Below are 72,089 nucleotides of genomic sequence, written 5' to 3' on the forward strand. Positions count from 1 at the left end.
ATGTTTTGCCCATAGTGAGTCAGGTCTCTGGAAAGCTACTTTGGGAGGAACAAATTTGTTTGAGAAACCCACGCCATAATTTGGCTTTTGTCAACTGAATTAGGAGGCAGTGGTCTCCTTTGCTCTCCCCTACACCCCCATTCTGCTTTACAACAGCAATGCTAAAAGGTCTCCTTTGCTCCCCCCTACACCCCCATTCTGCTTTACAACAGCAATGCTTGTGGAAAAAAAAAACTTCACAATTCACCAGTCCAGTTTGTTTTCGTACTTTTTTTCCAGGCTCGCTCTTTTTAAACCCTGGTGTTTGTGTTGTTTGTGAAACACCATGTTGGATGAATACTGGGGAGGGGACCCCCCCCCCAAGGCGATTTGCTCGTAGAGGCTAAGAGGAGGAGCGGCTTTGTCTGAGTTGCTCCTTGCCAACTGCTGACAGAGGCAGTCCTCATGAATCATTCCGGATTGTGATCATGTGCTGCGAGCCCTGAGTGAGCTGCCAAAGAGGAAGTGCGGCTTGTTTTCTTTTTCTTGATTCCTCTGCTGTAGGAAGATGAAAGGTGGAGGAGAAGGAGGCGGCGGCGGCAGCAGCAGCAGCAGGAGGCGGCAGACTTAACCAGGAGAGCCTGCCAATTCCAGAACAGCTCAGATGGAGGCCCCTGAGTGGGACCCTTCGAAAAATGACACCTCCCCACCCACCTTAAGCCCAGCCGTGCCTCCGTACGTCAAGCTAGGGCTGACCATCGCCTACACTGTCTTTTATTCCCTCCTGTTTGTGTTCATCTACATCCAGCTGTGGCTGGTCCTCCACTACCGGCACAAGCGGTTCAGTTATCAGACGGTCTTTCTGTTTCTGTGCCTGCTGTGGGCCTCTCTTAGGACGGTGCTGTTTTCGTTTTACTTCAAAGACTTTGTCAGCGCCAATTCTCTCAGCCCCTTCGCCTTCTGGCTCCTGTATTGCTTCCCAGTGTGCCTCCAGTTTTTCACACTGACACTGATGAATCTTTACTTCACTCAGGTAAGGAGCGGTTGTTTCTGGGTTTGATGGAGTTGAGTACGGAAGGGTGGCGTCTGCCCCAAATCAGCTGGTGGGGCTTTAGTTTGTTGAATGATGTTTCTCTTTCCACTGCCTCTTTGAGGATTAACTGTTGCGTCTGCAGTTTTTGTATCTTTCACAGCTACAGTGCAATGAGGATTCCCCCCGAGTCTTCAGCGCTGTCATTTACTAAAGACAAAGTATTTAACATTGTTTGCAGGACAATTCCATATAAAGCTAGTTTCTGAATAGAATAAACCAAAAAAAAAATTACGTTTGCACCTTTTCCAGCGATACAGAGATAGCGTGGAAAGACACAAACCTAAAATCTCTAATATATATGACTCTGTTTAACAGCTGTAGGAAAATATTCAGCAAATAAAAGTGTTAATGTGCATTCCCTTTGGTAAGTTACGCTGTATTCTCTTTAGTCAATTATTAAATTAGATGGTTCCTGGTTGCATCGGAAATGTGGAGGAGACGTTATAAACCACACATGAAACAATTACTTATGGCCCCCAAAGAGATACTGCTAAAAAAAACCTTGCTGCTCAGCAAACGAAGGATATCAGCTGGTTTTACTAACAATGGAAAACAAGGTTTCACAACTCCTTCATGTTTGTCCAGAAGAGTCTGAATCTCTGTGGCAACTGTGCGGCCTCACCTATCAGTTTTCACAAGAAGGAAGTTCATTTAGACGGGATGTATTGAACAGCCCTTTATTTTGAGGCAAGAGCTTTTTCTTTCATTATGAAACAAAACACTGCAACTTGGAAGTTTGTACCAATCAAGGGAAAGTGGTTTAAAATTATACAAGAAATCCGATTTGAAATCTGATGTTGCATCAAGGTTAGGATCCTGGTCCATTCACTCCTTGGCCACAGATTTGGTCGGTAGCCTTAGGGGAGCCTGTGAACCTCAGCTCTTTCACATGTCGATTGTAAGGATTGCTAAAGCAATATCTGAAGCAGTGAGCACTTAAAAGTATTATTTTCATACTAAACAATATTCTTAATGCCAATTAGCAATTTGTTCCTGAGACCTAGATATTTGGTACAAAACGAGAGAAAATAATTAGGAAGAAAGGAAATGTCATCGTGAGCATTTTTAGGAAGATAAGAAGAGTTGCCCCTGGTAAAATACCATCTTATTCTGAGTGGCTCGAGTATTTAATTCGATTTACAGTCTGGCTTATTTGGAAGCCCCATGGGTAACAGTGGAGTTTACCACCAGGTAAATGTAAAGTGTTGGCCAAAATTAGCCATAATTAAAATGGGGATAATAGTGGCATCTTCTGGTTATGAATGTGAGGATGGATCACAAAAAGACCATAATGAACATCTGCACATTAAAAACGTCTTTATTTAAAAACTGCTGTTCTTTTCTATTAAGTGCAGATGGGATATTGTGCTGTTGACACTGAAAAGGGACTTGTAGAAGCGATGCCTAAAAGTGGCAGGCTTGGCCTCCTCGCAGAGGAAGGTCTCAAGTAAAAAAATAGAGAAATTAGAAAAATAGGAACAGCCTTCAAATGAATATACTACTTTCTGTAGAATGAACCACACGTGTCTCTTCTTTGGTAGATGCTACCAAGCGATAATCAGGAAGTTGCAAGTTTGGCTTGTAATTCAGCATACTGTCAAGGCAGCTCTGTTCAAAAGATACACCTATAATGCTGTCTCAGCAGACAAGCAAGAACAAGTGTGAAAAGAGGAGGAGAATCACAACAACCCCACAGACTTGTGTGGAGACAACTTTAACCCAGATTAAAAAGGAAGGCAGACTAGTTCAACCTCTTCATACACCAAAGCCAGTTTGAAGGAAAGTTACTGATTGCTGGCATAAATGTGGGGCTGCAGAAGCGGTGGAGCAAAAGGCCATCATATTCATTCAGCTCCCCACCCCCATAAAATGTAGTTGGGCAGGAAGGACATGCCAGGGAAGCACCTGAAATTATGCCAGGGGACTAACTTGCAAAAATGTAGTTTAACTATGGAAAGAACAACTGACAGAAGAAATCACTCTCCTGAACCTGATAGCACAAGGACACTTTAGAAATACAAAGCAATGTTTGAATACCTCTCTTTTATGTAGGACCAGAAAAGAGACAGAGGGCTTTCCTAAATGTCAAGTATTTATTTATTTATTCTTTAAATTTCTAGCCCACCCTCCCCAACCAAGGTCAGGTTCAGGGCAGGTAACAACAATAAAATCATATATATAAAATCATATAAAATATGCAATCTTAGACATTATTAAAACCACAGATTGATTCACCTGTAAGTGAATCAATGGGGGGATTACCGCATTATGTATTCCCAGCGATGTATTAAGAGTTTGAAAATGTTACAAAAAATACTGTTCGCACTTTCTATGTATTCCCAGCGATGTATTAAGAGTATGAAACTGTTATAAAAAATACTGTTCGCACTTTGTTTGGCCCCTTTAGCTGTGAAGACGTCTTCCAACCATTTTTTAGCGGTGGCATCCAAAAGCCCTTTTAAAGTGATGTTTTTATAACATTTTCAAACTCTTAATACATCGCTGGGAATACATAATGCGGTAACCCCCGGGATGTTAGTGCAGAAGGTCTTTTCATATGTGCTTTTCATAGGTGGAAAGAGGAGTTTCCTGCTTAATAATAATTAGGTGGGGGTATTTGCAAGGCTGTCAAAGATAGGACATTTTGGAGGACTTTCATTCATAGGGTCGCCATGAGTCGGAAGCGACTTGACGGCACTTAGCACACGCACATTGGTAAGTGGGACAGGGGGGTTAAAACTTTCCTCTACATGCTGAGCCCTCTTCCAGTGCCTGCCTTCAGGGCTCTTCCCCTACCCAGTTTTATTCCTGGTACTGGAGCCATCTGCGGGGGAGAGGTGGTGGTCATGAGGAAGGGATAGCAGAGGAGAATAGACAAGGGGGAAAGAGTCAAGCACCCCCTTCTGACCTTCAGTTCTCACTGCCACCTTAGTTTTACATAGCAGTTGGGGGTCCCCGTGTTTGCCATGCAATGTGTCATTCTGCTTTGAGTCATAGAAATATTCCCACAAGTCACTCTCACATGAAACACAGTGAGTGTTTATAAAGCTGACTACTTTCAAGGCAGTACTACTCTTTCAGCCGCTGGTTGAATTTACTGTGTGCTTCTGTATTTCTCAAGGAATTCATACACACTTGCATGCACATCCCACCTCCACCTTATTAGTATTTTAGACATGGGAGCAAAATGCAGAAGACTATTAGCAAGAACCTGTTAGAAAAATGAGGATTTGCATGCATGAAGTATATATCCTAGCATGAATTCCTCTGAAGTTAAGCAACGATTGTCTGCTTACACACACACACACACACAACATTGTGCCTATGTATACATTTTCCACATCCAGTACTAATGGAAAACTTTGGCAATGACAGCTTAATTATTCTTGTGTTCAAAGTCACTGTTTCCAGTGAGATTGATGTAATCTAATTTTATAAGACTTTGTGAGAGCAGCATGTGTAGTGGTTAGAGTAATGGGCTAGGATCTGGGAGACTTGGGTTCCAATCTCCACTCTGCCAAGGTAGCTTGGAGGTAAAATGGAAGAGAAAAGAACCATGTAAGTGGCTTTGGGTCCCCCCCCCCGCCCCCAGTTGGGGAGAATGGTGGAGTATAAATGAAGTAAAGACATTTATGATAAACGCCCCAATGGGGCTGTATAACCATATGGCCAGGCCAGTGTTGGATAGATGAGTAAGTCCTGGAATCATAGGACTCAAGTTTCAAGAGAAGAGGGAATTTTGCTGTTTTGCCTTAGTCATCTAAACTGGAGGAGCAAAAATCCTCTTTTCAAGATACATTCTATAAATCACATTTTATCACTTTTCTCAGGCTGTTGCCATGTGCTGATGACAGAGGCATTTGCAGCAACAAAAGAGAATCTACCCAACAGTTTCCCCCATAGTTTCCTTGCCTCAGGCCTCATGACTGTCATTGCCCCCATCTGGGGATTAAAAGGAGCTGTCAAATCATGGCAGATTGTTATAGTGGTTAAAGTGTCAGACTAGGATCTGGGACACCCAGGTATGAATTCCCACTCTTCCATGGAAGCTCACTGGGTGACTTTGGGCCAGTCACACACTCTCTGCCTAACTCACCTCACAGGGTTGTTGTGAGGATAAAATGGAGGAACAATGTAAGTTGTTTTGGATCCTAGCACTATAGCAATCTAGGAAATGCTGATTTTATTTTATTTAACTAGCATATATTCTAAAGAAAAGGCCAATGCAAATGACACGAGAATGGCATCAGTTTAGAGAGTAGGGTTGCCATCCTCTAGATAGAACCTGGAGTTCTCCTGGAATTACAACTGATCTCCAGACTACAAAGATCAGTTTGGAGAAAATGGCAGCTGTAACTCTATGACATCACATCCTGCTGAGTTCCCTCCCCTTCTCAAACTGCCCTCCCCAGACTTTGCACCCATATCTTCAGGAATTTCCCAAACTGGACTTTGCAACCCTGCTACATAGAGAGATGTTATAGAATCTAAGAAATAAACCTAAACGGGAATAATGAACTAGCTTATACTGAGGTGTGTGTGTTTCCTTCTCTGAGTATAATATGAGGAGGAGTTGCCACAACTAGGCCACATTTCAATGCGATGCAAGCTGGGGTCTGGCTATTGTATAATGTAGCCTAAATCAACACTCTTTTCACCTGTGATACCCAGAAGCTTCATGGTGATACTTATGTGAATGTTAAATTATTGTGAATGCAGAAAACAGAGAGTGGAAGAGAGGTATTTGTAAAGCAAAGGAACACTTAACAGTTCAATCTTAAACACAGTTACACCCTTCTAAGCTCATTTACTACACTGGATTTAGAAGGGTGTAACTGTTACTAGGATGCTACTGTTAGCATGTTACATTTGCATTACAAATCAGCAAGAACCATTTTGAACTTCATGTGTGGAAACATCCCCGAAAGCAGTTAGAGCTACAGAATTAGTGAGTGCCTTGTGGACATCCCATGACATAACACTTTCTTTTTTTTCCAGTGTGTGTACATTGCAGGTACACACGGGGAATCCTCAGCCAACTACAGATCCTTTCACCATGCCCACTTGATGAAAAAAACATATGATAGGGGTCTTGCTACAAGCATATTGGGCCATTGGGAAGAAGCCCCATATTGGCCAAGCGCCTGAATGATTTTTGCCTGGCTCCTAAAAGAAAATAGTGTTGGTGCTATGTGGGCCTCAAGGAGAAGGGGATTCCACAGGCGAGGTGCCACTACTAAAAAAGTCCTGTCTCTGATGGCCACCTGTCAGCAAAGCTGATTCTATGACCTTAGGCAGATCATGAGAGGGAGGGCATCTTGGCCATCTTCTGGGCATAGAGTAGGGGTCACTGGGGGTTTGGGGTGGAGGTAGTTGTGAATTTCCTGCATTGTGCAGAGGGTTGGACTAGATGACCCTGGTGGTCCCTTCCAACTCTATGATTCTCTAGTCCCCACCTGCCTCACTTCCAAAGGCAGGGTCACACAGAGCAGGACTTGTGAGGAAGATCTTAGCTGGTGAGCTGGACGATATGGGTGAGAAATACCTTCTCTTATGCAGTTGTGCCTGGGTTAACCCTTGGATTAGAATTTAGTTTTGATCATTTGCCTTCTTAGAAGGATGGAAACAAAAATTCAGAAGACTGAGAGGACAGCAACAATTAGGATAAAAGGGTCTGGAAATAGTCTAGGAGGAAATAGTCTAGAAGGAAATGGAACAGAATATATTTAGTTTAGGGACTAAAGATGGATTCAGAAGTTTTAATGTCTCTAAAAGGCTTCCATTAAGAACAAGCATTTTTTCATGGGCAGTTCACACAATACAAAAAATGTGGTTAAATGTTAAATACTTAGTACATAGTAGGCACTGGCTTCTACCCTCAATCTACTACAAAGCTTCTTATTCATCGCATGTTCACCACAGAAACGGACTGCCACAGAGCACCATGGCCTTGGATTTCCAAAACGTGTTTGCTAATACGGTGAACAAAAGTGATGTCACAGGGATATCTGTCAAATACTTAATTTATACCTGCTTCTACTGAAACGTGCAAAGCAGCCCTGAAAAAGGACAACTAGAACTGTACTTCAGCAAAAAAGACTAAAGTCAGATATCAGGAAATACTCAGGACTCTTAAAAACAACTAGACAAAAGAAACAGCAGCTGCCACCTCCAAGAAAATTGATGTCTATAAGGGCCCCTTGGAGCAGAGTGGTAAGCTAGAGTACTACAGTCAAAAGCTCTGTTCAATCCCAACGGGAGTCAGTTTCAGGTAGCCGGCTCAAGGTTGACTCAGCCTTCCATCCTTCCGAGGTCGGTAAAATGAGTACCCAGCTTGCTGGGGGCAAAAGGGAAGATGACTGGGGAAAGCACTGGCAAACCACCCCATAAACGAAGTCTGCCTAGTAAACGTCGGGATGTGAAGTCACCCCATGGGTCAGGAATGACCCAGTGCTTGCACAGGGGACTACCTTTACTATAGAAATAGAAGTGTAAAGACTTTTTGCATTTGTGGATTAGATTTTTTTTCTATTCCTCGAGCCCTGGCAGAATACCACAAGCAACCAACACAAGGTCCCTGTCCCAAGTAATTTACATCTTAAAATGGACAGAGGGGAGAGCCAACCAAGGGGCGGGGAGGCAAAGGCAACAGACCAACAGAATGAAGGGGAAAATGGGAGAGAAGAGTATCAGTGAGTGGATGGGAGCAAACTCGGTTGTCCTTGAGAACAGTTCAAAATAAATGACTGCGCAATTTTCTGCGTCAAAATTTTTGAGAACAGAATTTGATGTCTATACTTTTCATAGTGTTTTTCTTTTCACTACATTTTATAACTTTACTGTTTTGACTACCCAGCAATAAGACGGCATATAAGCAATAAATAGACTAACATTTGGGTAGCCAACCTCCAGGTGGGGCCTGGATATCGCCTGGAATTACAAGTACTCTCCAGATGCCAGAGATCAGTTCCCTTTAGGGTTGCCAATGCCCGGTTGGGAAATTCCTGCAGATTTGGGACAGAGCCTGGGGAGGGCGGGGGTGAGGCAGGGGAGGGACATCAGTGGGACATGATGCCATGCAGTCTACCTTCCAAAGCAGCCATTTTCTCCAAGCGACCTGATCTCTGTAGTCTAAAGATCAATTGTAATTCCAGGAGATCTCCAGCCACCACCTGGAGGTTGGCAATTCTAGTTCCACTGGAAAAAATGGCTGGTTTGAAGGGTAGACTGTATAGCATTATACCTTTCTGAGGTCCCTCCCTTCTTCAAATTTCACCCCTTAATCTCCATGAATTTTTCAACCTGAAGCTGGCTACCCTATCTAATGTAGGTCACTGCTTCTTCAAGGACCTTTCATTTCCTTGTTCCCAGGTAGCATTGTGTCTTTCTTTGACAATCATGCTAGCCTGTGCCCCACCACGCTATTACAAAAACTTAAGAGTACTTGTGTTTTTTCAAGAGGGAGTGGCAATTTCTATCACCCACTAAGGCCTCCAAATGTTGTTTCTGGGGGTCAGTGGGCCAGGATCTACACAGCAAGCAAAGTGGGGGTCTGCAGTGGGAGGGCACTGGCAGAAATCATCGCTCCCTCTTTAAAAAATTTAAGTTCCATTAAGTTTTTGGAAAACCATAGATGGACACAAAGCACTGGGCCTACTTGTTTACCTTGGTTTGTATTGCATGATGGTTAGTTTTGCTAGCTATTACAGGTGTTGTTTTTTTTTTAAACAACCTATAATGGTGGTTAAAATGTACAGTGCGTGTCACAGTTTTTTTGGAGGGGGCTGTGATGTCAGTTATTTAAACATTGTATATGCTGTTGCACTTTGACTAAACATCCTAGGCAGAACATTTCTGCACCATCAGTACATCTTATTCTCAACCTGGTCCCATCTGTGGATGAACAAATCTGCAGTTTAAGGCCATGAAGACAGAAAGGAGATATTTCTGGAAACTTGGGGGACTTCCCAGGTGTGCAGAAAAAAACTGGCCTGCTGGCCTAGTAGCATTCAGCTTCCTCAATGAGTGTGGGAAATGTCAGAAGAGGAGGGGAAGTGGCCACTGATTCACAAAGAGGAGGCAGGAACAGCCGCTGCTCCCTGCAAAGTGTTGGAGAGGAGGACAGGTGGGTGGGCAGAGCACTGGGGAGGTGGAGGGATGGGGGAAAGGGTGAGCAGCCAGGCAGAGCAATAGGCAGCAGGTAGGCAGAGCAGAGGAGGCAGTGGGCAAGATTCCCTGTCCTCATAAGTTTGCCTATGGAGAGGAAGAAGAGTGGGAGCCTGTGCCACTGCTACTTCAGCCAAGCCCATGGAGACTGCAGAGCTGAGTGCAATTGGGCAGGCAGAGTCCTTGTCACTCCTAATAGTAAAGAGGTATTATGAACACAAAAGTGGCCCAACCAGGCTGTCCACAGAGAAAGTGGGGGTTTCTACATACTCAGGCCATGCAGGGAAATATAAAGTTGTAACTTAACCAAAAGAAAAATACTCCAAACCCAAATAAGGATTCAGCATGCCTTGTAGGATTGCCAACCTCCAGGCACTATAAATGGAAACACCTGTGCCAGTATTAACAAAGTTAAAGAAAATGGCGGCACGAGGGCTCAAAAATACAACACCACACTGGAGAATCACAAAATAAATGTATAATAATATCAGGCATTAATTCATGCAGTGCCATATTCAAACAACATACATAAATAAAGGTCTTCAAACATCTCGTAAAAACCTGAACAAAAAATCTTAAATGAGGCGGGAAGCTCCCGTCCCAAAATATGGTGTCAAAGTCCCGAAATAATACGTTATGGAATAAGGTCCAAAGAACACATAAGGTAGAAACAAAGGAGGACGTGTGGCTAGTCGTTGGTGCACGTTTCAAAGGCTTTCTTCAGCTCCAACAAAGTTCAAGACAACTGAAAATTTTATAATCCGTTTGGAAAATGAACACGTTGTCCGTGGACCGTCAGCTAGAAAGAATATATGTGTCTATCTGAATTCAAGTGCGCATGTAATTTCTTATGTTTCTGACAGCTCTAAACATAAGAAATTACATGCGCACTTGAATTTAAATCGTGTTTTCTTTTAGTCCGTGGCAAAACAGAAGCAAAATCTACCGTGAAAAATGCCCCCAAGGCAAAACCTCCTGTGCATAGATGGCTGTAGAGAAAGTCGGCATATAAAAACCAACTCTTCTTCTGTTGCTTTTAACTGTTTGAATGGGAAGTGCTTTTCTCTTGTTTCTGTAAATCAGTGTGTTTGTGTGGGGGTGGTGGGAGTGTTTACCATTAATATTTCACATGGAGGCTGCTCTGTTCTTTGGTTGTGTTAGCTTTGTGGTACTGTGCCTGCCAGACTCTTGTGACATTTGGTATCTGTTTCTTTGATCCCTTACATTTAAAAGATCAGTTTTATTGAAATGCGTATTGATTTTTTTCCCTGGCAGTTTGACAGTTTATCTGTTTTATTGGACCCATTTTTTTTATACAGGCTGCAGTGTACAGATCTGAGCACTTATTTCTCATTAAGGTCAATGGGATTCAAATGGCTTTGGTTATCTTCTGGATAATAGCCACAATGCAGAGCTTCCCGTAAGTAAACACAAGGATTTTTGCATACAAAGTAGGATTTTAGAGTGATTTTTAAAAAACAAGTAGAAGTCCTTGTGCTACAGTACATCATAAGCAGCTTTTGAAACTCGAGAGTTTTCACTAGGTTCACAGAATCATAGACACAATTCTGTGTATCATGGCCTTATTTTGCATTGTGTTTTTGAACAGCTTACTATGATGCCAATCTACTTAAATTAAGGTTGCGTACTGGCCTGGGAAAAGTTCCTGTCTCTTTAATAGAGGCTAAATATGCAGAAATAGGCAGTTGAAGCTTTTCATGGCATGGAGCTAAATAATAACGCCTGATAACTGCTGCAAATTATTGAAGGGACAGCACAAAAGGGACAGTGTAAAAGTTGGCAACCTTAACTTAAATGCTTTGATAAGATCCTTTCAGCATCAAACACACATATATCTTGCCAGTTAACTTTACACCGCTCATGTGTTTATGTGGATACCAGTTTTAGGCTAAATAATCTCACTTTCTTATTGTGTGCGTGTGTGTGTTAAGTGCCGTCAAGTCGCTTCCGACTCATGGCGACCCTATGAATCAATGTCCTCCAAAATGTCCTATCTTTGACAGCCTTGCTCAGGTCTTGCAAATTGAGGGCTGTGGCTTCCTTTATCGAGTCAATCCATCTCTTGTGTCTTCCTCTTTTCCTGCTGCCCTCAACTTTCCCTAGAATGACTGTATTTTCTAGTGACTCTTGCCTTCTCAAATTGTGACCAAAATACAACAGCCTCAGTTTAGTCCTTTTAGCTTCTAGGGTCAGTTCAGGCTTGATTTATCTATAACCCATTGATTTGTTTTTTTTTGGCAGTCCATGGTATCCGTAACACTCTCCTCCAACACCACATTTCAAAGGAGTCTACTTTCTTCCTGTCAGGTTTCTTCATTGTCCAGCTTTCACACCCATACATAATAATAGGGAATACGATGGCATGAATTAACCTAATCTAGGTGGCCAGTGACACATCCTTACACTTCAAAGTACTGGTTCAGATCCAATGCATCTCGAGGCTTAGCTAATAAAATGTAGAACTGGATGTCTTCTGCAAATTGATTACACCCAGTCCCAAAGCTCTGGACAATCGTATTCACTTTGATGTTTAAAGTGCCATCTCTAGGCCATGAAGGCTTATGATGCAACTCTATGAGTTTTGCTATATCAGACTAACACATAGGGTTGCCAGGTCCTTCTTTGCCTCCAGTGGGATATTTTTGAGGCGGAGCCTGAGGAGGGCGTGGTTTGGGGAGGGGAGGGACTTCAATGCTATTGAGTCCATTTGCCAAAGCCGCCATTTTCTCCAGGCAAATTGATCTCTATCAGCTGGAGATCAGTTGTAATAGCAAAAGATCTCCAGCTAGTACCTGGAGGCTGGCAATCCTACCGTCAGGCTTTGCACCAGATTACCTGCCACCTTGCACACTTGCTGTTGATGTATTCTAACCTTTCGTGGATGCTGGTATGGGAAGAAACACCACAGGATGAAATTTGTCCAGATTTCACTGTCATGTCCTAACCATCATGCTTTAGTTGTTTTGAAGTTGTCTTTGTAAAGGGTGGAGAAGCAGGTCTAGTCTTGCAGTATGGGTAGAAAGTGTGTCTTGCACTGAGTCTTGCCAGCAGTAGTTTTAAAACTTCCTGTGTCATTTCATGTCAGCTGTGGATTAGACAGCAGAACCAACTCACACTGAGCAGATGAGGAAAGTAGCCATTTAACATGTCTAAAGGAAATAGCCTTTCTTAGGAACATGTTTCTTAGTCTGGGTTTATTGAAAAAGTTGTTTGGTGCTAGAAACACATTTTGTAGTTTGTATATGATGGTGTGTTGGAAAAATTAGGTGTCAGAGCGTGAAAACCATTATACACTGTAAGACTTTCACATAAACATGTCTAGGATTTGCTGAAATTTTATTTCACCTAAATATTGTCCCTAAAAATGTAATGTGTGAATGTGTTGTTTGAAATCATGTGTATCATGCAAATATACTAATAGGACTGGTTGCAGCTCCCTGTTGGTTGTATATTCAATGGCATACCCCTGTGTGCTGCTGAATAATGTGCGGGATGATCCCAGAAAATGGGTTATTTGTGCCAGTAGCTCAGAGAGATCTTTGCCCAAAGCAGTGCCATGGTTTGAGGGTAAATGTGAATTAATTGTTTTAATTATGTGGTCTTACCATTTGTCTGGACTAAAAGATGCTCGACTGCAATATACGACCATACTAGCTTATTCCTAAATGTTTATTGCAAATATAATAGCAAGATTCAAGTCCAGTAGTGCCTAAGACCAACAAGATTTCCAGGGTATAAGCTTTCCAGAATTCAAGCTCCAGAGAGTCAAAGCTCTTTTCATCAGAGCTTTGACTCTTGAAAGCTTATAGTGTGGGAATCTTGTTGGTATTCTAGGAGCGACTGGACTCGAATCTTGCTCTTCTACTGCGGACCAACACCGCTATCCACCTGAACCTATCTGCAAATGTAACATGCACTCTTGTTTCATTACAGGTGATTTTTAAAGCTAAATCAAAATACTCACCAGAACTACTTAAATACAGGTAAGAAATACATTTCTTGCAGCAAATAAAAGGTAAAGGCAGTTGTTAATTGTTGGTCTCTTTTGATATATCTGTGGCAAGAACCTTTTCCACCTCAAAGTAGTATTTCAAATAAGTAATTATTATGGCAGAAAATTTTCTAATGGAATATACACATTGTTCAGGTCACACTCTTGATCTGGGATTTTGTTCTGGGCAGGATGAATGTGAGATGGGGAGATTAAATGCATCTTTGTCTGACACCTTTGCTAATTGGAAACCATTCTCTCCCCCCATATTCTGTCCTAACAGCAGCCTCTTGTCCAGAGTGCAGGTTGTGCATCAAAACAATCAGATGCTGTGGCATACCCATTTCCTTTAAAACCAGCCATAGCTTTTCATAATCCACAATGTCAAAACTTTGCTGTCATCTATGAAGAACAAGCTGATTTTCAACTGAGGCTATCCTTATGAGAAGACAAGACTCACTGGAAAAGACAATCATGCTAGGAAAAGTAGAAGGCAGCAGGAAAAGTGGAAGACCCAACATGAGATGGCTTGACTCTGTAAAGGAAGCTATAGCCCTCAGTTTGCAAGATCTGAGGAAGGCGGTTAACAATATGGCGTCTTGGAGGACATTGATTGATAGGGTCGCCATGAGTCAGAAGTGAGTTGACGGCACTTAACACACACACAATTATGCATGGGCTGGAGAAAGTAGATACAAAGAACTTTTTCTCCCTCTCTATAATACTAAAACTTGGGGCACCCAGTGAAGTTGATGGACAATAGATTCCAGACAGACAAAAGAGAATACTTCTTTACTCAACAATTAATTGAACTGTGGAATTCATTGCCATTTGATGTAATTTTGGTCACAAACATGGGTGGCTTTAGAAGGGAGTTACGTGGATTCATGGAGGAGAGATCCATCAATGACTGATAGCCATGGTGACTAATGGGAGCCTCCATATTCAGAGGCAGCAAACCTCTCAATATCAGTGCTAGGAGGCAACATCAGGGGAAAGCCTCTGTGTCCTGCCTGTTGGTCCTCCAGAAACTGGTTGGTCACCGTGTGAAACAGGACGCTGGACTAAATTGACTACTGACTTATTCCAGGGCTCAAATTCGTATGTTCTATGATGCATTAAATATGGATAATACATAACTATTTAACACTTTTCTTTCCAAAGTACAAATGCTGCAGCGCATAATGGGATTACTTTTCCCAATAAATGCTTTAAAGGTTTATATTTTAATGATATATGTATATTGTTTTGTGGTAATTTGAAACTGTGATGAACAAACTGATTATTCCCTATATTTGTAAATATTTGATTCCTAATATTACTTCGCCCTGACCTGGATGGCCCAGGCTAGCTTGATCTCGTCAGATCTCAGAAGCTAAGCAGGGTCAGCCCTGGTTAGTATTTGGATGGGAGACCACCAAGGAAGTCCAGGGTTGCTGTGCAGAGGAAGGCACTGGCAAACCACCTCTGTTAGTTAGTCTCTTGCCATGAAAACCCCAAAAGGGGTCGCCATAAGTCGGCTGCAACTTGACGGCACTTTACACACACACACACACAATATTACTTCAACAAAATGTTTTCTGAATAATCTAGTGATGGTTGCTGAGTTACAAATAAGCGAAACCCTTTGTTGAGTTGGATCTGGAGACAGCAGGAGTAGCTGACGCAGGAGCTCTGACTTATAATGGTGCAATGCTGCAAATCGTGAAATATAGTGATTCCGCATTTTGTTTCCTTTTCTGAACATAGTCTCTGGCAGATCACAAGGAGAACATGAAGCCTTCCCCCCCACTTTCCTAACAAATATTTGAAAATCTGAATCTGTACCTTTAAGCAGTTTATGTGGAAAAGCTGGATACAGAAATAGCATTTCAAAGTCTAAAGGTCATAGTCTCAAGCCCACTCAAGTCACAAGTTAGGGCCAAACTAGACGTTTCTTGGTGAGTTGTGTCTGGGTTTCCCCAGAGGATATGACATAGCAGAGAATGTCATTTTAAAGTCCAGAGGGAGCACTTTCCTGCTTGTAAGTGTGGCATGGGAGTGGGGGGGAGGAGAGGCTCCTGCCTCCCCATACGGTTTTGAGAAGCTGACCCCCCCCCTGCAGAAAAGTATTTACATAACTTTAAAGCAGCTTTTTTTGCAAGCTTTTATCCTTAATGTGATATCAGGCACTCCATCATGTTGGCTAGATTGGCCGTGTTGGTATTACACTATTGTATTAGTAGATGTAATATTGACATCTGTTGGGACCTGTGAATGTCATGCTCTAACAATTTCTCCCCAGCCAGCATAATACTCTGTATGGACTCCATCGTGACCTTTGGGAATAGGGATGTAAGGATTCCTCTACAAGAAACAGATGTTAAGTTTCAGTGAAGTAATGGGTGGAGTAATTTTGTCACATATTGTCCTAGAGAACAACAAGCATCTTATTAACTCTTGCTGAAATATAATAATTTTTAAATTCACTTCCTCCCCATTCAGGTTGCCTCTCTACTTGGCATCTTTCTTCGTCAGCTTACTTTTCCTGCTAGTGAATTTAACTTGTGCGGTGCTTGTGAGACTGGAAAACTCAGAAAGGAAAAGCATTGTCTTGGTCAGGGTTACTATAAATGACACATTGTTTGTGCTGTGTGCCATTTCGCTTTCCATCTGTCTCTACAAAATTTCCAAGATGTCCTTAGCGAATATTTACTTGGAATCCAAGGTAAAGTATATTTCAGACTTTAAAAAGAAAAAAAAAACTTGTCCAGATTAATATTCTAGTGGAGAGAAACAAGTGATATGAGCTAAAAGTTTGCTGTCAGCCTCCATGAGCTAAGCACTTTCATTTCAGGGTTTAGACCAAGGAATTATTCTATTAAGCCAATGTCAATTTATGTTTTTAACCTCTTTAACAAGAGATACTAAGAATGTCTTTTCACCTTTACTTGCATAAAGAGAAATGATAAAACATGCAAAGAAAGGAACATTGTTTCCCTCTCTAAAACAGCAGTCTACCGTGTAGACACCAAGGGAGCCAAAAAGGTTGAGGAAAGACTAAGTAGGAACAGGGCCTCTAGCATGGGCAGCCACCACCTGCCCTTGCAGCAAAAAAGCATGGGTTGGAACAACCACACAAAACTGCTTCAGGTGGGGACTGTATAGGCACACGTCCTTCAAGCCATGAGGTAGCCCTTTTGGCATCAGAAGGCAGCGCACAAGTACCAGCCCTGTGTCTGTCAGCTGTCCTGCCTGAGAGGAGGCCAGTGTGGTTCACTTTCCCTGAGCCAACCAGATCCAGATGATGAAGAAATTCAGAGGAGCTGACTCCGGTCCCTTCCCTGGGAAGGGAGGCAGTCTTGCTGTTTATCACCAAAGTCATCTTGGAGGAGGGAGAGGAGGGGAATTAAGACAAAAAATGTCCTTTGACTTTTCCTCCCTCTGTGAGCGTAATTCCCTCGCCACCCAGTTGCTTCACTGCTGGTGGGAGAGGGGGAACTGGGGTCAGAAAAAGTCTCTTTGATATTATTATCTGACCAAAATATTCTCCCTGTTATTTGGTAGAGGGCGGCAGCCTAAAATCAAGCACAGGGATTAGACTCAAAGGAGGTTGTTTCTGGGCCCAATCCTCCTTCCATCTTCCATAGGGTTGCCAACCTCCAGGTAATCAAAAACAACAGCACGCGGCTCAAAGTTTTACAAATGATTCAAATACAACAGTATAAGATACTGCAATCTTCATTCATATGTTACTCATCAACCGAGTCAGGTCTAATTCCATTGGGGTAAAATTGCATTCGTATTTTTTAATGTATGTATGTAACTAAGTAATTAAACATTTGAAATGTCATATGATTTTTAAGCACATGTATTTTTTGCAGAGGCTATATATGCCCGATTTCATGAAAATAAATTAATGTATATGAAGTACAACTGAAGAAGCCGACCAGGCGAAACGACCACTTATCTGGAAGTGTCGTCTTTATGATTTATGATTTTTCAATATCTGCTGATTTCTTTCTTTTGCCTCTTCCCCTGGAGAGGATTTTTGTCTTGGGGAACTCCGCACTAAAGAATTTTTCTGCTTACATTGGAACGGTCTGGTTTGACCTCTAACAGTTTGTTTTTGTTTAGGAATGAACAGCAATTCCTTTGGGACTTGAATATTAATTCCTATTGGATTCCTATTGGGACCCCTTGCTTTTGGTTTATGTCTATCATTGTATACAATGATTGATTTATTTATTGATGAGTAACATATGGACGAAGATTGCAGTATCTTATACTATTGTATTTGAATCATTTGTAAAACTCTGAGCCGCGTGCTGTTGTTTTTGATAACCACGTTATTTTCAGCATAGGTCTGTTGTTCATTGAGATAACCTCCAGGTAATAGCTGGATATCTCCCGCTATTACCACTGATCTCCAACCAATAGAGATCAGTTCACCTGGAGAAAATGGCCACTTTGACAATGGGACTCTATGGCATTAAGTCCCTCCCCTCCCCAAACCCCACCCTCATCAGGCTCCGCCCCTAAAACCTCCCGCCGGTTGCCAAGAGGGACCCGGCAACCCTAATCTTCTACAATACATTGCAGCAAGATAGAAAGAGTGAAAACATTCTTTTGTCTTTCCTTCCTCTTGCACTTAAAAGAGTTCCTTGCAGCTTCCATTTTTCTATTGTTATTCAGAAGCCAGCCTCTCACCTGCCCCAGTGTTTAATTGGAATCGTGGTGCATATGCATTACCTGGGCATCTGTGAAAGCTCACTCCAGTTTTTGAGAGCTTTTAGGGAAACAATGGTCATCCATGCATGGGTACTTGAACTCACGTTTGCCCCCTGTCTGATTTGGTTGTTCCTTGGAGAATCTGCACATGTTTTCTGTCCATTAGAAATGACCTCGCTGCCAGGCCTTGCAATGTCCGGGTCTTCCCATTCTTCTGTTAATCCAACTCTTCCATCTGCCCTGAGCTCAGCCGGGCTGAAATCTCCATGCAGAAGGCAAACCACAGGCCACAGGAAGATTGGCATCTCTCACAGCCAGTCACAAAGCAGTGGGTAAAGAGGCGGGGATTCAAACACTTCCTGCTTCTTGGGGTCTCTTTCTGAGCAAAAGAAAGGCTTTTTAAAACCAAGGCTTGGATTTCTCCCCCACCCCCGTTTCTTTCAGATTGCTCCATTTTTTGTTTTTAAAATGCTTTTTTATGTGGCAATTGGGTTTTGGGGTGGGGAATCTTCTCTCACAGTGAGCGTTGCGAAGTAAGCCAATTACAAAGCAGCATTTAAAGGGGCGGGACTTGATTTGGGCTTGGAGAGAGCTTGGTGCAGTGATTCCCAACTGTGGGTCTAGCCAGCAACGAATCTCAGGTAAAACTCCCATGCATAAATAACCTATATAGGTGCTCTTGTTCTGAAAGGCCAAGTGGAGGAGACTGACTTGTTTTGTACTGATGTTTTGTTTTCATACTGTTTTCCTTTATTACAGTAACTGAGTTTTTTTAATGATTATATACAATCATTTCATGTGTTATGCATTTATCTATTAAAAATTGAAATGGCTAGATTCACTAACATGAAACTGCCTTATGCCACGGTTGTGCACGCTAACTGGCAGAGTATATGGCATGTAGAAGCTGGCAGCTCAATGAACAGAATGGAGTAACTGAACAAGCAAGGATTTTTTTTTTTCTAGAGCAGAGCAGTGACTCCTGTGAAAGAGACTTGAGTGTGGGTTTTATTGTTGTGTTTTATGGCTGTGAGCATCCAAGAGGGTGATTTGGCTGTAAAACGTCATGAAGTCATCCTTCATCAATGTGCAGTCACTTTATCTCTGATGTTTACAAAAGCACAGATTCCTTCCAAGATACTAACAGACTCACCAGACAGATTTCATTTTTGAAGAGTTAAAAAGTTACCATCTGCTTAACAGAGGTACTGAAAATTGGATAATCAATGGCTACACTTTCCAATAAGTGATTCATTATAATTGTTTTATAATGCCAAGTGTATTTTATAGGGCAGAGCTAACTCACCTTCTCTCTAGAACAGGCACTTAATATTTCAGGTTACTGCTTTTGCACCAGACCAAAACTTCTCACAAAGCTATATAATTCCTTTCAGAAGAATATTGTACTATGATTACACTTTTAAAGGATGGGATATAACCTAAGCAGATGCAGCTAATTTGAGTCAGGTTTTTTTAAATTAATATAGCCAGTGTTGTTTATTCTTGGTTTAGTAAATCACCAAGATCTTTCCCTTCACTGCTACAGATTAACCAGAGATGTCCGAAACTGAACCTGGGATCTTTTGTATCGTTCGCCATTAGGGTTGCAAACGCGAGGTTGGGAAATACCTGGAGATTTTGGGGGATAGGGCTTGGGGAGGTCAGGGTTAAGGGAGGGGAGGGACTTCAAAGGGCATAATCCCATAGAGTCCACCTTCCAAAGCTGCCCTTTTCTCCAGGTGAATTGATCTGTGTCACCTGGAGATCATTTGTAAGAGCGGGAGATCTCCAGCCACCACCTGGAGGTTGGCAACCCTATTTGTCATGCCATAATTACTCTAGCTATTCCGTGCTTAACAAGCACTAAATCATGTGCTCCTGTCCCACCACAACTTTCACAGCCCTTTTCCTCTACTGGTAGTTTCATTTCCTCTAAAAACAGTGGAGTCCTTAAGTTCAGGGAAACATCACTCAAAGTACTGTATAAAAAGTTGTTTGTCTCTGGTTGGCAGTTTTGTAAAGCAGATTTGCTTAGATCCAGGAAGTTTTGCTACTAACTTCCAGTGTCATAGTGTATAATTTCAAAAGATGCAGTCTTAGATACAGTTAACTCAGAAAAACAAAAAGTTGGCCTGTAATAAGTAATGTTGCATGCTATCGTATAATATCACCAGTTAAAAATCCATTTGCCCCAATCATCATTCCATTAAACTGCCAAAATTAAACATCATTAATAATGTAAAATGCTTTTCAGCCAGCTAATGTTTCACTTTGTGGGCCCCATACAAGGCCTGTCTGAGAGCCTCATCTCCTGAGAAAGTGAAAGATAGGCCCATCTCATTTTCTTTAGCACTACAAGTTTATTCTGGAAATAAAAGGAATCAAGCCTGTATAGTACATTGAATTTTAAACTACTATATAAATGATGAGTAGGGTTGCCAACCTCCAGGTAGTAGCTGGAGATCTCCTGCCATTACAACTGACCTCCAGCCGATAGAGATCAGTTCACCTGGAGAAAATGGCCGTTTTGGCAATTGGACTGTATGGCATTGAAGTCCCTCCCCTCCCTAAACCCCGCCCTCTTCAGGCTCTGCCCCAAAAACCTCCCGCCGATGGCGAAGAGGGACTTGGCTACCCTAATGATGAGGGAAATAATTCCAAATGGATAGCTATGTTAGTCTGTTGTAGCAGAATAAAAGATCTACTGATGCCTTAAAGACTAACACATTTAGTCCAGCATACGTTTTTGTGAATCACAGCTCACATCTTAATAATGGTTATGCTCCTATCCATCTGAGGAAGTGAAGTCTCACTCATGAAAGATTATGGTGGAATAAATTGTGTTAGTCTTTCCGGCACCACTAAGCTTCTGTTTTATTCTGATGGGGGAAAGGTTATATTATCCTCTTCTGCCACCCACAGGTGGAGAAAAACTGGGACTACATTTTGAATTTAGATTTAATCAAGCAATAGAGCTTCCTTTTGAATTTTTGTAGGTTGTTATGAAATAGACTGCAAAAAGGAAGCTGTGTTAGTAGGGTTGCCAACCTCCAGGTAATAGCTGGGGATCTCCTGCTGTTACAACTGATCTCCAGCCGATAGAGATCAGTTCACCTGGAGAAAATGGCTGCTTTGGCAATTGGACTCAGTGGCATTGAAGTCCCTCCCCTCCCCAAACCACGCCCTCCTCAGGCTCCGCCCCAAAAATCTCCTGCTGGAGGCAAAGAAGGACCTGGCAACCCTATGTGTTAGTCTGATATAGCAAAACTCCTAAAGAGAGTTGAAGCATTAGCCTTCATGGCCTAGAGATGGCACTTTATACATCAAAGCGAGTAAGATTGTCCAGAGCTTCGGGACTGGGTGTAATCAATTTGCAGAAGACATCCAGTTCTATATTTCATTAGCTAAGCCTCGAGATGCATTGGATCTGAACCAGTGCTTTGAGGCTGTGGTTAGATGGCTAAGGCAGAACAGGATGAAGCTTAATCAAGACAAGATGGAGGTAATGCTGGTCAGAAAGGCCAAGCTGATGCTTTGGAGGGACCAACCTGTGATGGGCGCAGTGGAGTTGGTGTTTGCAGAACAGGTTAAGAGCTTGGGGCTGCTCATGGACCAGCCTTGCACCAGTAGAGTCATCCCTGGAATTGCCAACATCCAAGTGAGGGCTGGGATTCTTCTGGAATTACAATTGATTTCCAGATGACAGAGATCAGTTTCCTGGGGAAAATAGAAGCTTCAGAGGGTAAACTCCATGGCATCACATCCCTGCTGAGTTCCCTCCCCAAACTGTGTCCCTAAATCCTCAGGAATTTCCCAACCCAGAGCTCACAACCCTAGTCACTTCACTCTTCTGGCTAAAATGTATTGCATGTTCTGAACTGTTTCTCATACATATTGATTGGTGTATAACTAGGGGTACTAACCTTCAGGTGGTGGCTCGAGATCTTACACTATTACAACTGATCCCCAGGTGACAGAGATCAGTTCACCTGTAGAAAATGGCCGCTTTGGAAAGCGGACACTATGGCATTATACCCCATTGAAGTCCCTCCACTCCCTAAGCCCTGCCCTCCTCGGGCTCCACCCCCAAAATCTCCAGGTATTTCCCAACCCGGAGTTGGCAACCCTATGTATAACCCAGTCCATCCCCACATGCAAACACAACAAATACTACTCCTTGGCTTCACATTGCAAGAGTACCGTATTAAAGAAGTGCCAATTTTGGGGGGGGGGGATCTGGATGGGTCAAAGTGACCTGATGAGACTCCTGGTAGGCTGCTTTTTCTAGAACTTTTCTAGAACCAATATGAATCCAAATTCACCAAAATGTGTTTCATTCTCTCCGCTAGGGTTCATCTGTATGTCAACTAACAACCATAGGAGTGACTGTTATACTACTTTATGCTTCAAGAGCCTGTTACAATCTGTTCGTACTGTCCTTTTCTCCGAGCAAGACAATGAATTCTTTTGACTATGACTGGTACAATGTATCTGATCAGGCAAGTATAGCACTTCCCTTTGACGATAAATTATTTCTTACAGTAAAATACCTTACACTGACAAATGGCTACATAAAGATAACACGCAAACGATTTCAAAACTCAGAATAATTTATTAGAAGGGATCCTGTTCAGGCTTTTAAATAACCATTGTGCAAGGTAAGAATGATAGTGGATGTATATTTTGCAACACTGATAAGATTTTAAATTTCAAGTTTTAGCACCCTTCTAAAATGGGCTGGTCCTAAATTGGCACATGTAATTTATACATATAATTGTAATTCAGGGTGCGTTACAACAAAGGGAGCCAGGCAGCAAAACCATTCTTACTTATCACGGGAAACAAACCATGAGCATCTGCTTTGAGGCACACCATCATGAAAAAAATTAACAAAGGCACATCCATGTCCAAGACAGGGCTTGGTTTCATGTTTACTTAAAGGAATGTTGCCAACAAGACTTTAGACTTAGCGTAGCTTTTGATATTATGGATTTAATTAAAACAACTGTAGTAATAAAAACTATCTAGGATTGCCATCTCTGGCTTGAAAAATTCCTGAAGACTTGGCGGTGTTGTCTGGGGAGGCCAGAGTTTGGGGAGGGGAAACAGCTCAAAAGGGAAATGAGATTATGTCCTGTGATGGTCATGACCTTTGATGTCACACCACAGTTGAAGGTCAGCTTCTTTAAGCCCTCCCCTTCCTCAGATTGGCAGGACATCCTCAATATAAAAGAAAGACTGACAATGCACCCCTAAACAGTCAGTGAGCTTAGAAGGATGTAACTGTTTAGAATTGCACTGTTAACGTTCTAGATTCAGTATACTCCAAGTGCAAAACAACATTCTAACCGACAGGATGCAGAAAATCCCTGTGAAATCGGCTGTTTGCGTCAGTTGCTTATTGGTTTAGACCAAGAACGTTGTAGGTGCGTCCAGAGAATCTCTGATAACTGCAGAAGCCTGGTTTGCACATTCGGTTCTGCTCATAGATTTAACAGGGATCACATATCTGCAGGCAGACTGTGCTATTTTTTCTGCATTCCACAACAGATAGTTGAAATGCTGCTGTTGTTTCCAAGTGTAGAATTTCATTGTTCACTTTTAACTTATTACTCTTTAATTTTTCAACAGGCAGATCTGAAAAGCCAGCTGGGTGATGCCGGATATTTAGTATTTGGAATAATACTTTTTGTGTGGGAGCTCCTGCCCACTTCCTTAGTTGTGTTCTTCTTCCGCGTTCGAAACTCTACAAAAGACATAGTAAGATTTTGTTTATTTGCTACCTGTCCAGAGATCTGCTTGAATTGTCTTACAAGTAAAGGCAATAAAATAGAAAAATAACCATAATAATTATCAATGGTAATAAGCCATACAAAAACATTCAGTAATCTAAAATAAGAGCCCCGTGGTGCAGAGTGGTAAACTGCAGTACTGCAGTCAAAAGCTCTGCTCACGACCTGAGTTCGATCCCGACAGGAGTCACTTTCAGGTAGCCGGCTCAAGGTTGACTCAGCCTTCCATCCTTCTGAGGTCAGTAAAATAAGTACCCAGCTTGCTGGGGGGTAAAGTGTAGATGACTGGGGAAGGCACTGGCAAACCACCCTGTAAACATAGTCTGCCTAGTAAACGTTGGGATGTCACGTCACCCCATGGGTCAGGATTGACCCAGTGCTTGCACAGGGGACTACCGTTACCTTTTTAATCTAAAATAATATAAATAAAACAGAGAGCAAGATTTGAAAACAGAATAATTACTGGTGGACTGAACAGTATGAACAGCATATAAAAACCAATTCATCATCATCATCATCTTCTTTTTTGTGGAACCATAATGGTTCTTCCACTGAACTCATTCTGATCTATAACTATGCATTATAAGCATAGCTAATAGCAGAAGCTAAAGACTTTCTCATTGTTAGGAGAAGGTGGTGCAAAATTTTATTCTCAAATGGCTACATGCTATTTGTGTTTCAGATTGGGAATTGTTTAACTGGGGAAGATTAAATTTTCTATAAATCAACAAGAGTCATGTGGCACTAAAGACTAACACATTTATTACGACATGAACTTTAATAGGCCTTGAATGTTTATGCTACAATAAATCAATTAGCTATTAAATGTACCACAATACTCTTTCGTTGTTTTACTGCATCAGTCTAATACTGCTGCTCTCTGGAATATTTTTATCTAATTCTGAACATGGCCCCAGAATGTCAAAAATTCCACATAACGGTATACGAACAGATAGAAGGGATGTTTCTACAAACCCAGGGACAATTCTAGGTTTGCGGAAAAATCTGAAAAGTTCAAAACAATTTTTTTTAAACCAAACCAGAGAAGCAGTGCCTGTGCTTACACAGACATTGTAATTCAAACAAAAAAAAAATGCTGATTGAGATCTCATGAGATCACAGTCAGCATTACAACCAGGCATTTTAAATGCAGTGAGATTTGGGGAAGGAGGCCCAGAGCTTCCAGATGGGCCCCATGCCATGCCTCCTAACTAGAGTTGCCAAGCTCCAGGTGGTAGCTGGAGATCTCCCGCTATTACAACTGATCTCCAGGCAACAGATCAGTTGCCCTGGAGAAAATGGCCGCTTTGGCAGTTGGACTCTGTGGCATTGAAGTCCCTCCCCTCTCCAAACCCTGCCCTCCTCAGGCTCCACCCCCAGAACCTCCAGGTATTTCCCAACCTGGAGCTGGCAACTCTACTCCTAACCATGCCCTTCCCCTACCAACTCACCTGCAAGCCTCTGAGTCCCAGCACTTGTGCAGTTGGGGAGGGCTTCAGAACAGGGGTAGTGTGCATCATGGGTGGCCCCAAGCCAAGCCAGAGAAGAACCACCACAAACAGAGACAGGTGGGTGCAGAGCCGGTGGGTTCCCTAGGGTTGCAAGCTCCTGGTTGGGAAATTCCTGAAGATTTGGGGGTGGAGCCCAGGAAGTGTTGGGGTTTGGGGAACACAGGGACTTCAGCAGAGTATAATGCCATAGAGTCTACCCTCCAGAGCAGCCATTTTCTCCAGGGGAACTGATCTCTGTCATTTGGAGATCAGTCATAATTCCAGGAGATATCCAGGCCCCAGCTGGAGGTTGGCAATCCTAGTTTCTGCTCTTCCATTCTGCTCTCAAGGAGATGCAGCGTGGCTTGACAAGAGAGCATGAGCTGAGGAAGAGCGAGCATGCACACGGCTGCCTGCTTGCTTGCCTTCTTCCCTCCCTCGTCCTGCAGCCTCCTCCTGCTTTGGCTTTTGAGAATAACAGTCATTAACAGCAGAGTTGGGTAAGGCAGGCAGACAGGCAGATGCTGCTGCAATAACAGCAGCAGAGACCACCCTCTGCTGCAGCTCCTCCTCCACCACCTCATCTCCATAACTTGCTGCAACATAAGGGAAGAAGCATCTCCTGATTGGCTGCCTGCTTGCCTAGCCTGCCCCCCCATCCCACCTACCCCCCCCCAAGGCATTCTCTGCCCAAGGTCCCCCCAAAATCTGGAACTAACTTTCATCATCTGCTGAGAAGGGCAGACTTTAAGTCTAATAAAACAAATAAATAAAATATAAATTGCTGTCACTGTACAGTAATCATAAATCAGCAAGGTTGAAAGTATTAGATCAGCAAACCCTAATTGTTATTACCAGGAGTATTGTATGGTAAAACACTGATGCACCAGTCCCAATTTATTTTAAAGCAAAATACTTTTATTTTTTACTTTTGATTTAATGCCTTTTTAGCTTTAACTTCTCTTTTTTATATGAAGTCAAATCCAAGGCTGGAAAACTGGGGACATCCTTTTCATATTTTGCTTTAAAAAAAAAGTAAAATACTAAAAGACAATAAACACCAACAGCTGATGCTCTGATAATTAGCCACAAGAGGGAGTAACAGCCCAAGGGAATAGTAATACACTACATGTGCAACAATTGTACTTACACCCACACACAAAATCTGTGAAACCCAACGGGTTAGAGACTATTAACCCCTTCCACTAAGGGGGATGCTTTGACGCTCTTCCTCCAATAGACAACGGCTTCCTTCAACAAAGGAATGCTTGTCTCCATCACAGAAAGCCTATCTCCATCAGAAAAGTAATTTTTCATTAGAAGACTTTCTCTGAAGGAAGATTTAGTGAGTGTCAGGATCTAGTGTAGCAGAATGGAGCCATAGGATCTAAATTATGGCCCTGTTTAACACCTGTTCATAAAAAAATTGCAATAGATTCAGTCATCTTTTTATTATACTACTCTCGTCTTAATTCACTGTTCCCATTTATCCACATTTAAACTGAAGACAATGCATGCACATAAACTGAGAATTTGAAGTGAAAGTCTTTTTTCAAAGTAACACTAAAGGTTTATGAATCAACAGTGAGAAAATGTAATTCTGTGACCATTTGCAATGTGTTAAAAGGAAACTTGTGTCTTGGCAGTATTATGCATGGTCTCATCATGGTTAAACAAACCTCATTTGGAGCGCTGTGTTGGTACACCACAACTTTTAAAACTTCAGATTAAAGGTTCGAAGGCAAATTAGAAAAGGAAAGAGCCTGGATGGGTTTTGCAATATAAAAAGGGTGATCTTGTGTTTTAAAGATGTCAACATAATGAATTAGAAAGAAAAGTGATTTCAAAGAAAAGGCTAGAAAAGCTTTTGTAAAGGACAAGCAAAATAGTTGCTGCAGATAGGGAAGTGATGAATAAATAATATCACTCACCAGAACTTCTAAATTCTTTGCCACAGTAGTATTGTGGACTTTGCAGCACCACAAAAGGGGCTCAGATTTATGGACAGGTTCTGATCTCAATTCTGAAAGGGTGGGCTGAGTTGAGTGTACTGCAGGGAGTGTGGTTGAGCTTCCATTCCTTGAACAATAAGGGTGCAGAATCATTGAGATTCTTCAACCATGGAAGAATTCCTGTAGGAAAAGGGAAACTTGTAGGGTGTGTTCAGGCAAGGGGAGAAAGGGTCTTCAGAAAATATCAGTGTATCTCAAGATCAAGCCAGGTCACATAATTTTATTTCAGTTGGCTCTTATTTTAGTATGAAATTGCCTCCTCTTCTGCTTTCTGTGGAATCCAACTCGTGGTTTTCGCTGATGATAAAGTTGCTTTTAATTTTTTTCTGACTTGTTTTCACTTACGTGCCTGTTATTTACTGCATGATGCAGTTACTGTAGGGTCCATTTTTCTTTGCAAACTTGTGATTTTTGTCTGTAATATTATATATTTAGAATTAAAATCTAAACATTATAAGGACACCAAACCACCGGGAAACAAATGGATGCAATATTGAAGAACTTCTTTCTCTCCTAGACCAACCCGGGAATAGTACCAAGTCATGCATTCAGTCCGAGATCTTATTTTTTTGATAATCCTCGCAGATACGACAGTGATGATGATTTGGCATGGAGCATATCACCACACAGCGTACATGGCAGGTGAGGCAAACATAACAACTGAGGATCTGTAAAAGGAATAAGGAATTATATCTGGTGCTCCATAACTTGTTTCCGTAAAGGCTTTTTGGAAGTTACAGTAAGAAACTGTATGTCAGAAAATGACAGCACTGGAATCCATCAAGGCTACGTTTTTTCAGCCTGCTTCACTGAACTGTATTGTAGTGGGGATGAGGACCAGCTGGTTATAGATGCTATAACACAGGGGCGGCAAACTCATTAGTCAAAAGAGCCAAATATCAACAGTACAATGATTGAGATTTCTTTTGAGAGCCAAATTTCTTAAACTATATAGGTAGGTACACTGTTTATTAACTTAATAAACTTTAATTAAAGTTTTAAGTCTTAATTAAAATATAGGTACATTGTATTAAACTTGATATCATACTTAATAGTGATCTTATTTATTTATAAAAATTAAATTGTAAGTCCCTGCCATTTCCCCGTCCCCTCGTCTGGAGGCCTGGTCTACCGCCATAAAAGCCTATTGGTAGACCTGGCCTCCGGCTGAGTCCCATTGGGAGGCCAGGTCTACCCATTGGCTTTCTTGGCAGTAGACCTGGCCTCCGGAGGCCCATAGAAGCCAATTGGTAGACCTGGCCTCTGAAGGGGGACTTTTTCCCCTCCTCGGAGTCCAGATCTACCGCCAAGAAAGCCAGTGGGTAGACATGGCCTCCCAATGGGACTCAAGCCGGAGGCCAGGTCTACCAAAGGAAGCCTGCCCCGCCCAACAGCTGATAGGCGGCGGGGGGGGGGCAGGAACCGCCGAGCCGCCCTCCCAACAATCGCGTGGCTAGAGGGGAGGCTTTAGCCTCCCAACCATTAAGGGCAAGGAAAAGGGGGAGCCGGCCATTCTCGGCCGGCGGGGGGAGAGACAGCGCGCCCGCTCTCTCTCTCTCTCAGGTGCACCGGCTCCGCAGCCTGGCTGCCGGCGCGAGCAGGTGCAAGAGCAGGGGCTCCGAACCAAGTTCAGAGAGCCGCACTCAACGGGCCAAAGAGCTGCATGCGGCTCTGGAGCCGCAGTTTTGAGACCCCTGATCTGGATGATAGCTAAGCAACAAATTTAGGCTATGACTAGAGTGTTCTACTCTCTTACAATCCAGGGCCCTTATTGCAAAGTCCTGGGCAGATGCAGCTGGAACGCAGAGGACCCTAGGATCACGACAAAAACACATCTACACAGTTCCTTAGATATGTTAAAGTCCCCCCTCCCCCAGAATCATGGAGTTGGACGGGACCACCAGGGTCATCTTATCCAACCCCCTGCACAATGCAGGAAATTCACAACTACCTCCCCACCACACCCCCTAGTCCATGCCCAGAAGATGGTCAAGATGCCCTCCCTCTCATGATCTGCCTAAGGTCATAGAATCAGCATTGCTGACAGATGGCCATCTAGTGCTTAAAAACCTCCAGAGAAGGAGAGCTTACCACCTCCTGAGGAAGCCTGTTCCACTGAGGAACCGCTCTGTTAGAAAATTCTTCCTTCTTCCACAGAGGCAAATTTATGATTAATTCTGCATTTTGTTTTTCAGTTTCTCCCATGATTACTATGACTGGGGACATCAAAACAACAGTTTTATGACTCATGTTGGATCCCTCCAGCACGATTCTATATCAGAGATTGAGTGACCAAGCTCAACAAAGCGCCAGACCAATGACAATTTTTTATTATTTAAAAATTATAGGATATTGTTGAGTCAACAAGACAAGTTTTAAAGTGGTAAAATGGCTCAGCAAAAAAAATATAGATGGAAAAATCATTTATGAAGCCATTTAGTTACACTTTCATTCCATGATACCATGTTAAGGGTATGTCCCTGCAAGGATTTGGACATGTACTTTGTATAACTAAGATGAACTCTTGCTGAAGTCAGAGAATCTTTTTATAATGAAGACAGAAGAATGTCTTTGCAAGACTGGGGCTTCAGAGTAAATACGTGTTTTATATTTTAATTATTTTTATGTTGAAAAAATACTGATGGAAGTTTATAGCATACTTTTCTATGTTGTAACTTTTTAATATGTACAGAAATGGCCGTGTTTAAAATACCGCATTCCCTTTATAAAGTATTCTCTACAGCTTAACTGTTGTGGCAACTGGAGTTATACAAGTATATTTCTGCCAGTATTGATATACAAACATAAAGTTAAAATTACACCGTCTCAGCAAAAAAAGTTCATTTTTAAAAACAGCCTCACACTATTTAATCTGCATGAGATAAATGGCACTCAAATTGAACATGAATTATTTCCAGTGTGATTGTGTGCATTTCATATCATTAGTAAGGCAAGAACAAAAATAGGTTCAAGTCTTCCTATTTGGTTAGATCCAAAAGTGCTGTTCTGCCAAGTTAATGGTACTTAGAAGAGTTGGTTTTTATATGCCGACTTTCTCTACCAGTTAAGGAAGAATCAAACCAGCTTACAATCACCTACCCTTCCCCCCACAACAGATACCCTGTGAGGTGGGTGGGGCTGAGAGAGTGTGACTAGCCCAAGGTCACCCAGCTGGCTTCATGTGTAGGAGTGGAGAAACAAATCCAGTTCACCAGATTAGCCTCCGCCGCTCATGTGGAGGAGTGGGGAATCAAACCCGGTTCTCCAGATCAGAGTCCACTGCCCCAAACCACTGTTCTTAACCATCACACCATGATGCCTCTCTTACACTAGTGGGGCAGCATTTCCACTGCAGACTTTCCCCTTCATCCCTTGCCCTGCTGCATGTGAGGATCCTCCTGCCTCCAGAAAGAAGAATTTCAGGGGGCTGCAAAGGAGATAAAAAACAGGAAAATTCCATTCTGTAAGCTTTGTTCTTCTTGTAGAACTTGAGATCTAAGGAGGGGAAAAAAGGGCTGCTACACCAATCACTAAGAGACAAATAAGGCTATTTGTGTCCTTAATGCCATCATTTACAAGACACTACTGATTTTATGAACAAACTGGACAACAGGGAAATTCTTTTGGTTATACTAGATGTTGTACCACTTTACACCAACATTCCTCAGAAAGAAGCATTATCTATTATACAAGAAACCTTAAACAGAATAGGAAAAAAAAACCCCAAACTCTCTTGTTCTCTCTAGCTGAAATAGAGCTCACAAATAATTTCTTCTCATTTAATGATATAATGTATTTCCAAATTAAAGGCTTTGCAACAGGATCCTCAGTGACTAGTGAAGTTGCCAATTTATATACGGGCAATTTTGAAGATAAGGTTATTTATTCTTCTAACAACCCTGTCCATAGTTGTATCATTCAATTGTTGCGATATCTAGATGATGTCTTTTATTATGGAAAGGTGACTATATAAGTTTGTCAGAATTTCATGTTTGGCTTGATATACAGGATGAAAATATCAAATTTGACCACCATGCTGATGACAACAAAATTAATTTTTCAGATAAGGTAAAGGTCCCCTGTGCAAGCATCCGGTCATTCCTGACCCATGGGGTGACGTCACCTCCCAACATTTCCTAGGCAGACTTTGTTTACAGGGTGGTTTGCCAGCGCCTTCCCCAGTCATCTTCCCTTTACCCCCCAGCAAGCTGGGTATTCAGATACCAATTTTTCAGATACCATGTTCATAAGGGACCAGGAGAAGCCCTGTAGGAATCCTTATGTTAAAAAACCCACACATAAAAACTCCCTTTTGAGACAATCACCACCTCAATCATATAAGGAATACTTTACCATTCATCCCATTCTTAAGCACCATTTAACTGGTAGGGGCTATCCAAATCGCATACTACAGTCCGCTTATTTAAAAGCCTTGGGATCCGATAGGAAAAAATTACTCATGAACAAGCAGAAAACTGCTTGAGATCAGATTATATGTAATCTTTCTTATAATAATGTAAGTGTGGATCTAAAAATGAATATTTGTAAACTTTGGTATTTCTTTGAGAATATTCCCTGATGTGACAGGAAACCCATTACTTCTTTTAGGAGAACTAAGAATCTGAGGGAACATGTAGTCCATAGCAACGCTCACAAATGTGTTAGTCATCAAAGAGTCTTTCTTACCAGGCACAAATCCTCCCCAGGGTCATTAAGATGCAATATGAAATACTTTGTTGAAAAAACAAGGAACCTAAGAACATGCATAGCAGAACATAAAAGCAATATTACATTGAAAAGAACAAGTGCCCCATTGGCTAAACAGTTTATTGAAAACAATCATGGTCCCTCTGACTTTATCTTTTGGGCTGCAGAGAAATTAACTTGTAAAAATGAAAAATTGAAGAAGTAGATTGGATTGTTAGACTCCAGACCCTGATACCTAAAGGGTTAAATTTGCCTCTGGAATTGCATCAGCTTCTGTAAAATAGAGAGATATTGCATCAACCAGACACTCGTGTCTACAGAAGGGTCGTTGCAGGGGCAATTTGCTACTGATCTTGTACTCTGTTTGCAAGACTAACCAGGTTTGTAACTTTCATTTAGGCAGAAAAAAGATATTTAAAATTTAAGCCAAAGCCTTTTGGGTGCTGGGCAGTTTATCTTAATCTTTCTTACGTATAGGCAGTTTCTCTCTCTCTTCCTCTCTTTTCCTTCCTGCAGTCTTAAAGACAGAATAAGCTCTACCAGTTTTGTATGTGGTTGAAATTTTACCGTACATCCTGTAATTTGACTTTTAACACAATGCTTTATTTATATGTGTGCGTTACATGTCCTCAAGTCACTTCTGACTCATGGCGACCCTATGAATTAATGACCTCCAAAACGTCCTATCATTAACAGCCTTGCTCAGGTCTTGCAAACTAAAAGCAGTGGCTTCCTTATTAATTTATATAATTTTAGCTAAATAATCCTTATTTATGAGAACTCAGCAACGTAACTGCATATTATATATTACAAATTCCCCTGAAGAAGCCTATTAGTTAAAATTCCCTATGCATTTTGCCAAGAAAAAAATATTTTTACTTTATTTTGCACCATCAGCCTTGATACTTGAGATCTAACCCGCTGGTAAAATACTTTTTTTTAAAGCACAGAATAATAGTCCTCAAAATATAAGAGCAGTAATTTGATGCAAGAAAAATTTCTGTTTGTTGGTAATGGACAATTTTGCACAAAATTAATCCTGATGAAGGGAGGTTTGACTCTCAAAAATGGATACCCTGGAAAGTTTGTTGGTCTTTAGGGTGTTACAGGACTCAAATCTAACTCTTCTACTGCCGACCAACACCACTGCCCACCTGAAACTAAGCCTGGTTACGTCTCACCAATATGGAGAGAAGGCTGCAACTAGTAACTGTTCCATCTGAGTAATACATCTTGTGGTCTATTTTTGGCTTATCTATACAAAATGCATTCTTAAGCATCATTTCCAAGCTTTGTCTGTGATTCTTGTGGTTACATGAACATCACCCGCTCATCTGAAGATCTGACATCAGGTCGATGCCTTATAAGAAATCCATTCGTCATCTGCCTTACCTATTCAATGTTATGGTCACAGAATAACAAACAATTGCATTTCTGCAGGCTTAAAAGAAACATTTTGTTTCTTCCTTTGCTGGTAAGTATGACTCATTGTCAATCTTGTGATCTAAGTGCAAGCAGAATTCAGATCAAATAGGCAACCTTCAGCATCTGAATTAAAAAAAGGTGCAAATGAGTGGGTGAGAATAATTTGGCTGAATAAGTTAAATAAAATGGATTCCAACCCCAGTCTACTGATCTCCTTGACAGCGGCTATTATTAGAACCTCTCATACCTGCCTGTAATAGGGCTGTATGTTCACCCGGGCCTCAAAACACACACAAAAACCACACCAAGCAAAGCTGAATATCATGGCCAGCATAAAGAAGTTGCAGGTAGCTGTATCTGTCCAAAGCAAATGTCAAAACAAAAGCCACATAATATCTTTTATTAAGATCAGCAAAATGACACAAAGCATTATGCAAGCTTTAAAATCCTCCAGAACTCTCCTGTACGTATCATTGCCAGTGTCTGTTTAGCTCTGCCATCCTAATGCCATTCTACAGCCATTCAACAATTCTTCCAGGTGGCTAGAAGCTTCCCCCTCTGATGATTTAGGTGAAACTGGTCAGAGCTAGTCATCCTGGGCCAGAGAGGGCAAGAGATTTCAGGTGATGTACAAGAAGGGATTCATTGTCACCTTCCTCGCCCCAAAAAAGGGAGGGCACCCCTTCGGAAAGTACTCACTTGGCTGCCAGAGCACATATAGGCTGTAGAGGCCCAACATGGTACCCCCATGTTCTCCTAGTGCACCAAAGATTCCTCCATTTTTGCATTCAGAAAGAGCCCTCCCATTTGACCTGGCATCTGCATTCAGAATGTTCACAACAATCTTGATAGCTGCCCTGAGCCCGGTTTTGGCTGAGAAATGAGGGTGGGGTGTAAACTGAATAAATAAATAGATCTAGTGATCCATCTGAGATCCTAGGACCGTGTTGGCGAACCTATGGCACGCGTGCCACAAGCGGCACGCTGAGCCCTTTCTATGGGCACGCGTGGAGCCGCCTCCCCCCCGCCCGTCCCCGCCCCCTCCTCGTGGCCTCGACGCCATCTGCCTCCCGCCGCCCCGCTCCGCCTTAGCAGCAGCAGCAGTGCCGCCGCCCCACCCAGGCGGCGCTCCAGACCCGCCGCCGCCCGCTCATGCTCGGCCCCAAGGGCTGCCCTGCCGGCCGCACTGCTACGCCCGCCGAGTCGCCCCCTCCCCCTCCTCCGCCCCCTTGGCTGCCCGTCCCCCTCCTCCGCCCCTCTTCGCGGCCTAGGCACAAGTTTCCGCCGCGCCACAGCCAACTTTGTCGAGGGGCGGGGGCGACTCGGCGGGCGTAGCGGGGCGGCTGGCAGGGCAGCCCTCGGGGCCGAGCATGAGCGAGCGGCGGCGGGTCTAGAGCGGCGCCTGGGTGGGGCGGCGGCACTGCTGCTGAGGTGGAGCGGGGCGGCGGGAGGCTGGCGGCGGCCGGCTCTTTTGCTTGGACTTGCCACTGAGATGCACATTTCCCCCATCCAGATTCTCAAAACTGCATGGGGGGGATATTATCCATTTGTGAAAGAGAGGTTTAGCCTTGGACTTGCCACTGAGATGCACATTTCTCCCATCCAGATTCTCAAAACTGCATGGTGGGGGGTTATTGTCCATTTGTGAAAGAGAGGTTTTGCCTTGGACTTGCCACTGAGATGCACATTTCCCCCATCCAGATTCTTAAAACTGCATGGGGGGGGGGCGTTATTGTCCATTTGTGAAAGAGAGGTTTTGCCTTGGACTTGCCACTCAGATGCACATTTCCCCCATCCAGATTCTCAAAACTGTATTGGGGGGGTTGTTGTCTATTTGTGAGTGGGAGGTTTAGCCTTGGACTTGCCACTCAGATGCACATTTCCCCCATCCAGATTCTCAAAACTGGATGGGGTTTTTTTTTTGTCCATTTGTGTATGGGAGGTTTAGCCTTGGACTTGCCACTGAGATGCACATTTCCCCCATCCAGATTCTCAAAACTGCATTGGTGGGTTGTTGTCCATTTGTGAACAGGATGTTTTGCCTTGGACTTGCCACTCAGATGCACAACTCAACAATAAGCCCCCCTGCAGAGTTTGGGAATGCAGATGGGGAAAATGGTGTTTGTCAGTCATTGCCATGATTTAATTTTATGGATGACAAAGGATAGTACAGTAAGTTCTGAAAATGAAATCCTTAAAGTGTGGAATTCTCTGCCAAATAATTTTAAATCAATGAAAGCACTTGGGATTGCTTTCCTTACTTTGTTTGGATCATTTTATGCTTGTGAGCATAAGATGTTAACGTATGAGTTGTTTTTTCTAAATAAAACCTCAGTATTCAGGTTAAATTGCCGTGTTGGCACTTTACGATGAATAAGTGGGTTTTGGGTTGCAGTTTGGGCACTCGGTCTCTAAAAGGTTCGCCATCACTGTCCTAGGAAGTCCATGTACACTTGGCACCAGAACAACCTCTTGATAATGCTCAGCTTCCCGAAGCAAGGGCAGAGAGACACCAAGGAGGACAATACAGTACTCAAGAGTTCCATGGGTTCTAGAGTCAACAGAGTTAATAGCACCTTACAGCCCTCCCAAAATACATAGGAGGGCAAACATTCAGGGCTGTTAATGCTGTCCAAAGGAAAACACCAAAAGATGTGATGCATCTGGTGGATCACCAATGATACACAATACTTACTTTATTGAAGCAATCTTATGCCACCTCTCCATAATCCTGCTCAAGGAAGTTTACAAGTAAAACAATATCATAACTGATTCTCATTGACTCTTCCTCCCATTCATGTGTTTTGTTTCAAATTAATTTTAGATATTTATGTGTTTTTAATGTTTTCCCCCTAAGATAGGTGGAAAGGTGGCTTTAAAATTTTTTAAATGAATAAGAATACATAATAAACAGGAAGGTTTCATAGTAAGTCCAGCTTCCCTTTCTGATCACCTTCTCCCTGCCAGCCAAAAAAGCAAAAATTAATAAACAGGAGCAAGTGGGGTCTGCAGCTTTTCTCCTTAGGCCTTGAATGCACTGAGTTTTAAGTCTGATGCATATTCTTCTGTTCAGGTCAGTAAAATGCCTGCAGATACAAGGGTTATGTTATGGAAGGACAGTGCATATTCCACGGTAACATTCAAAAATTCAGTATTCCAAGAATAAATTCAATTTTTAAAAAGCACGTTTGTAGCTTGGCTATGAACATAGGCTTCAGAATGTGTGGGGGTGAAGGACAACCCTTGGCATATCTCAAACTGATTGGAACAAGCTTTCATGTTGCCACCAGCTATGTATTGGTCATTTGACCAAGAACAGAAATTGGTCAAATCAGGAACTGACTGATTTTTCAAACTTAGAACTTATTACCATAATTTGTTGCATTTTCAAAACTCAGTCATGAGTAAGTAAGGCTAACTTTCTCTCTAAAGGGTGTGAATAAAACTTTTTTTAAAAAATCCCATTCAATACAACCAAAAAGTTCTCAGGTCAGCTAACAATGATTAAAATTTTCAGGAATCTAAAAACAAAAATCTTAACTAGAATCATTCTGCAGGACAAAACTGACCTTGCAATGGCTTCAACAGCAGTTTTAAAGATCTGATTCATACTAGCCAAATTTATCTCATTTCAGTTCTCATAGGAACTATTTTACCCATTATATCCAAAGAACTTTAAAACATAGTAAAGGCCGATCACTTGCTTTCCTCAAACGAAGAAAGTTAAATAACCTAAGAGTGCAATCCTGAAAAAAGGGGGGGGGGGAGAATCGGCATAGGAGCTGGCATGACCTCGAAACTAGTGTTAAGTGCCCATTTATCCCAGGACAAGGGGCACTTACGCCAGCATGGCAGGCATTCATGCCAGCCCTGGGACCCCAAACCACTGCGTAGGGCAGTGCTGCCAGCGCTGGCTCCTGGCAACATTTCAGCAGCATAAGTCCCCATGCCAGCATCCTGGGAGGCGTTCCTGGGGAGGCGGAGCTGCCTTTATTTAGGCAGCATCCCAACCCCTTTCGCCCCAGAAACGCCCCTCCAGTTGCAGCATTGCTATGCCACCTTTTTGGGTAGCGTAGCGTTGCTGTTTTCTGTGGGGCATTTCCCCCATTTTACATTTTTTTATTTTACTTTTGGCAGCGCATCCACCCACCCTTCAGGAATGGGCTGCTAGTTTCCTTTTCGCATGTTTAAAACTACAAAGTTAAGGAATCAAGTGGGGTTTAGATCAAGCAATACCAATGTATTGTGCATATATGTATAGAAAGTGCAATATTCCTTAGATTCAAAGGGTTTAAGAGCACTTTTAATTCATTTTGTAAAGAATGCTTTACTTATCAAAGCAAAAACATAGTATGTACAAATTTGTATACTGTACCAACATTGACATTCATGCTGTACTCAAACATCCCTCACTAAATACAAACATTACATTACAAACACCTTCTAAATAAACTGCTCTGTCACAAATTTACAGAACACCTCCTACTGCAGCTTTTAATAGTTTTAAAACTTATTTGTTGTTTTCTATTGTTCCGTGGTGATTAGAGTCCCCTTTGTCAATAATGGCTGAGGATTAAATTTCTGCAGAGTATACCCGTTTCATTAATGATATTGTATATCTTTTTTAAAAAAAAGGTATGATCAGGGATTGCATAGATAGAATATGCAGTAATAAATGCCAAAAATCAACACTATGTTTTTAAAGGTGTCTTTTGTCTTCTCCGTGTAGTATAATTCAAATGCTACCATCTGAACAAGGAAAACCAGCCCCACCCTTGAATGATTTCAAGCGGGATATATAAACTTAGTTGTTTTATGTAACTAGGGAAAGAAACTAACCGGTAAAGAGCAAAGAACACGTGCTTTTCTAGCAGCACTCAACTCTAAATACCCCTTCAACAGATCTCTGTTACAGAGTTGAGAGACTCTGGAATAATGTTCCTCCAGTCCTGCCTCCTCATACAGAAGGCAACTGTGAAAAAAACAGAAAATTAAATTGGGGTGGGGAGAAGAAATTATAAAAAAGGAGGGGGTTAAATTAAGAGATGGACCAAGTTGGGAGCCAACAGGCTTATTTTCTCAAAATCCTTACCGACCATCGCATGGACTATTATAGGAGTCAATTATATGGACTACGCCAAAAAAAATTCATTGCTTAGCAACACCTGGTCCTTCAGATACATATAAAAATCAGCTGTTTTTAAGCAACACTGCAAAGTTTCTTCATTTGGACAAAAAATTAACCGTAGTTAGGTGAAACTCACAAAGAGAGAAACAATATCTTCATATTAAGTGTGGTATAATAGGAGTACAAAGAAAAAATAGTGGGAGATGAGCATAATTTACATATTTAAAATTAGGTACTTCATTTATAAATATTTTGTCCAATGACTAACCTTTCCTACTTTAAATTATTCAAGTTGGTATTAGATCATTTTTCATTTAAAACATATTCATATCAAGTTCTCCAAAAATTGGTTTCATGCAGCCTGGTGTAGTCGGTTAAGGGTCACTTCCATCAGAAGTACACAAGCCTTCATTAACTAATCTGTTGTAATAAAATTTTAAAATTCTGCAGTTCTCGTATACTTGTAGAAAGTCTGTAAAATAAGAAAAGAGAAGAAGGGAGGCTTTGTTATGTGCTCCTTAAGAGTAGTACAGCAGGCTGAAACCTACCTCAAGACGGAATAACGTGATATATAATACACTCTTTTTTTTTGCTTCCAACCTTGTGCCTTACGTGATTACATTCAGCTATTACAGTTCAAGATTTTTTTCAGGACATTACGACTTGTAATGTTATTTCACAGGCTACTTTCAATAGGCCCATCTTGCAGCATGAACATTGCGGGGGGGAAACCACAATGCTACTCTTCACCTTAAATGTCTGTACAAATCGATTTTTTTATCTAAAATTGGGGAATGCCACCAATTCAGATAATGCTTTTACGAATAAACATCAGTATACAAGGTCCAGGACACTAACAAAAATACAAGTCCCATTTCTCTGACTTTGGATATAAGGCAAAAATGCACACTGCACATGTTTACAAGATTTCTAACCTCTTAAGAACAAAACCCTCTCATTTTAAAGAGTCAGCCTAAAAACAGCCTGTAACTAGACAGCTATGACAAAATGAAAATACAACTTGCCTTCCAAACGCGTTCAGAAGAGCAACAATTTCTTGCCGTGTTAGCTGAAAGCCTTTTGATGGACTGTTCTCGGGAAGATTCTTGATTTCTTTTTCTGAGAATAAGATTTTCAAAGCTGTTCCTAAACCTTGAGTCTGAAAAAAAGTCAATTTATTTAATAACAAAGGCTATAAACCTAGACCAACATCCAAAAGTCAACAGAAACCAACTTTAGCAGCTTGGACAGAAGATTATTCTACATCACTACTATTTTTCATCATCTGTATTTAAAAACAAATCATATCTCTATGTTACCAGAAACAACTTTTATTTCCAAACTATATAGGCTATTAAAGACTTTACAAAGGAAAGACTTGCATTTTGTGGATCTAAATTTTCCTTCAGAGTCTGAAGACCACAAATAATTTTTACAGTGTAATAAACCATGTTATCACATACCTGCAGTTTGCCCCATAATCTGCATTTATCACATCCAACACAATCCATTATACGGGATATGTTCTTGAAATGTAACCTGAATTCTTCCTACCAATAAAGAAGAGAGGTTTATCTAAAAGAACTAGAAATTTTTCTTTGCTGGTGCTGTACAGTCAGGCATGCTACGGGTGAGCAGCGCAACATCTTTCCTCCTCCACCCCTGCCCATGAATTTCTCTCTCCCTTTTCAGAGTTCACCATGGGCAGCACCATGAAGCCCATGAAATGAAAGAGAGGGGAAAGTGCGTAGAAGGAGGGTGAAGGCTTTCCAATAATTAACCATGGTTGTTATTGGGCAGCATCACACAATAAGCAATTGAACAAGTTCTGCTTTGGTTGACACCACAAGTAACACTGCTGTCTACAAAAGAAAGCAGAAATTCTTATTATTTTCAGAGGTAAAAGATTAATCCAGTTCAAGTTTTGTTACCTAGCACTTTAATATCCAGAACACTCAGTGAGGTGCACCTGAGTTAATGAAATCGGCTTGCAAGATAGTTGGAGAGAAGAGACAGCAAGCCATAGCAGCAAACAGAATACATGGCACATGGGAAGGGAAGCTGATTATCACCAAAAGGAAGGAACTCAGAATACAAGTGGGAGATGACCAGGAGTGTCTATCTCAAAACAAACACGTGGTGTAAACCTGGAATAGCCAGCACAATGGATTAATCAGTGCCCCACCCCCCTTGAAGGCTAGATAACAAAGCTTGTACTGTAGTTGGCATTAAACGCAAACATATCTAGTAGAGAAAACCATGAGTTTGATATTTTAAAAAATCAAAACCACTTCCCGTCCCTTGCAGAGGTAAATGATCGCTTTGGGTTGAGGGTGCGGTTTACTAGCAGAAAAATGGTATATGTGGAAAGGGTTCCGCATCTTCTCTCCTACCCTGAACCAGCTGCCTGGTTCATTTTTGTAGTTTCACTGACTGCATTTTAAGCATGCCTCATGTGTACAGAAATGGCATGCAAAATACATGGACATAGAAAGCGTCATCAAGTCACAGATGACTTATGGTGACCCCTTGGGGTTTTCAAGGCAAGAGGCATTCGGAGGTGGTTTGCCATTGCCTGCCTCCGTGTTAGGTGAGAGAGTTCTGAGAGAACTGTGACTGGCCTAGATCACCCAGCAGGCTTCATATGGAGGAGAGGGGAATCACACCTGGTTCTCCAGATTAGAGTCCACCGCTCTTAACCACTATACTGGCTCTCTCAAAATCCATACATTCCTCATTTATAATTATTGCTCAAGTTGCCCTGTCTCCTTTGCTTGCACTGATCACATAAGGGTATCAATGAAATTATCGCATTTACCTTTAAAGATGCAGCTCCTTTTTTGTCTCCAGCAAACATGGATTTTTCATCAAAATGCATTGGGAACGACCTAAGTGAGTATATGAATTGTCAAAGAAATCTAGATGCGCCACCATTTATCACCCAGATATCATATCTGATTACTTGAGTGTTTCTGCTGTGGCGGGAACTTGAGATAGGAAATCATGATCATCATCAAGCATAATTTCTCAAGTCACAGGTACACTCAATTGACATTTTCAACAGGGTACACCTCCACACAGGGATTTTTCCCTACACAGAAAGCAGGAAGTTTCCCCAGATTAATGCCCGCAAGACACTGTGCTAATTCAGAGCATGACTCTTGGCATTCTTGGGAACTTATCACTTAATTCATACCTATTATTCTCTTGATAAAATTGGGAATTGCAAGGTGGCTGTGGGTGGAGAGTACTGATCGACCTGTAACCACCAAACATACAGCTCTTGGTCAGATCTCCCTTTGGACTCCTCTAAAAACTGATACAGTGGACTGCCAAAAAAACCACAAATCAGTGGGTTATGGATCAAATCAAGCCTAAACTGACCCTAGAAGCTAAAATGACTAAACTAAGGCTATCGTATTTTGGTCACATTATGAGATGACAAGAGTCACTGAAAAAGACCATCATGCTAGGAAAAGTTGAGGGCAGCAGGAAAAGAGGAAGACCTAACAAGAGATGGACTGACTCAATAAAAGAAGCCACAGCCCTCAATTTGCAAGAACTGAGCAAGGCTGTCAAAGACAGGACATTTTGGAGGACACTGATTCATAGGGTCGCCATGAGTTGGAAGCAACTTGACAGCACTTAACACACACACACACTGATCTGCTTTTACTTTCCCTCCTCCTTATACACATCATAAGTACCACAAGTTATGTCTTTAAGAAAATGCTAGCAGTAATCGATCAAGTTTTGAATGCAGATTAGATGGCACACAGCTAGAGATATAAAGACCTGGAAAGAAACGGAACAATTCAGAAAAAAAAACAACCCAGGTTTTTCCGAGGCCTTTTGTTCAGTTTTTCCAATGGGAAAAAATTGAAAATTTTGGACAGTATTGCAAAAAACAGCAAAAAACATTTTAGAATGAGTAATATGCTTTTAAAGAGAAGGTGGGCATGCTGTAGACATATACCGCTCTTAAATACAAGATGCATTTCTGCACCTAGAAGGATACCTGATCTTCACAAGGGCAGCTGTGCAGGGCTTTCATTGCTTCTGTGGCCCTTTTGACCTGACTCTTAATCTTGTGGTTGTGGCCTTTTCACCTCTCCCTCAAACCATAACAACACATACGCCCACAGATGAGGTACCAAGTAGCTTATTGCCCTACCTTGCTGGAGGGGAAAAAATATCAAAAGGATGTGAGCCAGAAATTTCACCAAAGCCGCAGAGGAAAACTCTGGAAGTTTCATTGAGCTCTGTTTAACCAGTAGCTACAGAAGGAAGAAGACAGTGTCTAGCTGCAACTACATCTAGTTCTTGTTTGGAGGTTCTAGCAGGGGAGTGCTGCTATCGTACTGACCGAAGAAAGGTACACTCCTATCTGGGATGGTCATCCTCTTCCACCGAGCGCACAGCTTTGGGAGGGACACACATGGAACGGTGAGGGAGGTAGGGGTCACCTGCCTAGCCAGCCAGATCAGCCGAATCAACTCTGGTGATCAATGGGGTGACAAATGTTGCAGCCAGATTACCCTCACATCCAACTACATCTAGTTGTGCAGATATTATTGACCCTTTGCGTGACCCTTTTTTCTGACCAAATAATACATTTTATGTTATTTAACACAAAGCTCTGCTTTTCTGTTTAACTCCTATTTTTTCCTACTTCTCAGATAGCAAAAATTAAGGTATACTGGCTAAGGTAGCATGGGGTGCATGAGCTTGTGGGTTTTTCTTAAGCACTGGGTATATATTTGCAATTTTCCCTGTAGAAAACTAAGGCATTTATAACTTAAATTCCATAAATATTTCAAACACTGCAATTTTATATGCTAAGTCATGCATTTTTCTGTTAAAGGAGCAGAATTAGTTTAGGTCTGATAGGACAAGCAGGTGGCTTCAAAATTTCAAGAAACCTTACATCTCTGCACACAGCAATGGCGAATATAGATGCCAACCAACCACACACCAAATAGCAGCAACACAGAGGAAAGACGCCTGAACAGTAGGGAAGAAGTAGGGTACTGGGCTCACTGCCCAAGGGTATATGCTCCCTTTTCTTATCATGCTAGGCAAAACAGAAAAAAATGTGGATTTGCATAACTGTAAACCACAATAAGTTAGGCATTGTTCCTCTGTATAAGAATGGATGCCTTTCTAGATGGGTATCGAGATGGGGAGGGGCCGTGGCTCAGTTTGTAGAGCATTTGCTTGGCATGCAGAAGGTCCCAGGTTCAATCCCTGGCATCTCCAGCTAAAGGGACTAGGCAAGTAAGTGATGCAAAAGACCTCTGCCTGAGACCCTGGAGAGCCGCTGCCGGTCTGAGTAGGCAATACTGACTTTGATGGACCCAGGGTCTGATTCAGTATAAGGCAGCTTCATGTGTTCATGGGAAGATTTCTATTACAACCTTTTGATGGCTCCTGCCCATGTCAGTATCTTTATTTTTAATGCAGGTCTCCGTACTTCCAGTATTACTCAACTCATTAAGCATAGCGACACATTAAACTGTGGAGAGAGAGACAGCACACTTACTTTGTGTGTGTGAAGATTTCCAGCAAGAGGGACTTTGTTTCTGCATCCTCTTCGGCATTTCCAGTGTAAAGATCAACAATTGAACGTTCAAAGTAGGAAGCAACCTTTGATAATGCACGCAGTTCAATCAAATATAAGAAATATAAATTTTTTAGCCGCCTTGGACCCTCTCCTTTTGTTTCAGTGGAGTCAAAACGACTGGTGAATTCCTTTACATTGGCTCCCCAACGAGGTTTCCCCCAAGTTTCTGAACGAAGAAACAAAAACAGAACACTTTTGCCAAAAACAGTATTACATATGCAAGCTACATTTGCATATGTTAATGCCTTAAAAAACAACAATTAACTGCTCCCAATGAGAAACAGAGGTGAACACAATTTTTTTTTAAATTAAATACCTTCAAGAAGATACTTTGCACAAAGATGAACATTGATGCTAGCGTGGAGTCCAGAAATGAGCTTATAGAATACACGTTTTTCAAGACAAAGACCTGAATGTAAAACAGAAACGAAACAAAAATGTTAAAACTGAAGACAAAAATTATAACCTGCTATTCCTCAATATTGGAATTCTCATGATTAAATGAAGCTCAATTTACTGTTTTTGACGCGACTTCAATTATGGTTGTATGCAAGGCAGGAGGGGAAAGAATGGTGGAATGTTCACAGAGAAGGAAGCTGGAGAAGGAACATGCAAATCCTGTTTGGCCTGATGTGGAACTGATTCCAATGCCACTAGACTGTTGAAATGTACTAGTCACTGGTCTGTGCCTAATGATTCTTTGCAAGATTCAGCTGATGAAGGATGCGTTCCAACTTCCCTGAGCGCTAAGCCACCAGCAGTGCAATCCACCAGAACTCCAGCTATGCACATTGCCTTCTTTTAGTTCACTGCTCATTATTCAAGGTGCTACAGTGTCTAAACAGCTACACATCTTAAGTTTCAGAAAGCAGCTGTGCTGGTCTGCAGTAGAAGAGCTAGATTCAACTCCAGTAGCACCTAAGAGGCCAACAAGAACTGCTTAGGGGGAGAAAGTTAGCATCTGTAATGAGATAAGAATCCCCCAGGGCTGAACGGGGATAAAGGATTCTTATCTCGCTACAGATGCTAATTTTCTGCCCCTGAGAATTTCTCCCCTGCTCTAATCAAGCTGATTGCATTTTGCACCATATCCTGACTCCCTCCTTTGCAACACCCCTCCTTTTTGCACCGTATCCTGACTCCCTCCTTTGCAACACCCCTCCTTTTTGCACCGTAGCCCGACTCCCTTCTTTGCAACACCCCTCCCAGAAGGACACAGGGATCTCCTTTCCTACTTTTATCTGATGAAAGGAGCTTTGACTCTGGCTCTCAAAAGTTTATACCCCAAAAATCTTGTTGGTCTCTAAGGTGCTACTGGACTCATATCTACCTCAGCTACATACCTTGAAGATTAGCTGTTTCTGCACCCCCCGCATACTCTTAGATGACCGTACCATTCATACGATGCTAGGATTAAACACAGCTAGCAATCCTGGTAACTGATCCTCATTTCTGTGCTCTCTTCCTCTCAAAATTCAAAGACCAAGTCTCAACAATTCAAAGACGCAATGAAATACTTCCCTCCCCCTCTCACAGGTATTAAACTGTGAGGTTTTATTTTTGAACTACATTTTAAAATCTGTTTCGTGATTACCAGCTTTAAACCTCAATAGATTTGTCTGAAGTACAGAACTGAATTGTTTTATAACCGAAAACCAACACAGGGAACAGTTAATTCATATTATAACAAGTAAACTTGGAAAGGCAATTTATGTTTCGACTATGGTGTCAATTTCCACATTACAATCTAATACCACCAAACATGGGTCACAGCCTCAAATCTGGAGACTGTACAGGAGCAACAGCAGACAAGGGTAGGGGTGAAGAGGAGAAGAGCTTGTTGCACAACACCACACCAGCTGCTGTTTCCAGCTCAACATAGTTCTTTACTGGATAATAAGGAGTTTTACAGTATTTTATTTACCTTCTAGCCAGGTATAGAAAGATTCTCCTATAAACACAAACATGTACATTAGTAACTGCAACACAACAACACATCATGAGTTCATAAGATTATACATGAACCAAAACTAGCCATCACGACATTTACTCCAAGGAAGGTTTAAGAGACTATTAGGATTTGATTATTTGTGTGTCATTTTCACTGACACATGCACCTTTTCCCTAAGTTAGATGCGTGACATAAGAACATAAGAAAAGCCATGCTGGATCAGACTAAGGCCCACCAAGTCTAGCAATCTGTTTACACAGTAGTCAACCAGGTATCTCTGGGAAGCCCAAAAACAAGATGACTGCAGCATCATTATCCTGCCTGTGTTCCACAGCACCGAACACCTCCTGACCACCTCTTGGATTCTGGGCAGTTCATTTCAGTTGCCAAACATTTACCTTTCAGCTTCAGTGCAATGCTAGAGTCTGATGCATACCATACTGTAAACAACTGTAATTACCTCTGTGTAAAAATGCATGGGATCTGACTGCATGCCAAGAAAAACCCAAGGCTCGTATTTACTGTGCCAGGTGTCACTATCTAAATAAAGACCCCCAAGGATTCTGTGTCCTGATAGGTCGACTAACTATGGCAAACACCAGTCCAGACCACCAAATCCTTGAAAATAGTTGTTGCATAATCAATTTCTGCTTCCCTCCCACAGAAAAGACAAGAAGCTGCGTGGCATGCATTTCCCAAAAATGACCCATTCAGTCCCATACAGCAGTCTGGTGCCTATGATTTCAGACACTGCCCACAAGTTCTCAGGTTTAACTCTACAGCACTAAGGGTTTTAAATGTTTTAGACCCCATCACAGCATTCCTTTCCTTTTATCCCTTAGAAGCTCCTTGATCAATTGATCTTGAGCAGCATATATCTAGTGTTGGAGGGATATAAGGACTGAAACAAATCTTGCCACTGACAATGTAGCCTTGGGGTCCCTATCACTTAGTAAAAAAGGCATTATGCCAGTCACAGAGGCATTGGATTTGTATATTAAAAGGGGGGAAATATAGTGCGATCGAAGTTCCTCGTAAAAGCGGCATTACAAAAGGGCATGGGCTAATGAGTCAATAGAGCCAGAAGAGCAAGGGCAGATCCTGTCTGAGTATGGTATATTCAGAATTCTACCCTGCATTACCATAGAGGGGTTAGCATTAAATCTAGCCAAGCAAAAAGCTCTACAGAGACGAGGAGTTGTTAGATAATATGTATAGGCAGGCAGACCACGTGGAGGGGGTATTCCGAAGAACTGGGATGAACAGACATGACGAGCATGAAAAGTAGTGCTGTTATAATCAAGCTCTTTAATGCGCTTTTTAATTTTGGCAAAAGCTTCAGTTTTCCCAAGATCTGGTAACATATCCTGCGAGAAGCCCAACAACGCCAGTTTCTCATCTAAGATTTTTTGCCATGAGGATTTAAAAGGGTCATGCTTCAGAGAAGCTAGGAACCCCTCAGTGCTAAAGCACAGTTTAAGGTGTAGTTTAAAGGCGGCCAACCACGCCCTAGCTTCAAGTGACATTTGGCCAAACTCGGAATGAAGAGTAACGCCAGCAACACATCGAGGGGCATTTAGGAGTTTTCGTAAGAACTGAAGCAGTGGACGATCTATAGATTCATTGTTGACTGTAATCCAGATGGCAACACCAAAGAGGATAATTGGGGTAATTTTCAGGTTAAAAATCTGAATAGCCCCTGGAATATATTTTCCACCTTTGGTGTGAAAAAAATTGACAATAGCACCAACCCCAGGTTTAATTTTGTTGGACACTGCTTTTTGATGGGCATTCCAATTTAGGTTATGGGAAAACAGAATGCCAAGGTAAACAAACTCCTTGACTTGGTCAACCTCAAAGTCATCTAATACCCAGCGAAAAAGAGGCAATTTTCTCCTCTTAGTGAAGATCATAATCTTAGATTTATGATGGTTTATTTTAAGACCTTCCCTAGAGCAGTACTATCACAGCATTCCAGTACTGGTACCAGATTCCATTTAACCCAACTAAAATGTATAGTGCACACAGCTACATAATTTCCTGCAAAACTGTGTAAGGGTCATCAAGTATACATCTTTTATTTTCATTCTGGATTAGCATTCAATGACAGTATCAAGTTATTTTAAAGTTCCATATATTTTATGAATTGTTTCTTGCCCTGAAAGGTATAGTGATGAATATTATGAAGACTTACCATCGTCCTCCCCTGAAAAAAAAATGAAAAGTTGCAGAAGTTTAGAAACAGTTTGGTCCACTTATATATATACAGTGAAAAATCAAACATGTATTAAAGTGTTAGAAGTAGCATAAGCTCTTTGATTTGCAATTTTCTCCAGCCATTCTTTTATTTGAGTCAAAAAGAGCCAAGGGGATAAAGAATACTTAGAGCAGTTATTTACAAAACAAAATGTGGATGATGTAAACTATATAGCATTACATGCAAACTGATACACTGTCCTTATGGCTACTACTCTGACCAAGCCATCGTGTTGTGTTGAAAAGCTTTCAAAATTATTTATGGAATTATAAAGTATGCAGAGTATTATGAAATATTTAGTAACCTACCCCAGCCAGGTGCTAGCGGATTTAGTGGACGATACACTGACCGAGGCCTAAAAGGGGGGGGGGGAATAGAATTTTTACAATTCAGAGAAAGTTTCAATGCCTCAGTATCAATAATTTTGTCCTCCCACCCCAAATTACTTGAAGCAATTTTCTTCATAGATGCTGTTCCATAATCTCCATGCAGATGGCCCTTTGTATCCAGTATAACGCTCAGGATTCAGCAGCAAATCCACATACTGAGCATCAGGAGATCTCTCATCTAAACCAAAAATAATCACTTTGGTTATATACTTAACCTCTACACAAAAATGTGAGACATAGCAGTAGGTTGGCTGATGAAATATTTTTGACATTTTACACAAACATGCACACACATATATATTATGTCCCTAAATATATATAATGTCCCTAAAATGGGACATTAAGAGCAATTTGCACATATTAACCTGCATTACGTAAGCATTTATGCACACGCTGTATTCATAGCAGTCCAACAGGTATTTAGAAAAACTAACTGAATCGCTACAGCAGATGGCAAACAAGAAAACCTGGACATTACCACAAACCTGGTTAACATGATAGAGTAAACAAAAGGGGGAGCCCTACAAAAAAGGGTAAGGAGCCCACAGCTCGTTTCTGTTTGGAGAATTGTCTGAACTGAGCTAACAGATTGGACTGAGTGGAGTCCAGACAAAAGAGCACAGTTCTTTGAGTTTAGAAACGCAAGCTCTATCACACCCCTTTCTCTCTCTTTAGTGCAGCTGCCTAGCCCCTCAAGCCGACAAATTGGAAAGGAGATGCCAAAGATCGGAAAGGAAAGGGCAAGGGGGGAAAGCAAAAATTCAACACTTTCCTCTTATAGACTCTCAATGCTTAGTTTCTTTTTCCAAACTTTTATATTTCTAAGTGCAAAGTATATTAGGGTATCATTTGACACATACTCTCTGCAAACTGCATGGACATAACTTCTAAGTTTCTTTACTTGATTGCACATTGCCTTTGAAATTTCCAGGAGTCCAAAGAACTAATGATATTACCATCCAGTTCACAAAAATGGTCCTGCGAATCATCATATCTGGCCCAGTCAATGAAAGCTTCTTTACTTTGGTTGCTGTAGAAATGGTGGGGAAAAGAGCATAAGCCAAGGACTTAATGTATTTGTTTTCACTTAACATACATTTTCCTATTACTTTAAAAGTAAGACTTTTTACAGTCCAACAAGGTCTTCAAAGCAGCTCATGAGAACAACTTGATTGCAAAAATTAAGATGATAAACCATCCCATAAAATAAGCCTAAGAAAATCGTAACGGATGAAAACTTGTATTATTTTCCATATAGCAACATAGTAAGTGGCTGGCAGTTTTCATACCACACAGCTTGGTTGCAGCAGCAACAGTTTAGACAGCTATGCTGATGTCTAACATGTTAAAGAATTTGCTTCTGGTCCTGATTATTTTGTTCAGCAACCTAAGTTTTCTTAACCAGCTTTTGGAGGGAACACCCCTGGTCCCTAACCAGTTCTAGCAGAGGGAACTTGGCTTAAAAGAGAAGACAGCAACTCACCAGCACAAGCTGAAAGCAATTTACAAATTCATGACCACCAATTCCTTGCAAAGGAACAGTGTTAAGATTATTAAGCACAGATTGTGCCTCCCCCTCTGCTATTTGCATTCATCATATTATTCAGATAAATGTGTTCTTGAACCAAAAAGCTACATGAAATACATTGAATGTAAATCAGACCATCATAAATATGTTCCTTCTGTAGCATCTACAAGAAGAGCAAAGATGAAGAGATGCCCAGTAGGAGCTAATGAATATCAGTCCCATTAACATTTAAATAAAGCTTACCTCAATGTACTATTAATGGCTCCAAGTTTATTAGCTTGTTCACAGTCTTCAAGCTCTTTGGTATGGTTTGCTGTCTTTGAATACTGCAACACATTTAACAGTTTTAAAAAAATTTAAATCCTAAGAACTTGCCGATTACCGGCTCAAAATAGTGGTAAGTGTGGGATAGTACCTTCGGAATACTATTGTCCTCTGCAAATTACTCGAACAGAAACCTCTGTTCAAAATGATCTCATGCTTCCAATATCTCTTATCAAATCTCAGCAGTGTAGCCCATAAAATTATAATTTGTGAAGATTGGTTTTTATATTACAGCAAGCCATTGTTTGCCAGCCTATGAACAAGCCTAAAGTATACTCCCATCTCCCTGCCCATGTGGCCAGCTAACGAGATAGCAACATTGCAAACCACAGTTTGCCGTTATACCCAAAATCAACCAACTGTGGTTTGTACTCTGCCTGCACACCTGGATTCCAAACCAAAAATGTCAAGGTAAGGCTTACTGCAGAAGAAATGGAAGTTCTTAATTTGCCAGCCAGATATGAAGGAAGGAGACAAAGGGAGCATGTGAGCATCCCCCAAGTTTCTTTGTACAGCAGAAACCACAGTTTGATGTTAAATATGAACCAAGCAAAAGCCTTAACTGCATTTGTTTTTTAAAAATGAACATTCAAGAATGATCCCTCCTTCCATGCTTGACTAACATATGTCCAAGATCTACTTTCTCAAGTGATTTTTTTTTAGGAAGAAGGGTACCTCCTGACCAGGCTGTCAATGCTACCGGTTTAGGCCCATCTGAGTTCTACCTAGTCTTAGTACAGACACACACACTGCTACAGTGACTGGCTTAGTTCCCATGGCGGGGAAACACAGTGGGACTCCAGCTGCTGCTAGCCTTGATTCTTCCTAGCTGGAGAAGAAGAAACAGCAACAAGGATGCTCCCACTGTGTCGTTCCAGCTGGATAAATATATCGCAACGCTATGGCAGCTGTTGAGAGTGGCACAAGTGGGAAGACACGCGTTTGCGTTTCAGGAAACTGCAATTTGCCATTCACCTGCTGGCCATGGGTGGTGGAGAAGCAAAACTGGAAAAATGTACTCACTTTGTTAGCACTCCCAGCCTTAATGCCAACCGGTACTTTGCTCTAAAAGAAAAATACAAAATTACATGACTCTCTCTCTTGAAAGTCACTCTCAACACCAAAACTGAAAGAAGAAAGTTTAATGAGCAAGCCAAGCCAGCAAAAAATCATTTCAGCATTGATATCCCAGGATGAAGTGTTCTATCTGAAGCCTGAATGTGTTTCACTTTGAAAGAACAATTTCTATAGCTGTGAAGACCGCAATTCTAAACTCTAACTAATTTCAACTAAAACCAAGGGATCTACTAAGTTAGGACTGAGTTGTAAATCTGGTTTGCATCTAAATCGCAGTTCCTCTCCATAAATATTGCTATGGACAAAGCCCAGTCAAAGCCACTGATTTTAACAGTATTTAACAGTTCCATACGAGCATTTATGTTACTTGGCAATAACATTCGACTGCCCTTTTTTTAAAATTCAGAACTAGAATTAAATAAGCAACACTAAGTAGAGTGGTACAAATGAAACTGTTAAACATCTTACTACTCTGCAAAGTATACAAGACTGCTTAGATTGATTTAAAGAGAATTTCTACCTCACCATTCCAGCAAATGCAGCTTTTAGGGAAATATGAAAAATCCATAAATAGAACAATTAAAAATGTATTCCAGGAACAATTCCATGTGCCAGGTAGCCATTGCAACCTTAATTTTGCTGGTGCCCCCCCCCCTACAGCTCTGGTGGCCCACAGCCTGTATACTCTGCGAAAGAGCTTAAAAGAAGGAGGGAAAGGGGGACTCAGCCTTTAAAAGGAATGCCCTGCAAAGCTAACACAGAGCTAATTTGTTGCTAGAAAACAGAACTCAAAAATAGCGCTTAATGGCTTCTGGCTCTCCTTTGCCTTTGCTGGGGACTTTTGTCCTCTCCTGCAGTACCTGGGGAATGCTGAAGGCAGGCAGGTGGCTGTGCTTGGTGGCGTGGGCAAAGGTAACAGACTTTTGCCCCAAGTTGTGGGGGGGGGGGAGAGCGGGGACAGAAAAACCTGGCCTGGAGAGGACACAACAAGCCTTTCAGTCTTCAATCCAACCTTCAGTGGTACTGGAATCAATCAGAGCCCAAACAACAGAGCAGATAATTAGTAGTTTTAAATTCAAGCTTGGTGTACTAATTATATACAAAGGATTATGATCCAGATTTACTGAATCACTGAAGTGGTGCTCCTGTTGAAATCTATTCACTGCCACCCCCGGGACTCCAAGCTGGTGCTGAGAAGACAATAATTCTTTAGTGTTTTTCTTCCTTTATTTCCGTTCTAGTTGAATAGCAGCATAGTGGTAGCAGTGGGCCTGCCTTACATCATTAGTTTAAACAAAAAAGGCTTGAGTCTGCAAAGGCTTATGCTACAGTACATGTCTTTTACGTCCTGCAGGGTGCTTTTTGTTGACACAAACGTAACACGGCTATCCCACTGGAACCCATTAGTTTTGGCCCACTTTGTTTACATTCAGCTGAATAAAACGTTGTTTTTTAATTACACAGAACATTCAATGGGCACAATGCTTTACAGAGCACGAGAAGGCAAGTCCCTGCCCCAGCAAGCTTACAATCTAAAATTTGAAACAAGGGAAGAGAAGATGGAAGTGGGGAAAATGTGTGCTCATTCCAATGACATGTACATGGGCTTAGCTCCTGTAAAGGGAGAGGAACTAAGGAGCTGTGCAAAAGTTTTCAAGTTTTTTTTCTGGGCAGTGTCTCTTCAGGAAAACATCCTCACATGCACAAAACATTCTGTACCTCATCTGAAAGAAGGTGAGGAGGAAGCAACTCTGCACCTTATTCAGGAAGGCATTTCAGACTTGGGCCATCGGCAGTAAAGGCTCTGCTCTTCTCAACTAACTGATATCCTTACCTCTTAGAGTATTACCTGACCTGTTTAGGGTTGCCAGCTTGTGGGGAGGGGGGGGGGAAGCCTTCTCCCTTTAATAGAGACTTAATGTGTGGAAATGAACTGTTGAAACTTTTTGTGTCACGGAGGCAAACATCACCTGATAAACAATGTCTCATTAATCCTCTATTAAAGAGACAACACATTGTTCTCCAGGCCTGTTAGCAACCCCACTTATATCTTACAGGCAACATTAAACTTCCTTAATATGAGGGAGAAAAAAAACTATATTTGGTATGGATGAGTCTGAGGTCTGGGCTCCTTTGGGGACTGGCTCCTAGGTCTGAAGAAAATTTGTCATGGCCTGCTCAGATCAACAAATCAAACAGTTAAAAGAACATAGTTAAGTTAAATACCACAAACAGACTGAGATATAACTCAGCTGATGAAAAGCAGAAGAACAGCAATATACACAAACCAACCTAACTAAACTGATACTAAAGCTAATTACAAACAGACTTTTCCTGATGCCTATGATGAAAATATCTAGGTAGGCAAGTCCACAGTTAGGGCATTTTCTGTGGTCCCTCCTGATTCCTGAAAACACCTGAAGAAGAGCCTCCAATGAAGACAGTCAGTAGGTTCATATGGAAGAAGACTGTTCTTCAAATTCATATAACAGTGCTATTGTAATCTTTTAAGAACGTTACTTGTATATTATCTGAAGAAGAAAACACTGCAGCTTTTGACTTCATTTTGAAACATACCTCAGGACAAGGCTCTACGTGGCAATCTCTGATCGAGCAATGACCATCATCAGCCCAAAAAGGACATGGTCTCTTCAAATTAACCTTAAGAGAGACATACACACCCTGTCAATTTCATCAGCATAATTTAAAATCTGTAGCATTTTAACTGAATTAAAGCAGCATAACACCATAAACAGATACATAACATATAAGAGAGTTGACTTGCGTTTTAAAAAGCTTGCACCAGATTTTCTGATCACCTGATTTCAGGAGTCACCAGGTACATAAGCCCTGGGGGGCCCACCAATCAAGCATCCCAATTGCCCACTTAATATTCCGTAGAGTATAGAGGAATCGCATAAAGTTTGACATGAACTTTTACTGCCCAAATACCACCCTCAGTTCCAACAGTGCAGTGACAGTATGAGGAAGTTCTCACATTACTATATGCCATCTATAACATCTACCCCACTTCTACATGAATGGTCAACTCATATGATCAGTATAACATTTGACTCAGGATCTCAGAATTCACTGGAAGCAACCTCCTTGACCCATTAAGTACATTTCAGAGAAATTTCCGTATCAGAAAAGTTGCCCAACCTAAAACTCTAAGATACTGCAGTGTTTAACATCAGCTCTCAGTTTTAAAAGTGTTTGTTTACTTCATTTATTGTCCACCTTCTTGTTTAGGCTCAAGAGTTATAAAAGCAATGCAATAAAGACCACTATAATTCAATAACGTAGTAAAACTGGTTTAGACTTCACAGGGCAGAAAGGAGGGGATTCAGAGACTTAACCTCCCAGGCAGCCCAAAATACCCCTTCCCCCAAAGCTGATCTTGAGGGATGATGACCCACAGGAATAGCTTAGGAGGAGAATCAGAGGTCTCCTGCAGGACAGGGAGATGAGAGAAAATCACTACCCCCAGGAACCTAATATAATATATTTAATAGATAATGCAATGGAAGGAAAAGAAAAAAAACTACCTACATTTTTTACCGGCTGTTAAAATTAGAAACCTATTACCTTAATAGAAATCACCTTTGTTACAGAATTATTTTTCCACATCACTACTCATTCCATTTTACTTAATAAATCGTATTAGAAAAATAACTTTTAGGTGTCACTTTGGGGAAAAAAATGAATATAAGAAACCCCCAAAACAATTCCACAAGTAATTTGTACTTGAGCAGATTCTCTACACTATGAACCTATAACAAACACAGGTCATTTTTGCACTGGTACACTACTTTCTGCATTGCGACACAAGTGGCATGCTGCTGGATAAATATGCAAACAGTATGCATTTAAATCAATGTAGGCTTAACCTAAACCTTGTGTAGCATGTCAAGTTTTTGTGAAAGACTTCTGAGAGTTTATTATAGGACAAAGATATTACTAGGAAAAAAGCCCAAAATCTTCTTAGCAGAGACCTAGCCTAGATTGCAAAGGAAGGGGGGGAAGGAAGGGGGGGAAGGACACCACTAGAGAGGGAAGCACCCAACACTTTCTGACAGGTATTTTCTGGCAAAGATACTTGTTACCAAGGATGACACATTATTTATTAAAGACACAGTATGTAAAAATAAAAATGGTGTCACTTGTTATTCTTACCTATTGTATCACTGGAATGAGGGTATGCAGACCAGAAGATTATGTACAAAGAAACAGTGAGTGCTGAAAGAGCCTGAGAATCCTAATCTGAAGCGCTTTCCAGGAAGACTACATTGTGCTTTTCAAGATAAGAATTCCAAATCACCAGCACACTGCTTATTAAAAGTGTTCCAAAATGGAAATGCCCACTTCAAATTCATAACTTTTGATTTAGAAGTATTTATCAATAAGAAAATTCCAAAAGTTGCAGGTGTATTACACATTTCTTTCACAACATCATTAATTGTGAAGCTTTTACCTAACTTCAGTCTATTTACTTTCACCCACTGTGTAGCTTGGATCAGAACAGTCCTCAAGGTCATCAGCTGTGCCTGATGATAATTGTTCACAAACAAGTCTGTGATTCTCTCAGTAAACATAACTAGCTAGGTGTGCGCCAGTTATATATGTTGTAGTTGTTGTTTTCTGTCAGTTCCATATTTTAAAGTAACTAGCAGAGACATGCAAATGAGAGTTTTTTAAAGTACTACAGAAACTGTAAGAATTAATTGAGTCTAAAGTAGTTCAGTAGCCACCTTGAATCAAGAAGAAAGGCACGATATAAATATTTTACAAAATAAATAAAAATATTGTACTGCTCTTTTTCAATGCATTGTCCTTCTCACACTCACAGCTTTAAAAAACTACTTTAATATTAAATATATCACTTTCATATAGGCCATTTCTTCCTTCTGCTTCTCAGGAGAGGAAAGAAAAAAATGAACAGGGTAATTATTATACCAATTATAGCATTACTGTAAACAAAAAACAGATTTTTAACTAGTCTGCTGCAAGCAACCAAGGAATGTTTTGGAGGAAGACATCTTTTTACGTTCATTATATTTTGCCATTTCATGCATGTCCTAAAAAGCTTTCACTTAGATATATAATGAAGTGTCATTCCTACTTTACCTTGTAGTATCTGAAATAGTCCCGCTCTAGAAGCTTCTGTATTTTGGGAAAGATCTTAAAATTGTTGAAGTGATCAATGCTTTCTATATCACATAAGCAATCATCAAGGACTCCAGTAAGCTACAAAACAACAACAACAACAACACACAGGCACAGAATTAGAGGTAATAATGCTGAAAATGAGTGTTTGTGACAGAACAAGAGGCACATTCCATATATTATCAATAATTTACACTGGAGCCCCGCAGCACAGAGTGGAAAGCTGTAGTATTGCAGTCCAAGCTCTGCTCACGACCTGAGTTCGATCCCGATGGAAGTTGGTTTCAGGTAGCCGGCTCAAGGTTGGCTCAGCCTTCCATCCTTCCAAGGTCGGTAAAATGAATACCCAGCTTGCTGAGGGTAAAGGGAAAATGACTGGGGAAGGCAATGCCAAACCACCCTGTAAACAAAGTCTGCCTAGTAAAAGGCGGGATGTGACATCACCCCACGGGTCAGGAATGACCCGGTGCTTGCACAGGGGACCTTTACCTATATGTAGCTGTGCACCAATGACCACTAACTACACCATACAATATTCCTTCACAAAGCCACACCTAGACTTTTCACTGAAGGTAAACCAGTGCATGCCACAGTAACACACAGAAATCCACATATACGTCTCGTATATATTCTATATAGCAGTGCCTCCAATGCAGATGCTTTATGATGTCTGAAGCACCCTTGTCCCACATATTCTTAAGACCATTGATTTGAGTGGCTCAGTACAGCTTATTGAATTTAATACAATAGAGTATCTACTATTCAGTCTATGCAAACACTTAAGGCTTTAGTAACAAAGGCTTTAATTAAATGATTCTATAGATGAAATACCCTTTTAATATTCAGTAAGCAGGCCTCTGCACTAGTCTTGACTTAATTAGCATTGACACTAGAATACACTGGTAGTGGCAGTATAACCAAACTAACAAGTTTATTCATCAATACTCAAAGAATGCATTGAGTTTTCTCAAAATGATATCAACCAAGAAGAAATCTGCAATGTACTTGTACAGTGCAAGTGGCAGTAACCCCCCTCCATTTATCCTGGTGATGTTGGTGTCCAAGTTAATTATATAAAGGGAACAAGTTGAATTCATGAGCCAGATAACCATCAATCCAATGGATATATTTATAGTTAGAATTTCGTTCTGTGCTTAGAGCTACAAGTCAATATTAAGCAGCAGCAACCTGTTCTTTTTAAAGTTGATAGATCAGACCAAACTGAAAATCATAAAGGAACATATTGGAATAGAAATACAAACTCTTCATACATCCTAAAATAGAACTGAGAATGCCATATACTGTGCTTTTAAGGGTGCAATCCTACACAAATTTACTCAGGAATCAGTCTAAATTAAACCAGTTGTTATAGATTAAGCATAGATTTATAAAAAAAGAACCCAAAAATCCAAAAACTCATCACAGTTTTACTTTTCAAAAAGAATAAACTGGACAAAGCTTTTTTAAATAGGAATTTCCAATTTCTATTAGACATTAAAATTCATGTTTTGCCTTTTTATTTTTAGAAAATTACTTTGGTAATACACAGATTGAAGTCTGCTTTTATACCTTGGATATATAAACCGGTGATGAGAGTTGCAGCATTAACAAAGAAGAGTTGACGATACCCTGCCATTAATATTTTATAATGCAACAAGCAGAAAGAGTATAAAACCAAAATACAGAGTTGTATTTGAAAACACAGTAATGAAAAATTATTGAATGCTTCCCTCATTTTGGTACTTTAACATATCCAAAGACAGACCTAAGATAGCTGGAAATAGGGGTGGGAAGCATCTCTAACAAGAATGGAATACTTCTTATTACTTGAATGGGACCCTTCTATAACCAAAGTTTTGTATCAGAAGGAAAAGTTAAGATAAAAGAGAAAGTCCTAGGAAGCTGACTGAGGGGACATCTAGAAATTTAATTTCAGTGCCCAAGAATGTACTATTTAGTGATTTTCGGCAAGCTCAACACCTAAATATTAAGTTCTGGGTTCTCGAACATGAAAGCACTGAGAAAATACCTTAGGGAGCAACTGAAGCATAACTTGGGAAGTGCTTAGAAGATCAGCCAGCTATAAAGAACCACACATACCTCAAAAACAAGAGCTGGTACTTAGCTATGACAAGGAAAAAGCCAGAGGGCATTCAGCAGAGATATGGCCATTTTAAATTATAGACTAGTGGCAAAAAAAAACCAAAACAGAATTAAAAACAAACTGAAGCATGAAGCCTAAAATAAACAACCCCCCTCCATTTTAGAGATTGCAATAGTTTTCAACCTTTTCAGACTGAAGACTACTAACCTTTAATCTTAATCTGCAAAAATACAGGTCACTTCACTCTATTTCCTTTTTCTCTCATCTCCCATACTTGCCCTATTAAACATCCTAAACAAACAGTGATATTTATAGCAAGCCCCTGAAATTGTCAGGGAAACCACTGCAGGCCCGATCCTGCCATCTGAAAACCAGTGCCTTAAACTGGAGGCATCACTTAAATTGTCTAGCTTGCTTTCTCCTTTTCCCAACAGGCCAATGAATCTCTCAGATTTTCTCCAAAGAAGCTCTCCCCAAATTTTAAAGTATTGTCCAACTTATAAATGGCTAGTTTAATGGCCAGTTTACAGGGTTTTTGGTCTAAGCTCAAGAATGCTTTTGGTTGCACCTGTGACAAATGTAGCTTCACAAATATGGGTTCAGACATGAGACTAATGGTTTTTAAACAGAAAATCCTGAACATTTTAAAGCTCAAGAAATTGAAACATTGCTTCAGTGTAGAGCAGTACAACCTAGAAGAAAAGTTGTTGTTTTTTAATATGCTGACTTTCTCTACCACTTAATGGATACTCAAACCGGCTTACAATCACCTTCCCTTCCCCTCCCCACAACAGACACCCTGGGAGGTAGGTGGGGCTGAGAGAGAGTGACTTGCCCCCCAGGTCACCCAGCTGGCTTCATGTGTAGGAGTGGGGAAACAAATCCAGTTCACCCGATTAGCCTCCGCCGCTCATGTGGAGGAGTGGGGAATCAAACCTGGTTCTCCAGATCAGAGTCCACTGCTCCAAACCACCGCTCTTAACCACTACACCACGCTGGCTGGTTTGTGCACATCACTTTAGGATGAAAGATGCTAAGCAAATAGGCAAAGCAGGCCTTCCTCTAGACAATTTTGCATCCCATTTGCATTGAGATGTTGCTTAACATCACATTGTTTCTTCCTCTTATGAAGAAGGGCTCTCAGTCTACATGTTCCTCCTTCCTCGCTTGATATTGTTTAATCCCATGACACCCTCTTGGCTCTATTCCAAGCCAGCATTAAACACATCTGCTAGCCACCTATTGTGGCTGTTTGTTTGTTTTTGCTGCTCAGTGACCATATTAATAAATTATTATTATTTTTATTATTCCTTCCCAGAATCATCAACTTTTAATTATTTTATTATTTTAACCTAACTTTGATTTTTATTTGGAGCTGATATTGTATTGAAATAAAACTTGATTATAATTAATAATAATAATCTTTCCTAGAATCATCAACTTTTTATTATTTTAACCTAACTTTTATTTTTGTTCAGAGCTGATGATATTGTATCGAAATAAAACTTGTTATTATTATTAATCATCCTTCCCAGAACCATCAACTTTTTATTATTTTATTTTATTATTTTAACCTAACTTTGATTTTTATTTGGAGCTGATATTGTATTGAAATAAAACTTTATTATAATTAATAATAGTAATCCTTCCTAGAATCACCAACTTTTTATTATTTTAACCTAACTTTTATTTTTATTCGGAGCTGATATTGTATCGAAATAAATCTTTGTTATAATTAATAATAATAATCCTTCCTAGAATCATCAACTTTTTATTATTTTAACCTAACTTTGATTTTTATTCAGAGCTGATATTGTATTGAAATAAAACTTTATTATTATTAGTCAAAAAGGGCAAGAGTCCAGTAGCACCTTAAAGACTAACAAAAATATTTTCTGGTAGGGTATGAGCTTTCGTGAGCCACAGCTCACTTCTTCAGATACACTTCTTCAGATTTATTATTATTAATTATCCTTCCCAGAATCAACTTATTATTTTATTATTTTAACCTAACTTTGATTTTTATCCAGAGCCGATATTGTATTGAAATAAAACTTTATTATAATTAATAACAATCATCCTTCCCAGAATAATCAACTTTTTAATTATTTCATTTTATTATTTTAACCTAACTGTGATTTTTTATCCAGAGCTGATATTGCATCGAAATAAAACTTGATGATCATTATTAATCCTCCTTCCCAGAATCATCAACTTTTTAATTATTTCATTTTATGATTTTAACCTAACTGTGATTTTTTTATCCAGAGCGGATATTGCATCGAAATAAAACTTGATGATGGTTATTAATCCCCCTTCCCAGAATCATCAACTTCTTTTATCATTTCAAAACCTAACTTTGATTATGCCAAAGCTTTTCAGAGCTGATGATACTGTATCGAAATAAAACTTGACTGCTGCGATTATGATGATGACCCTCTGGAAGTGCTCACACCGCTCCGGCCCAAAACCCAGCTGGGGGCAACTGGAGGGGGGGGGCAGGCTGGGGACCACTCCAGGCTGACGGGTGGAAGAAGCCAGCCCGGCTAACGGTTTTCTTTCCGCCCAACGGACGAGCCAGCAGCTCCCCACCCCCACATCTCTCTCTCGCTCACCTGGGCCTCGGTCGCACCCCAAAGGCAGCCGAGGGTTACCAGCGCCAGCAGGAGCCGCACCGCCGGCTCGGTCTCCGCGGCAGTTCTCCGGACGCCTCTGCTGCCGCTCATGCTGCAGAGCCCGCGCCCCGCTGGCCCTGGGGGGGGGGAGGGCGGGGGGCCGCCCCTCACCGGCACCCCAGGCGATGCCTCCCCTGCTCCCCCCGGATGCCGCCTCCTCCAGCCGCGCCCGAGCCCAGCCGACCACTCGCGTTGCGCGCGCGCGCACTTTCCCTTCCCCGCGGGGAAGCAACCACCGCCACAGCGGCAGACGACAGCCCGGGCCTTCTAAACGGCCGCGCCGAGCATTCTGGGGGATGTAGTGCGGCCTTGCCCTCCTCCGCGCCGCTGGTTCTCAAGCTTCGGGTGACGCAGGGGAGGGAGGCGGGAGCCAATGAGAAAGGACCACGCGCGCCTTCAAAACAAGGAGGAGGGGCTGTATCGCCCTTGCGAGAGAGGGGAAATCCCAGAGGGAGGTGGGGAGGGGGAGCTGCTGCTGCTTCAGTAGTTGCCTTATGGGAGTTTAAAAATAATTGCTTGCATTGGAGCTGAGGAAATCCTTTTGTACTGTAACTGCGAACAGTTGTGAGCACAGCAGCACCTTCGTGTGGCAGCTACTTTTTTGCCCTGGTTGTCTTATAGAGTCCAATGAAGACAACTAGGAGGAGCCTAGTTTATGATTACTATGAATCCTCCTTCCCAGAATCAACTTTTTTATTATTTCATTTTGTTATTTCATTTCGTGAGCTGTGGCTCACGAAAGCTCATACCCTACCAGAAAATATTTGTGTTAGTCTTTAAGGTGCTACTGGACTCTTGCCCTTTTTGACTACAGCAAACAGACTTAACACGGCTACCCACTGTGAACTAGGAGGAGGTTAACATAAGCAGCAGTTCTTTTTATTTAGCTAAACAGAGACCCTGGGGTGAAAGAACCCACAAATAAGCGCCTGCTCTGTGCTTTTGCTTTTAAAACTGGACACGTACCCCTCCCCTCTCTTTTTGGTTGGGGCAATTCCCTGTTTCAAAACAAAGATCTGCAATTGACGCTTCTAGCTTGGCTCTGGTGTGACTGACCTGAGGAATGCAGCTGAGGCATCTTACTTTACGCAGTATCTAGTACAAGGGGAAGGAAGCCTTGTAAAAAGCGGCTCTCCCGAGAAGAGAGCATCATTACTGCGAAACCAGATTGTTAATGATAGTGTGTCCTTGGCCACATACTTAGGGGTTGGCAGGGGTGGTCTGAGGAGGCTGGAGGAACACTGAAATGTCAGCTAGCTTCCAGGAGTCCAAACACATGTGAACACATAAAGATACTATGCTGTGTCAGACCATTGGTCTGTCGCGGTCAGTACTGTCTACTCCGATTGGCAATGGCTCTCCAGCATCTCAGGAAGAGGTCTTTCATATCAACCACAATCTGGAGATTTGGGAGCGGAGCCTTGAGGAGGGCAGAGCTTAGGGAAGGGAGGGACCTCGGCAGAGTATAATAGCATAGAATCCACCTTCCAAAGCAGCCCTTTTCTCCAGGTGAACTGATCTATGTAGTTTGGAGATCAGTTGTAATTCCAGGAGATCTGGAGGTTGGCAACCCTATCTGTTGTTAACTGGATGCTATCTGTTATAAGGTTAAGGGAGGATTTGCCCACCTTAGTGTATAAGTAAAACTTTGCACTTCATGATGCAAAACCTTTCATCCCAATGAAAGTGGGTGAGTTGTTCCCTCATTCTTAGATTCTTCTAGTACCTTTTTGTTTTTGGCTTTGCTGCTCATAGCAGGTTATGCAATCTTATACCTATGAAGAGGTTCTGCTGACATATTTCATGGGAATTTACCACATGCACTTGGTAAATAATCTGTTTCCAGATGGAGATTGTCACTCTGCTTCTCATGTAATCTGGCAGTTAAAAGCAGCCTGAACAGAACACCTAAAACCACTGAGTTCACTGCTTTATCACAGATGGAGCAGAAGCTAGTGTGTGTGTGTGTGTTAATTTTAGGATTCAATTCAATGTGAGGAAGGGGAGATTGTATAGCTGGGAAGTCTGTTTTCAGAATATCTTGCTGAGGGTATTGGTGATTATTCATCTTCAGCCACTGAGAAAAATGGGATTGTGTTTTTTATCCTACCAAAGGCTGGCAATGAAGAACGTGACACAAAATGTAATCTTGATAGGTACTGGGATTTTCTTTTCTTGGCTTTGCTCATAGCCAATGGGAATAGCGAGTTTGATGTTAACTTAATAGGTCATTGTACGTTTCTGTAACTGTTACACAAGAGTATCATCCTTCACATGTCTTGTTTGTGCAAAAATGTCCATGTAGCTGTTTCCTTTGAATTGTCTCTGCTTTTGTGTCTTCAAATGAATTGAAGTTGATTAAAGCAATATATCACTTGCAGAGAGAACATCTGGGAACTGGTGTAAGTTCCACAGCCAATTGTATTAGGACAGAAGAAGCAGAAGAGTTGGTTTTTATATGCTGACTTTCTCTACCACTTAAGGGAGTCTCAAATCGGCTTACAATCACTTTCCCTTCCCCTCCCCACAACAGACACCCTGTGAGGTGAGTCTGAGAGTGACTTGCACCAACTGGCTTTGTGTGTAGGAGTGGGGAAACAAATCCAGTTCACCCGATTAGCCTCCGCCGCTCATGTGGAGGAGTGGGGAATCAAACCTGGCTCTCCAGATCAGACTCCACCACTCCAAACTACCGCTCTTAACCACTACACCACGCTGGCCCTTCAAGTTGATCTTATTTGTTTCATATAACCTTTTAAAGTTTATAATGGTATTAGGCTACATAGAGTGCAAAAACACAAAAGACACCTCCTTTTCAAGCCATTTTAGATGGGACATAGCCATATGGTGGCTCCCAAGTCAAGAAACAGGAAGTTCATCCCATGCTTACCAAACATGAACTGGAAGCTGGTACCTGAGCTGCAAGTTACAGACAGTGGAACCAACTAGACTGCTGGCAGAAGTTCAGCACTTGAGGAAAAACCTCAATAAATTGACCGAAGTGGAGAAACCCACCTGGCATCATGTTTAAATGAGGTCTGATGTGTGTGGGAAGTACAGATACCCCTCCATGCACACACAACAGCTGGGTTTAAAAAAAAAAACGGAATAAAAAATGGATTTTATTGGAATAGGACTCTGTAAATTGGAGCTGTTTTACCCTATTCAAATTCTCACAGAAAAGTGAGGAAGAGGGCAAGTGGTTTAATATCTTGTACCAACCTTGAATTCTTGAACCTATGCAAGAATTCTTGGACATCTTGCAACACTGATTTTGTTCCCTCCTCTCCTTTAATTATGACCTTCTGTGGGCCTAGCCCATCCCTTGGTACTGCCCAAGCATTTTCAGAGATGGAATAGCAGTTGTACAAATTGTAATGAGACATTTTCCACAACTTCATACAGTCACAATCCCTCAATATCTCAGCTCCTCTCCTTCGGTCTTCAAATGACTGAGAGGCTGGGGTGTTGTGTGTGTGTGTGTGTGTGTAGAGATGTCTGAACCCTCTGCAGGGAAACCCTAGTCCCTCTTTCTATCCCTCATAGTCACTTCTACTAGTCAGACTTTTTGCCCTCTTCAGCCCCTCCACAAGTCAGCCTCACTGAAAAGTGGTGTTTGCATGCATGTGGAATAATTCTTCCTCCCAGCCCCAGCTAATTCCTGTAGGTGGGCCAGGGGTTTGTTATGATTGTGTGGATAAGTGGCCAGGCACACAGGTAAGAATTTTAAGAGCAGGCTCTGATCTTCCAAACGGATGCCTCAGGGTGCTCACCTGAGTTGTACAATGTACCATTGAAGCCACATTTTCCCACACTGTCTCCGCATGCCGCCTATCGCTTTCAGAGTAGGGTAGGTGGACCTGCCCCCCCCCCCAGCTTGCTGCCAATTGTGCCAGAAGGGCAGGAAATTCCTAACTGGCCCCCAAAAGGGTGACCAGCTTGCACCTGCTCTGAAACCGAGGGAGGGAAGGTGCCTCCTCCTGTTTGTCTTTTTCCAAAGAGGGAGGATCAGCCTGACGCAGGTCCATATATGCCACTTCCTTGGGCCAACCTTTCTTTCTGCATCAGGCCCCAGGCGTGAATATTGATGGGCTTTCCCCTCGCACCAGCTAGCAGCCAAACCCTGCCCCTTCCTCTCACTTCCGAGAAGGTGAGGATGGAGGGGCTTCCTTCCCAGCTGGGAGGGAGTCTGTGGGATCGATCCTATATTGGGGGAGACAAGTTACCCTCTTCACACCAAGCCAGCATTTAACCAATTATCATGTTGTGCACTACTGTTTCCTAGGGTAACCGACTAAAATATTAAAAGTAATTCAGCTTGCTTCTCTGTGACAGGGGTAGCCAAATGCTTTCCTCTCTTCTTCCCACTTATAACCATAAATGTGTGTTTCCCTCCCTGAGAGTATCATGAAGACTTTATGACAGGGTTCACAGATGGGTGTGTTTTCTCTCTGAGGCAGATGGCCCCTCATTCACTGCACTACCACATCTTATGCTAGGTTCTTTCTCCCATACCTTGATAGCAATTGTGAGTTGTTCTGTTCCTGGATCGCTCATTTATTAAATTGTCTGTTCAGGAACACCATGTGTATATTACCCGAATCTCCTTTCCATCCAAAACAATTGCATTCCCCAATGCCTAACTAATTACACTGAAAATTCCCTCAAGTGTGCAGATTTATTCAAAGTTCCTTCCCGGTGATACTTATATAACAAAGCATAATCTCAATTATCCAGTTCACAGATGAGGCTCGAATAATGACTGTTGGTTAACGCCGTTTGAGCTATAGATCTAAAATGTTATAATAATATAACATTATTCAAAGCTAAAATAATATATCTGCCTTTATTAAGGCTGATATGAAATACTGCCAGAATATTTGCGATTATTTGTAAATATTCTTCTATTGAAGTACAGTATTATCAATTATTTCCTCTTTAAAATTTTACTTTTAAAAATTATCCTACTCGCATTTCCCAAGGCCATTTCTAAAGACATTGCAGCCCTGTCAACAAACGTAGCTAACTACACGTAGCATAGTAAAAACTTGATTTAGTTACAATATCCCTTCCTTGTTCACTGCTGACAGGCTTCATTGTTATCTAGTTCAAAGATAAATCCTGAGTCTTAAGAACATAAGAAGCGCCCTGCTGGATCAGACTGGTGGTCCATCTAGTCCAGCATCTTGACTCATGCAGTGGCCAACCAGTTCTTCTGGAGGGCCAACAACAGGGCATAGAGGCTGAGACCTTCCCCAGATGTTGCCTCCTGGCTCTGGTATTTAGAGGTTTACTGACTCTGAATGTAAAGGCTCTATTTAGTCACCATGGCTAGTGACCACTGATAGACCTATCCTCTATGAATAATCCCCTTTTAAAGACATCTATCGTCTGTGGCTGTCACTACCTCTGCTGGCAGAAAATTCCACATTTTAATTACTTGTTGCGTAAAGAAGTGTTTTCTTTTGTCTATCCTGCATCTACTGCTCATCAGCTTCATTGGATGCCCTCAAGTTCTAGTACTTTGTGAGAGGGAGAAAAAGTTTTTTTGTCAGTTCTCTCCACCCCATGAATAATTATATAAACCTCTATTATGTTCCCCACTTAGGTAGTCATTAGTACTAACAGTAATAATTATGCTCACAATAAAATAAGTTGGGCTAGTAGCTTTTTGTGAAGTATGAACATAGAAACATTTCGATGAACATAAAGAACAACAAAACGTTACTGCCTCAATTTTTCTTTTCCGTAGGCCCAAACTAGATGAGGCACTGGAAGTTAAATATTTAGATCTTCTAGTTTTTTTTAATTCTATTATTAGGCAGATGGAAGCCCTGTTTGGATCAGGACCACAGCAAGAGGGGAACAGAGGTTAAGCCTCCCCTCAAGTAATTTTCCTTTTTTTAAAATAATTTTTATTAAATTTTTAACAAAACATACAATATATATAAAAAGAAAAATATATAAAGTACAATAATATTAAAAGAAAAAAATTATACAAGGGTATTTATACAACATATTAAATACAATCATAATCAATCTAAGTATCCAATAATACCCTTTCCTGATCTAAAATGTCACCAGGAAACCTCTACTTGCCTTATTAGGGAATAATGTATGGATAGTCCAACCATACCATCTGTACCCCTCCATAGCTCGCTTGGCAGAGAAAACCACCACAGATAGGCCTATAGGTTTTCCACCTTCCAGGTGGGGCCTGGAATCACAGCTGATCTCCAGACTACACAGATCAGTTAGCCTGTAATAAATGGCTGCTTTGGAGGGCGGACTCTAATGCCCTCCCCAAACCCTGCCCTCCCCAGTATCCACCCACAAATCTCTAGGAATTTCCCAACTTGAAGTTGGCCTCTCCCACACAAGGGTAAAGGTCCCAGGGATGAATAAAGTCCTAAGGAGCAGCTTTGTGCAAGGCAAGTGGAGCACAGACACTGGGGCCAAAATTACAGATTCTCCCCAATAACACACTGTGGGGGGGGGGGGGAACACAATCACATAGGAAACAGGAACTAGAGGTTTGAATCCCACAGGAGAGAAGCTGGGTGTAAGGCAAAACTCACCTTTTGCCCAGCAACAAGCCAATCAGTGGCAAAACAGAATAAAAAGGCAGTACTAGAATCCATACCTTATATGACATACGTACCACAGAGCATTCCTCTAATCACATAATGAACTGGGTACACAATAAAAAGCATGTTGTTTACTACCAGACAACACTGGAAAAAGCCCCAGGCACAGCTTAGGTTTTGCACTAGCAGATTCAATAATTGAGGATGGGCCACTCATGCTGTTTGGTTGCCTCAGGGTCCAATACTTTTGCTTAGCACTTTTCCAAGTGGCCATCCCTCTACTGGGGTTAATTACTGTTTCTTGCTGCTATTCACACCAGTGGCTCTTGTTTTCCATCCCCCCTCCTCACCGTGTAGTCTTCATGGTTTGACATATACCAGTATGGGTCAGAGGGATTGTGAACCTGGAGGATCTGTCCCTTCTCCTTTCAAGAGCTCAACTGAGCAGACATTGGAGAACCTCCTCACAGTGTAGTCTTCATGGTTTGACATATACCAGTACGGGTCAGAGGGATTGTGAACCTGGAGAATCTGTCCCTTCTTCTTTCCAAAGTTCAACTGAGCAGACATTGGAGAACCTCCTCACTGTGTAGTCTTCATGGTTTGACATATACCAGTATGGGTCAGAGGGATTGTGAACCTGGAGGATCTGTCCCTTTTCCTTTCCAGAGCTCAACTGAGCAGACATTGGAGAACCCTCTCAGCCCCCTCCCATGGTGATTCCCAAGCTAAAGACATCTCCATTGAAACAGGAGCAGCTGAACTGAAGCAATAGGATCTCTGACTGAACAGCATAAGGAAAATAATTCTGAAAATTAGTCAGATGAATGGGGTTACCAACGCTATTAGTGTACCAAGCCTCCTGGGCATTCGAAAGCTGCATGGAAGACAACAGAATCACAGTTAGAGTTGGTCATTATCTTTGTAGGCTCATGACAGGAACAACTGTACTAGTTAAACAACTATATGAAGCAGCTTGTAACGATACAGGTGGCAGGCTAGAATAATAGTCTGGCCAAGTATAAGACTGGTGCATGCCACTGTATGCTCAGGTATAATGATCTCATTAGACAAATTACTGCATTGTTTAAGGATGTGTGCACTGCAGTTAAACTACCTTTGAGTTTATTTTGTAAGATACAATCAGATTAATAGATCTGCCCCATAATTGCTGGGGTTTTTTTTTTACTTGTCAGCTAGCAAAGTAACAAACAGCAAAATATATTTTTAATCTTAAACTGAAGGCAATTCAGATAGAATAGCAACAGTGATGTATACAGATAATAGTGAGCTGAAAATGACACCTTTTCCAGGATTGCAAGTTTGGCATTTGAAATGTGGAGAGGGTTTCTAGCTACCATCTGTTTGAATCTGGTTTGTAGCCCTACAATTCATTCTCTCTTTCAACAATAGGCAGAACCTAGGCAAATTTAACCCTTTTAAAACAAAAAGACAATAATCTGTGAAGGGATTTTTCTTTGTATTCATTTTGTGACAGATCTTCAGAATACGATAAAACAAATTCAGGTACAGAGAAAATTTTGAAATTTGACCAATTATTTTGAGGGATGTGAAATGGGTATTAGAGCATATTCTGTTAATATTACGTACTTCAACCCATCAGCTTATGATTCTATTGCTAAAATAGTCTTATTTTAATAACAAAACAAAGACTTTTAAAAAACCCACCGATTTTGTTGAAAAATTCATTCATTTTTTAAAAAGTTGCCTCAGGGCCCCTCTGGGATTAGGGCCCCTGAAGTTTAAGCATCATTAGTTGCATAGTAAATCCACCACTGGCCCCATTGTGCAGACCAACAGCTGCGCTTCAAGTGTGAATTTTGCCCAAGGCTTCCCATGTTGGGTCCTGGTTAGATACTAACAACTGCAGCATTTCACAAGGTGGACCTTTGGCAGAGGCACATCAGACAAAGTCTGGCCTTCCAGATGTTACAGTGGATGTGCGATAAATGGAAACAGATGTCCATTTTACTGTACATCTGCATTTGATCCAATTCACTCCCTGAAGGATGCTCATCTGTGACATGATAAAACCTGGCTTTTTGTCACAGCAGCAACAACAAAACCTGCAAGTGGAAACAAATGGTTTTCTAGAGCTCTCAAAGTATCTACATTTTTAACCCTGCTCCACCTTAATGAATATTGGTACTCTCTTTTTACATGCTAACATAAAACCTGAGAGTATTATTAAAAAATCACTTGAGTTTCTAGAAATAATGTTTACTGTCTTGGCAATAACCTGCTTTTTCATGTAGTGTTTCTTTAAATTAACTGAAGTGTAGTGGTGTTGCTTATGAAGGGCCCCACCCTGCTAGGGTTGCCAGGTCCCTCTTAACTAAGGGCGGGAGGTTTTTGAGGCGGAGCCTGAGGAGGGTGGGGTTTGGGGAGGGACTTCAATGCCATAGAGTCCAATGGCCAAAGTGGCCATTTTCTCCAGGGGAACTGACCTCTGTCGGCTGGAGATCAGTTGTAATAGCAGGAGCTCTCCAGCTACTGCCTGGAGGTTGTATAAAGTAATACTATGAGGCTCTCAATGCTTATCAAAACGCTATATTATACTTGTTACAAACATGTGGTGAATTAGCTAGAGAAGGTAAACACCAATACTATAGGGCTAGGCTGTAAAGGAAATATAACAAGTATAATATAGCATTTTGATAAGCATTGAGAGCCTTATACTATTACTTTATAAACTTTATAAAATAATAGTATGAGGTTCTCAATGCTTATCAAAATGCTATATTATCTCCAGCCGAAAGAGATCAGTTCTACATTATAACAAGTATAATATAGCATTGTGATAAGCATTGAGAGCCTCATACTATTACTTTATAAACTTTATAAAGTAATAGTATTACCGTTATACTTGTATTAGTATAATATATTATACTTGTTATATTTCCTTTACAGCCTAGCCCTATAGTTAGCTAGAGAATACTATAGGGCTAGGCTGTAAAGGAAATATAACAAGTATAATGTAGCATTTTGATAAGCATTGAGAGCCTCATACTATTACTTTATAAACTTTATAAAGTAATAGTATGAGGCTCTCAATGCTTATCAAAATATTTCCTTTACAGCCTAGCCCTATAGTATTGGTGTTGACCTTCTCTAGCTAACTGCCTGGAGGTTGGCAACCCTACCACCCCACACGCTCTTTGCAAGTTATTTTAAAAGCTCCTCTACAAATCAGTGGGTAGCCGGGTTAGTCTGTCTGCAGCAGCAGAAAAGAGCAAGAGTCCAGTAGCACCTTAAAGACTAACAAAAATATTTTACCTGGGCTGAATAAAGAGCTTGCATTCATGGCTCATGACCAATGCTGATTTCTCCACACCCCTCTCTCCCCTGGACATCACAGACTCTTCTGCAGACCACACCTCATCCCATCACCCCTGCTATTCACATTGACATACTGTTAACATTGACATACTAATGCTTGTCTGAATTCACTCTCCTCTACTTAAAGACCGATGGATTCACATTCTAGCTGTAGCTGAAGAAGGGAGCTGTGGCTCCCGAAAGCTCATACCCTGCCAGAAAATATTTTTGTCAGTCTTTAAGGTGCTACTGGACTCTTGCTCTTTTCTACTACCGAAGAAGTGAGCTGTGGCTCACGAAAGCTCATACCCTGCCAGAAAATATTTTTGTTAGTCTTTAAGGTGCTGCTGGACTCTTGCTCTTTTCTACTTCTGAAGAAGTGAGCTGTGGCTCCCGAAAGCTCATACCCTGCCAGAAAATATTGCTGTCAGTCTTTAAGGTGCTACTGGACTCTTGCTCTTTTCTACTACCGAAGAAGTGAGCTGTGGCTCCCGAAAGCTCATACCCTGCCAGAAAATATTTTTGTTAGTCTTTAAGGTGCTGCTGGACTCTTGC

At 41.4% G+C, this 72,089-nt stretch overlaps 2 protein-coding genes across 2 annotated transcripts; one reads left to right on the forward strand and one right to left on the reverse strand.

Annotated features, from left to right (window-relative positions):
• Positions 1-638: 638 nt before the first annotated feature.
• GPR137B (G protein-coupled receptor 137B) lies at positions 639-29,652 on the forward strand. The gene is made up of 7 exons (XM_056852848.1): positions 639-1,012; positions 13,193-13,242; positions 15,735-15,957; positions 22,310-22,463; positions 23,596-23,720; positions 27,772-27,896; positions 29,450-29,652. The coding sequence occupies exons 1-7, from the start codon at positions 644-646 to the stop codon at positions 29,544-29,546; spliced, it is 1,143 nt and encodes a 380-aa protein (XP_056708826.1). The 5' UTR covers positions 639-643; the 3' UTR covers positions 29,547-29,652.
• Positions 29,653-38,925: 9,273 nt separating this feature from the next.
• Positions 38,926-61,683, reverse strand: ERO1B (endoplasmic reticulum oxidoreductase 1 beta). Its single transcript, XM_056853333.1, has 16 exons — positions 61,549-61,683; positions 56,791-56,910; positions 54,241-54,324; positions 51,610-51,651; positions 50,506-50,588; positions 49,691-49,764; positions 48,792-48,912; positions 48,654-48,700; positions 48,283-48,294; positions 46,062-46,088; positions 44,454-44,546; positions 44,057-44,303; positions 41,333-41,402; positions 39,978-40,064; positions 39,540-39,673; positions 38,926-38,986 (listed from the first exon to the last, which is right to left on the reverse strand). The coding sequence occupies exons 1-16, from the start codon at positions 61,657-61,659 to the stop codon at positions 38,926-38,928; spliced, it is 1,413 nt and encodes a 470-aa protein (XP_056709311.1). The 5' UTR covers positions 61,660-61,683.
• Between the last annotated feature and the right edge of the window lie 10,406 nt (positions 61,684-72,089).

This window comes from Euleptes europaea, chromosome 7 (genome assembly GCF_029931775.1).
Source record: "Euleptes europaea isolate rEulEur1 chromosome 7, rEulEur1.hap1, whole genome shotgun sequence".
NCBI lineage: Eukaryota > Metazoa > Chordata > Lepidosauria > Squamata > Sphaerodactylidae > Euleptes > Euleptes europaea.

Excerpts from the sequence above, each read along its gene's own strand:
- GPR137B (XM_056852848.1), top strand. The coding sequence starts at position 644 with ATGGAGGCCCCTGAGTGGGACCCTTCGAAAAATGACACCTCCCCACCC. Across the intron at positions 13,243-15,734 it reads CCAGAACTACTTAAATACAG|GTTGCCTCTCTACTTGGCAT; the intron begins GTAAGAAATACA and ends CTCCCCATTCAG. Across the intron at positions 22,464-23,595 it reads CAATGTATCTGATCAGGCAA|ATCTGAAAAGCCAGCTGGGT; the intron begins GTATAGCACTTC and ends TTCAACAGGCAG.
- ERO1B (XM_056853333.1), bottom strand. The coding sequence starts at position 61,659 with ATGAGCGGCAGCAGAGGCGTCCGGAGAACTGCCGCGGAGACCGAGCCG. Across the intron at positions 56,911-61,548 it reads GGGGTGCGACCGAGGCCCAG|CTTACTGGAGTCCTTGATGA; the intron begins GTGAGCGAGAGA and ends GTTGTTTTGTAG. Across the intron at positions 50,589-51,609 it reads AGGCTGGGAGTGCTAACAAA|TATTCAAAGACAGCAAACCA; the intron begins GTGAGTACATTT and ends AATGTGTTGCAG.